The sequence below is a fragment of the Phodopus roborovskii genome, unplaced genomic scaffold (assembly GCF_943737965.1).
Source record: "Phodopus roborovskii unplaced genomic scaffold, PHOROB, whole genome shotgun sequence".
NCBI classification, from domain to species: Eukaryota; Metazoa; Chordata; class Mammalia; order Rodentia; family Cricetidae; genus Phodopus; species Phodopus roborovskii.
In genome coordinates, this window is record NW_026125759.1 from 761,971 (window position 1) to 834,059 (window position 72,089).

The 72,089-nt window shown below is 40.4% G+C and overlaps 1 protein-coding gene across 2 annotated transcripts; it reads left to right on the forward strand.

Annotated features, from left to right (window-relative positions):
- The first annotated feature begins 19,317 nt into the window (after positions 1-19,317).
- Positions 19,318-28,096, forward strand: Ccdc160 (coiled-coil domain containing 160). Of its 2 annotated transcripts, none has more exons than XM_051178591.1 (2): positions 19,318-19,617; positions 26,129-28,096. In XM_051178591.1, the coding sequence occupies exon 2, from the start codon at positions 26,153-26,155 to the stop codon at positions 27,122-27,124; it is 972 nt and encodes a 323-aa protein (XP_051034548.1). In that variant the 5' UTR covers positions 19,318-19,617; positions 26,129-26,152; the 3' UTR covers positions 27,125-28,096. The 2 variants fall into 2 exon arrangements, with proteins under 2 accessions (XP_051034548.1, XP_051034549.1); XM_051178592.1 differs by lacking the exon at positions 19,318-19,617 and adding an exon at positions 20,524-20,777.
- The last annotated feature ends 43,993 nt before the right edge of the window (positions 28,097-72,089 follow it).

Below are 72,089 nucleotides of genomic sequence, written 5' to 3' on the forward strand. Positions count from 1 at the left end.
AAAATAAAGAAATGGAGATGTTAAGAAAGGTTTCTCTACTCCAAATGACTTGGCAGATTTTGATGATCCCTCCCTGCACAGTGGGGGGGTGGGGAGCATGGGAGAGAGGAAGGGAGGGAGGGAGGGAGAGGGAGGGAGGGAAAGGGAACTGGGATGGATATGTAAAATAAGACGAAAATAATAAATATATAAAAAAGAAAGGTTTTTGATATTACAAATAATGTTATAATCTTCAAAAATCTATGTTTCTCTTCAGATACATCTAAACATGTCTTCTCCTTCTACATTGTTTTAAATTTCAAGATAAATATTTCTCCAAAAGAATCATATTAGTGTGGCAAAATGTTTTGCTTTCAAGACACACACTTTCCTCTTAGAGAACTCTAGTAATATCTTCTCCTACAAGATCCCTCAGGGACTGAAGCTCTCCAGAATGCTCACTACTCTTATTCTTTTTATGACATTTTTCAAGAGCAACTATAGGAGCTGGAGACATGCCTTAGTGGTGGATCACTTGCTTAGCTTCTATAAGTTACTGGGTTCAATTAAACCCCTACACATACTGAAATGTATCATTTCTATTTTTTTTCTTTCTTTCTTTTTTTCTTTTTTCAAGACAGGGTTTCTCTGTTGTAGCTTTGGAGGCTGTCCTGGAACTCACTCTGTAGACTAGGCTGGCCTCGAACTCACAGAGATCTGCTTACTTCTGCCTCATGAATGCTGGGATTAAAGGGGTTCACCAACATAGCCAACTCTGAAAATGTACCATTTCAAAAGATGCATGTCATATCTCATGTTCATTGCATCAGTGTTCATAATAGTCAGGACAGGGAAGCAACCTGGGTGTCCATGGAGTTGTAAATGGAAAAAGGAATATGAAATACATACACAATGGAGTATTATTCAGCTTTCAAAAGGAGATCCTGTCATTTGTGACAACATGAATGAAACTACATGCCTTTAATTTTAAATTAAGTTTATATGTTTGTATTTCTGTGTATGTATGTACATCTGAGTGCAATGCCTGTGGAGGCCAGAAGAGGCTGTCAGATCTTGTGGAGCTAGAGTTCCAAGTGGTTAAAACTTGTATTCTTAATCACTGAACCATCATCTCTCTGTCCCCAGAATTCCTACATTTTAAAAACTTTTATGCATATGAGTGTTTGCCTGCATATGTGTATGTGCACCACATGTGTGACTAGTGCCTGAGGAGTCACAAAAAGGGGTCATATCACTTGAAGCTGGAGTTACAGACAGTTGTAAGCTACCATATAGATTGGTACTGGGAATCCAACCCGGGAACCTTGCATGAGCACTAATCACTCTTAACCACAGACCCATTGCTCCAATCCCTTTCTTACATTTTTTTTTGAGACAGGGTTTCTCTGACACTGCCTTATGTAATTTTTATTGAAAATTTATTTTTGTTTCCATATATGTATATTTTTAAGTTTCCATATATGTATATTATATTTAATATCTTTTTAAAGACCTTCTCTTTCCAATCCTTCCCTTATCTCCCATGCTCTCTCTCTCTCTCAAATTCATAGCCTTTCTTTAATTATTGTTTTATATAAATAGGTCATGCAGTGATGGCATATGCCTTTAATCCCAGCACTCTAGAGTCAAAAGCAGGTGGATCTCTGAGTTCGAGGCCAGCCTGGTCTAAAGACTGAGTTCCAGGACAGCTAGAACTTCACAGAGAAATCCTGTCTTGAATCACCCCCATAAATAAATGAAACAAAATAAATATATGTTCACATATAAATGAATATATTTATATATTCTGCATTAGTTAATTTTTTATTGCTATGAAAAATCAACATGACCAAGGCAACAGAAATCTGCTTGCATCTGCCTCCTGAGAGCTGGGAATAAAGTAATGTACAACCAACATTATAGCCTGATATTTTTCAGTGTAACATATGTAACATTTACCATTCTTTATCTGTCACTTCTTTACTGTTTGGTCATGTGAAGGTAAGATCCACAAGAACAGAATTTTTATTTTTGTCTATTATGTCCTTGGGTTCAAATATTTCTCAGCAAAGAATAACTCACAATTTATATTCTGAAAATGAATGATAGATAAAGCATGAGCTAGCTACAAGAAAGGAAGCATTGTATATGATAGTGCACCTATGGGAAAATGTTTTTAGAGTTCTAAATAACAACTGTCCAAACCAACATGAGAAAACTCCCTGTAGGACATTATTTGCTTTAAGTGTAGATATTTTAAGCATTCAAGTATAGACAGCAATAACTAAAATAAACCTTGTGTTAAATCCTTGGTGAAAGTCCTGGTTTTATCTATGAAATACAAACCAGAAAAACACAATTGAACTTCCTAGCCCTAAACTTTATTATTCTGTACATGCATGCCTTTCCTATTTTAGATTCATTTATCTTATTTTGTGTATGTGTGACTGTTTTATCTGCAAGCCTGTCGCTGGCAGAAGTTAGAAATCAGCACTGGATGCCCTTCAACGGGAGTTGTGGATAGTTGAGAACTGCCATGTGGGTTCCAGAAACTGAATCCAGGTCCCCTGCAAAAGCACAGTGTTTTTAGCTGTGGTGCCGTGTCTCCAGCCCCCTCTCTTATTCACACTTTTTCTTTAGGAGTGCTACTATCACTTAAGCTATCATGTTCCTTAATTCTCATTCTGTATTAACCATGGGACAATTGTATATAGGTAATTGTACTTGTCAACAGGTTGTTTAAAGGGAGGAAATCAATCATTTGACACATGTTTCTTGAACTACTTTGAGTCAAACACCATGCTAATACCTGGGCAGGAAGTGGGACCTCTGTTTTCCTAGTATTCAAAGTTTACTGTGGAGTAGATCTGAAATAAATGAACCCACCATAATGACTTATAATAAATTTTCTTATGGAAAGGACCAAGGGCCTATTGTATTAAGTGATCAGAGAAGACATCTGATAAATGGATAGTCAAGGTAAGATACTAAGTATGACTAAAAAGTTGACAACAGTCCAACAAAAAGAGATAAGGCTTTGAAGTAAGGGGAAAAAATGGGCACATCTGACAAGTTGAATAAAATCAGTTTGCCTATATACAGGAGGGTAAATATGTGTCGACGGGCAGAAGTTAAATCATGCAAGGCTCTGTGGGCAATGTTAAATAGCTTGGAATTTATCGAATGTTCAAATGCAGCACGATGAGGGATTTTACCCAAGTAAAATTACATAATCTACTTTTCCTTTAAAAAGATGGATTGCTTTGGTTGTTATGGGGAGTGTGGCCTGGTTGAGGAAGAGGAGGCAGATAAAAAACACCCAAGTAGGAAACTATTGAAGTAATATATAAGGCCTTAGTAGTCTGAGGTGCAGACCGAGGCAGTGCAGAAATGAAAGGATCCAGAGTGGTCCCCCAAGGAATGAGGCATTGCGTGGGAAGGGGGTGTGAAGCCCCCTGGTTCCAAGAGAGAATAATGCCAAGGCACTGTGGCAGTGCTGACTGCAGGAAGAGGAATTATCGTGGCTCCAGAAGCTCTGTTACTATGGACCCAGGAAAGAGTTCCTGCTTTCTGTTCCTGTGTGTCATCACTACAGAACACAATAGAAGGTACTGATTAACCGATGAGAAAACAACAATTTAAAGGCCTCTGAGATAGGCAAGGTAAGGAATTAGCAGGGTGAAACCTAAGAGAATGGGAGTAAATATATTGGAAGGACAAAAGCCATTCTTATCCACTGCCGAATCTGAAGAATTCACCAGGTCAGCTTTATCGAAAGGCTCACAGATTATAGATTATGCAGAAGGATAGCAATCTGCTAAAGGTGGCCTGGGAGTCCTTTCTCACTATATGTCACAGGAAGGAATGCACCCTCAAAAAATACACCTTAACATGCTCTCCTATGTGCTCCAAGGGTGACTGAAAAGAATATTGATTTACTGGTGCTGAGCAGATGAGGCAGGTGGGCAATGGCCTAGAAGCCCCACTCATAATGCCTGAGCAACTAATGAAATCCCTAGTCAAAAATGCAAAAGGACCCTGGCCTGTTCATAGCTCCAGACATCTCAAAAAAGCAAACGGATCCCCTGAAGAGGAGTGCATCTTTGTCCCAGATCTCAAAGACTGTATTTGCATTATTTTGGAAGGAAAAGTGAGCAGTGCACAAATGGGAGTCAACAAAAATAACAGACAAGTAATGTAAATCATGTAATCATTAAATGGATATTATGAAGACTACGGTGTGTTTATAGAAATAAATGTGTGCACAGACATTCTAGACAATAACACATTTTGAAAAGAATACTTCATTGAACTGCTAGAAGTGTGTGTGTGTGTGTGTGTGTGTGTGTGTGTGTGTGTAAAATGAAATCAACACATTGAAGAACCAGCAGCCAGTAAGCCACAACTAATTAAAGAGTTGGTGAACGGGAAGAGAGTTCAGGAAAATTTACCCAGAAGCTAGCAGATAAAATAAAAGAGGGAACAAAATTATTTTCCAGGAACACTTGCTGGAGGACAGTATGTTTCAGAGGAAGCTGTAAAGCCCATCTAGCCAGTTGCAATAGTGTTTTCTTTCCAGAGAGAGAGAGAGAGAGAGAGAGAGAGAGAGAGAGAGAGAGAGAGAATAAAGCACACATAAAAGGATACTAGAAACTTATAAAGTGATTGACTAAGAAAGTGTCAAAATATATACACCTTTGGTTCCATAAGGAAAGGGGAAAGAGAATAAGATAGAGTCAATATTATAAGAGGAAAGAGGAGATAGGTCAGAGTGCAGCCGCCAGAGACGGGAAGATTTCTTCCAAAGACAGGGTAGACACTAGTTAGCAAACTGATTCCTATTCCTCACAGCTCCCTACATAATCTGTGTTGCCATTTGAGTAGCATATTTTGTGGGTGGTGGGGTGAAAGGTGCCTGTGCATGTGGGTACCGAGTGCAAAGTTGTGGAACCCAGAGGACAAACCAGAGTGTTGGTCCTCAGGTGTCTTTCATTTTGTTTGGGACAAGGTCTCTTGTTAGCTTTAAGCTTTACTGCACAGGGTAGCTCCCTCCCTCCCCCCCCCTCTCTCTCTCTCTCTGTGTGTGTGTGTGTGTGTGTGTGTATGTACCTTAGACCATATGTGAAGGTCAGAGAACAACTTTGGGAGTCGCTTCTCTCCTTGCACCTTTACATATGTTTTAGGGTTGAACTCAGGTGACCCCTTGAGTCACCTTAACAGCAGCCCTGAATAATACGTTGGAATGGCAAAGTCAGAGAGACATGGTGAACAGGTTAGTGGTTGCCAGGAACCAGGGGAACACAGAAAGAAGTGTCTGTAACTATAAAAGAGAAATACTAGTGTCCTTTGGTGGAAGTTCGAACACCACTTCAATTAGGAAAACATAGAAAACTTGGGAGAAAGTGGCATGCAGCTACATTCAGTCAGTTAGAAATTGACATTTTCTTGAAGCTCACAAACAGATCTTATGTGCATGTTTCCCTGATTTGTCACAAAGTACATGCATCCCCATAAGCAGTGTTCAGATCAAGAAACAGAACATTTCCCCAAACCCCCAGGAGCCTGCCTTCTCCTCTTTTCTAGTCACTAACCTCCACCAAGGTAACCAGCACTATTACTTCCAGAAACACCATGGACAAATTTGCCTTTCTGACAATGTCCATATTATTATAGTCAAAATCAATTTATCACATAAGACTACGAACACTAGCCGGATGGTGATGGCACATGCCTTCAATCTCAGCACTTGGAAGGCAGAGGCAGGTGGATCTCTGTGAGTTTGAGGCCAGCCTGGTCTACATGGAGACTTCCAGGACAGCCAAGTGTTGGAGACCATCACCATCTTCACAACCTCAGTATCTGAGATAGAGAATTACTGCCTCCTAAGAAATAAACAGGATGTTTGGCAGAACATTCCAAGGTACAGGCTTGCAGTTTCACAGCCAGTTAAAGAATAGCTCAGGGCTATCTCTCCTGCAGCAATTAACAGCCAATTACAGGTTAGCTAAACAACTTAGGAAATTCCTTCTACTGACCTTCTCACTCTGCCTACGTGCCAGTGCCCATGCCCTGGTTACTTGCAAACCCTGCTCACATCCTGCCCATGGTCCTATATAAGCCTCCTCTGAGAAAATAATTTTGTTAGCTTGATCAGAATACTGTCTTACTGTCCATTCTTTGTGTCCCTTGTCCCCCATTTTCTTCTAGGTGTTCCCCAATTGGTCCTTGACTGCCCTATTGGTCGGGGCAGCCAAGGCTACACAGTGAAACCCTGTCTTGGGATAAAAAAGACTACTAGTAGCTGAAACCACTTGAACATATTCTATCTACCAAGCACTTTTCTACATATTATATGTATGTATACTAATTTATTCTCATGACTACTCCATGAAATAGATGCTATCATTGTTTATCATTATTTCTAATTCACCAATGAGGACCCTGGAATAAAACAAAATTAAGCTCCAGGAGTTGGTGGCACACACCTTTAATCCCAGCACTTGAGAGACAGAGGCAGGCAGATCTCTGTGAGTTTGAGACCAACCTGGTCTATAAGACCTAGTTATAGGACAGGTTCCAAAGCCACAGAGAAACCCTGTCTCAGAAAAAAAAAATCAAACAAACAAAAAAGGAAATTAAGCAATCTGCTCCAACACCTACTGACATTTGAACCTATATGGTCCCCAGAATTAAGGTGATGCAATATACAAATATCTTAGTAAACTATGGTATGCCACAGTTTAAAAAGGATTACAGCTTATTATCTCATATCAGAAAATGTGAATGCTTGAATAAAAGGAATAAAAGATAGGAGGATATAGCATTGCTTTTTCATGAGTGACCAGACGCCATTCGATTGTTAAAATTTTAGAGGACAAGAGCAAGATTTGCCTAAGGTCAAGTGCTAGGCTCCCACCACTTGCCACATGGATTTTGACAGGTTACTTAATTTCAGTGTGGTTCCGTTTCCCTATGTATAAAATAACATTAGTAATGGTATGAATATTATATGGTATAAATGTAGTTTCTGTTTGGCCGATGGCTCAGGCTTCTTATTGGCTAGCTCTCTCTTAATTATTAACATATTTCTATTTCTATTAAACTATGTACTGCCACGAGGCTATGGCTTACCCATAATGCTTCAGCATGTTATGCCTTTGGCAGCTACATGGTGGCTTCTTAGCAACTCTTCTCTGCATTCTTCTTCCCAGAATTCTTAGTGTGGTAGCCCCACCTATAATTCCTGCCTGGCTCCTGGCCAATTAGCGTGTATTCGTCAACCAATAAGAGAAACATATATTCACAGAATACAGAAGGACAGCCCCCATGATTATGGTTGTCATGAAAAGTAAATACAACCCTACTTGCATGACATACAAATGTCATTCATTCATTCACTTGTTCATTCAGTCAACAAATATGTTCAGCACTTGCCAATTCCAAGAACAGTGCTTGATGCTTGGAATATAGTAGTAAATAAGCCAAAGTTCTCTGCTTTCTTAGAGTATGTAGTTTATGTATGCCCCCAAAATGCACGCTGTATGAAAAGTAGAGATGTTAAGAAGAAAGAAATAAAAACGTTGGAAATTTCTGCAAACTGTATAGACAAAGAGAACTGGTGCCTAAAAATGGTGGACGCGCATGTGTAGGAGAACCACAATCTGACCTGCCTCAGCCATCATAGAAAAGGTGGCCCAGGTCTTCTGCTTGTATAGTGTGCTTTCTGCTTTTGTTTAGTTTTGGTTTTGGTATCTCTGTGTGTTTCTTGTGCCTTTTATGTTCTTGTTTTTTTTTTTTTAATTATGGTTTGTCTTTCTCATTTGCCTGTTTCTTTCTAAAGAGAGATAGGAAAGTTGTGAGGTTCGGTAGGTGGGGAAGTAGGGACACTCTGGGAGGAGGTGGGAGAGGAGAAACCATGATCAGAATAAGACAAGTGGCCTTGTCCTTGGTGGACAGGAGCAGCAGATCTCATCAACTAGGGATAACACTGGAGTTTGAGAACTCTTAGTCTGAACTCAGCAAGTGGGTCAAAATCTGGAGCCACTTGTCTGTCCCTTCCCTCACTGCTGTAGAGCCCAAGAACCCTGAAGTTCCAATATTATATATAGCATCCACGAGGCGTCCTCCAGCAGAGTAATTAATACTCAAGGGGCCTTGAAAGTATGAAGACAGGTCCTTTACCTGTACCAATCTCTGTGCTGTTTGCTTCCTTTGCTCCAAATTCAAGTGGGACACACCCGATGTCTAGAACATTAGTCACCTATAGGATATGATTTGGAAAGTCTCGGGATGGTAAGAGAACCTAACCAGTCTACAGGCTGCAAAGCTGCGTGCTGCCAGCAGAGGGCACTGCTAGGTAAAGATGGAAAGCCAGGAATGTGAAGACAGTTTAGCAGACTTTGTCATATCCAGACTCAGCATTAGCCTAAACCATAGAAAAAAACAAGAGTTCCCAAGTCCAGCTCCCTATGCAGTTTTTACGGACTCGGAAAGAAGCTGCCGAAAAATTCAATTTGTTTTTCTTTTCTCTATTTTTTTTTTTTTTTTGCCCCTCATGCTTTCTCTCTTTTCTTTTTATTCCACTTCAATATATTTAAAAGTAGGCTTTTAGCCAGGTGTTGGTGGTGCACGCCTTTAATCCCAGCACTCAGGAGGCAGAGGCAGGTGGATCTCTGTGAGTTCAAGGCCAGCCTGGTCTACAAATCAAGTTCCAGGACAGCCATGGCTGTTATAGAGAAACCCTGTCTTAAAAACAGAAAAAAAAAGTATGCTTTAACCAATTGCCCATTAGCTGCTTCCAACTTTTATTTGTAGATTTTTTTCATTATGGAGTAATCTTTGTTTTCCTTCCTCCTTCTTCTTTTGGTTTCATGTTGCTTCTTCCTAGTAGCAGTGCTTGAATTTCTTAGTTTTTGAAAACACCCTTACACTTAGTCTCCATCTTACATTGATTTGGTCTTACTCTAAAACTTGTCTTTATTGAGAAATCTTCTTTTGCCTTTTCTCTGCCTAATCTCTTGCTCTTTCATTATTCCTTCCACAACATGCTTTTCTGCCTTTATCATCATCATTATCATCACTCTTCTTTCCTTTTACTTAGACTTTCTTCTATTCCTACACTCCCGACTCTTCATCTTGGTCATGTACCATCCAGACACATAAATTAAGTAAGCTTTTAACTGCACATTACATTGTACATTAGCTTGCCATTTTCTTTTTATGGTCATTTCTGATGTATCAATGGCATTTAGTTGATATTAGGTGTGTTTCTAAGTCTTGTATGGTTTGATGCTGTTGATACAATCATTTGTTTTCTCCTTTCTGAGTAGGAATGTGGGATTGAGCCTTCAAGAATACATTGCTAGGTTTGGTGATGGTGGCACATGCCTTTAATCCCAGCACTGTGGGAGCCAGAGGCTGGTGGATCTCTTTGAGTTCAAGGCTAGAGTGGTCTATAGAATGAGTTCTGGACAGCAAGAGCTATATAGTAAGACTCTGTCTCAAAAAACAAAACAAAACAAAAACCCAAAGAAATATAAAACAGCAAAGCCACTTGACTCTTAAAAACAAACAAAAACAAAACAATAAAAGCAACCCATACCTCTTCAGCTACTGGACACATAACACCTAATAAAGACTTCAAAATATACTGGAAAAATGATCCCTGACAGGGCTGGAGAAATGGCTCAGTGGTTAAGAGTACTGACTGCTTTACCAGAGGTTGTGGGTTCAAATCCCAACACCCACAACATGGCTCTTAACCATCTGTAACTCCAGTTCTAGGGGACCTGGTACCTTGACACAGACTGACATGCAGGCAAACCACCAATGTAAACAAAAATAAATAAATGTACTAAATTATCACTGACTAAAAAGAGAATACAAGATGATGAATTCAATCCAAGACTTAGAGAGAAAAGGCAACAATATAGAGAAGAAAAATCCAGAAAAATGGTTAAGAAAACCAGCAGTGTGGATGAAAAAGTCAATGATATTGAGGGAAAATTCAGTGATAAAGTCGAGATTTTGAAAAAAAAATAGAAATGTTGGCAATGCATCAGATAAAATCACAGGGAAAATTATTACTAACACGCCACACAAAACAGAAGGAATAACATTATGGATGAACCACAAGTTGAGGAAATAATATATATTCAGACACCAACAAGATAAAAAGTAAATGAGAGTCAGAAAAATGGCTCAATGGGTAAATGTGCTTGCTGCCAAGCCCAATGACCTGAGTTCAATCCCTGGGACCTGCACTGTGAAAGAGAATTGACTCCTGCAAGTTGTCCTCTGACCTTTACATGTATGCCACGGCAAGACCATGCCCACACAGATGTGAAACGATAAATACATGTGAAAATGAATGAGTATGATGACACCATTGGAGAATTCTGAGCTACAATCATGAGAGGAAAGAATCCATGAACTATAGGAAGGAGTTAAGGCAAACACCGACAACATTGAGCCTCTATTCAATGAAATTATGGCAGAAAAATTCCAAATGTAGAGAGAGGCATTTAAATATGTGGACCCCCACATATATGCAAACAAGATATTACAATCAGGGGACTGGAGAGATGGCTTTAGAGGTCCTGAGTTCAATTTCCAGCAACCACATCGTGGCTCAAACTTAATGCCTTCTGGCATATAGATGTATGTATAGATAGAGCACTCATACATAAAATAAATAAGTAAATCTTTAAAAATATTACAATCAAGCTACCACAATGTAAGACAAACATTAAAAGCTGTAAAGGAAAAGGCAACTCACTTATGAAATTAGACTCAGTTCTCTCAACAAAACCCCTAAAATCCAGGAGAGTAAGTACCTATGTACACCAAGCCCTGAAAGTAAATTCCTACCAACCGAGATTACTGTATGCAAGAAAACTTTCTTAAAAGTTGATAGAGAAATAATAGCACACCAAGACAAGCCAACTAAGGTAGTTCATGACTCTGAAGCCAGCACTGCAGAAGATAAAAGAATAATATACACAGAAGAAGAAAGACAGAATCAACCACAAGATCACAGGAAACAATAAATTTTGTGAAAATAATAGATGAGCAAAGGAGAGTCAGGAAGGAATCTATCATGTCCAATGCATTAAACCAGCAAACGCCCAGCACTAATAACTGAGATTAAAAAGATCAAACAATAATTCACCCTATCAGAAAAGCAGCCAACAAAATTTTAGAAACTACTAAACATTTCACCATAATAACTTTTTTATAAAAGATTTTATTATGTATACAGTATTCTATTCTATCTGCATGTATGCCTGCCAGAAGAGGGCACCACATCTCATTATGGATCTTTGTGAGTCATCACATGGTTGCTGGGAATTAAACTCAGGTCCTTTGGAAGAGTAGCCGGTGCTCTTAACCACTGAGCCATCTCTCCAGCCCCCACAATAGCTTTTAATGAAATGGCCTCAGCTCACCAATAAAGAGATACAGACTGGCTGACTGACTCCTGAGGGTCAAAGGAGGGAAGGCAATCCATCAAATGAATGGGAGTAAAACCAAGCCAGAATCTATTCTGAGATCTGACAACAACTTCAAACCGAAACTATTCAGAAAATGTAAAGAACCCCACTACTTATTAATAAAGGGGATCATTCATGAAGACGACATAGCAATAACAAATACATATGCACCATATGTTGAGGCTCCTAATTTCATAAAGCAAACATTAAATGATTTCCCTACCCCACTCTCATCCAAACTAAATATCTATCAATCAATAAATAAAAAAATTCTGTAGAACAGATTTATCAGATATATACAGATTATTTTATCCCACGGGTACAGAATATACCTTCATTTCAGCAGTCCTTGTATTTTACTTTAACACAGGCACAGTCTAGATTACAAAGCAAATCTTTATAGAAAATAATCCAATCTTTTGTATCTTATTGGATCATAGTGGACTAAAACTAGAAATCAGTAAATAGAGAAATGACATAAACACATGGAGACTGAATGATACAGTTTTGGGTGAGTACATCACTGAAGAACTCAAGGTGGACATTTAAAAATTCCCTGAATTAAATGAAAATGAAATCACAATGGATGACAGTCATTGGGAAAACCTAACAGTTCTGAATGTTTTTTGACTGATTTAATCCTTTTGCTTGTATCCTCTTTTAGTCAGCAATCACATCTAACAGTAAACTTTATTCTCTCTCTCTCTCTCTCCCTCCCTCCCTCCCTCCCTCCCTGCCTGCCTCCCTCCCTCCCTTACTTCCTTGTTTTTTGATACAGGGTTTCTCTGTGTAGCTTTTGGAGGCTGTCCCGAAACTTTACTTTGTAGACCAGGCTGGCCTCAAACTCACAGAAATCTGCCTGCCTCTGCCTCCCAAGAGCTGCGATTAAAGGGGTACACCACCTCCACCCAGCACAAGTAAAATTTCAAAATATTTATGCTGTGTTTCACCTATTTCAGTAATTTTTTGAAATCTTCTTTGGAATTTAATAAATCAATTAGAAATAATAGAGATCCCAAATAAATAGCCTAATGGTGAACCTCAAGGTTTTAAGAAAACAAGAACAATGTAAATCCAAACAAAAGTAGTCAGCAAGAAATAATAAAGATCAAGACAGAAATTAATGAAATAGAAACCAAAAGAACAATATATAAAATCAACTTAATATCTAAGATATATAAAGGACTATAAAGCTAAACACTAAAAGGACCTGGTGTGGTGGCGCACACCTTTCATTCTAGGATTCAGGAGACAGAAGTAGGAATATCTCAGAGTTTGATGACTGTTTGGTCTACATTCTGATTACAGGACAGACAGAACTACATAGTGAGGCTCTGTCTCCAGAAATCGAACAAAAAAAAAAAAAAAAGAAAAAGAAAGAAAGAAAAGAAAAACCCTAAACACCAAGAAACCAGGAAACATTAAAATCTGATCAATAAATGGGTTGATAAACTGAATGAACAGTTCTCAAAGGAAAAACTGAAACTGGCCAGTAGATATTCTTTAAAAGTGTTCAGCATCCTTAGCCATTCAGAAAATGCAATTCAGAACTACTTAACACTCTATCTCAGCCCAGTCAGGATAGATATCATCAAGAAAACAAACAACAAATACTCACAAGGATGTGGGGAAAGGGAACCCTTACCCGCTCTTGTTGGTAATGTATACTGGTGTAGCCACTATGAAAATCAGTATGGAGATTTTTCAAAAAATTAAAAATAAAGCTACCTCATGACCCAGGTATATCAGTCCAGGTATATACCCCAAGTCAATATCCTACAGAGTGTTGTAGAATACTACTTTAACTAGACAAAGATGTGTTACATTTGTTTATGCTGCAGAATATTACTTTAACTGTGTAAAGGTAAAGGTGTGTTGCTTTTGTTTATGCTGCATTTGTTTAGTTATGAAAAGATGTGTTGCATCTGTTTCACCTTGCCTGCCCAAGGCACCTGATTGGTTCAATAAAGAGCTAAATGACCAATAGCTAGGCAGAGAAACTATAGCTGTAACTAGCAGGCAGAAAGACTAAATAGAAATCTAGACTCAAAAAGAAGAAAAAAGGAATGAGAGAAGAAGAACAAGAGGAGAGAAAGAGGGGGGACATAGCCTGGGGTCAGAAGCTAGGCAGCCATCACCCAGCCAGACATAGAGACAGCAAGACAGTATAAAACGTAAAAAGCCTTGAGGCAAAAGGTAGCTAAAGAGAAACAGGTTAATATTTTATTATAAAATTTTAAATTTTATTTTACGTACCAATCATAGCATCCCCTCCTCCTCTCATGTTCCCCCCACCTCCATTCTAGCCCCCCATGTATTCCTCAGAGTGGGTAAGGCCCGGCATATCAAGTTTAGGTAGGGCCAAGCTCTCCCTACTTCATCAAGGCTGAGCAAGGCATCCCACCATATGGAATGGGTTTCAAAAAGCCAGCTCATGCACAAAGGACAGATCTTGGTCCCACTGTTAGGGGTCCCATAAAAAGACCAAGCTACACAACTGTCACCCACATGCAGAGGTCCTAAGTCAGTTCCATGCCTGCTCCCTAACTGTCTGTCTAGAGTCTCTGAGCTCCCATGAGTTCAGGTCAGTTGTCTCTGTGGGTTTCCAGTCATGATCATGAACCCCCTTGCTTATATAACCCCTCCTCCCTCTCTTTGACTGGACTCTTGGAGCTCAGCCAAGTGCTTGGCTGTGGATCTGCTTCCATCAGGTACTGAGTGAAGGTTCTATGATGACAATTAGGATAGTCATCAATCTGATGACAGAGGGAGGCCAGGTCAGGCACCTTCTCCATTACTACTTGGAGCCTTAACTGGGGTTCAATCTTTGTAGATTCCTGGGAGTTTCTCTGGCTTCAGGTTTCTCCCTAACCTCATAATGACCCCATCTATCAAGATATCTCTATCATTGCTCTCCCTCTCTGTCCCTCCCACAACTCAAGCATCCCATTCCCTCATGTTCTCATTCCCCATCCCCTCCCCTTTACCAACCCTGCAATCCCAGTTTACCCAGGACATCTAGTCTACTTCCCCTTCACAGAGTAATCCGTGCTTGTCTCTCTTAGGGTCCTCCTAGTTACCTGGGGCTGTAGCTTCTCTGGGGCTGTAGATTGTGGCCTGGTTATCCTTTACAGTTAAAATCTACTTATAACTGAATGCATACCACATTTGTCTTTCTGGGTCTGGGTTACCTCACTCAGGATGATTTTTTTTTTTACTAGTTCCATCCATTTGTCTGCAAATTTATGATGTCATTGCTTTTAACTGCTGAGTAAATGTAAATATGCAGCATTTTCTTTATCCATTCTTCAATTGAGGGGCATCTAGTTTCTGGCTACTACGAATAATGCTGCTATGAACACAGTTGAGCAAGTGTTCTTGTTGTTCAATTGCCCATCCTTTGGGTACATGCCCAAGAGTGGTACTGCTGGGCCTTGAGGTAGACTGAATCCCAATTTTCTGAGAAACTGACATACTGATTCCCAAATCACTATACAGTTTTGCAATCCCACAAACAGTGGAGGACTGAAACGGTTGGTTTAAGTTAAAAGAGCTAGCCAGAAAAGAGCTACGCTAAGGTGAGCATGCACAACCAATAATTCTCTGTGTCATGATTTGGGAGCTGGCTGGTGGCCCAAAGGGAAAAAAATACAACAGAGATTCTTTCACATCCAGTTTATTGCTGTGTTCTTCTCAATACCAAATATATGGAACCATTCTAGATGTCCATCAACAAATGGACAGACACAGAGCATGTGGTACATACACACAATGGAACTTTATTAAGGGATAAAGAAAAATGAAATCACAGCATTTGTGAGGAAATGAAAGAAACTGGAAATCACTGCATTAAGCAAAACAAAGCAAGCTCAGACAAATACCACATTCCCCTCCTATGCGTTTAATCTAGACTTTGTATGTGTGTGTAAATTTGTATATGTGTGGTTCATGAAGGTAAAATGGGGATTTTGAAAGTGGAAGATATGATCTTAAGGGAGGGAACAAAAGAGTGATTATTGGAGTATGTGTGATGAAAGTAGAGAGACTATTTGGAAGCAGAAAAGTGACCAGTGAGATGATTACAAGAGGGATGAGAATATATAGTGTAAAGGGATAGCTTACACCAAAAACCCCAATGCCATGTAACTATGAAAATACAATCATGGATCTCATTATTTTGTATTACTAACTTTAAAAATAAATTTTAAAAAGGGTTAGTGACTACTTCAAACACAGACCAAAATAGAACATCATAGAGAATGATAAATATCAGTGGCATATAATAAATCTGAAGCATTAAAGGTTCAAACATCAAGGTTAATTTGACAAATAGTTTCCAGCAATATTTGCTGTCTAGTAAGAATGCATCCAATGTCGGGCCACTTAGTTAATGCCCTATCCAGAATAAAAGTGCCTATCACATTTTTAGAAACCATAAGGGTCAATGTAGGCCTTACCAAGAAGCACTAGGACATGAGCAACAACTTGAGGCAGGATGATGGCTAGCATTACTTGTCAATTTGAGAAAACCAAGCATTGCCCAAGAGATACTTCTCTGGGCATGTCTGCAGGGGATTATCATGAGTTTACATTGAAGAGGGAAGACCCATCCACTGTGGGTAGTATCATTCCCTGGCTAGGATCCTGAACTGTACAAATAGGGAAAGGGAACTGAGCAGCACCGTGCAGTCATAATTCTGTTTCCTCATATGACTAGTTGCTTCCGGCTCATACGCCTTGACTCCTTCACCAGGAAGGACTACATTATTGAAATGATCCAGAATAAAGTCTTTCGCCCTTATGTTGCTTTTGTCAGAATATTTTACCACTGCAACAGGAAAAGAATCTAATACTGGGAGGTAAGGAAGTAAGATGGGTTGATAGTCCAGAAAAGAGTATTAAAAACAAAGGGAACAAGTTGAGCAACGTTCCTAATGATAAAGAGGGACATGGGTATTTTCAAAACAAGATAGCCAGTCTGCTGGAGTGGGGACAGCAAGGTGAAAGGAGTAGGAGAGGGGGCAAAGATGAATTAAGAATGGAGGTTAAGAATAGAGGTGGGAAGATCTTGATGTAAACAGACTGTAGGCAGGCACACTGAGACAATTTGTGTTCTCCTAAAAGCTATGTTCAAATGCTCATCCCTGCTACCTGTAAATGTTACCTGATTTAGGAACTGGATCTTTTCTGACACAAAGACATTAAGATGATGCCCTGCTGTGTGAGCATGGGCTCTCATCTACCAACTGGTCTTGTAAGATGAGGGAAATTAGGACCCAGGCATACTCAGAGAAGAGCCAGCCATGTGAAAACAATACAGATATGTAGCGGGAACACAATGTTAAAGCAGGAAGAGATGGGAATGATACACCCAGAAGTCAAGGAAGGCCAAGGATTGCTGATAACAGCCAAGACCAAAGAGAAACAGATTCTCCCTCAGAGCCTGCAGAAAGAACCAGCCCTGCATGACCTGTGTGCTGAGAACAGTGAGAAAAAAAAATAAGTATCTATTGTGTGAATCCTCACAGTCTGTGATAGTTTGTTACAGCAACCTTGAGAAATAGACCCAGTGAACAAGTATACAAGCAGTTCTGTGACTGCAATAGTCCAGTCAAGAAGTGACAAGGACCAGGGTTCGGGTAAATAATGATGGCGACAAAGTAGTAAGAAACAGATCCTAGATTCACTGTGAAGGTACAGTCAACATCTTATGCTGAAATATGAGATGTGAAATGTGATTAATGTTATCTATTGTTGTCATTGCCTGTGCTAATGTTTAGATATTTATATACATGCATTTGGGCCTAGAAATGTACATATTTTCATTGCTCAGATTATCCCAGGTTTGGGGTTGCAGAGACTAGAGTTGGTTGATAGGGCAATCCAAAGAGCCTGCTTTGCTGCGTGGTCAGAAAGTAAGTTACATTGTTTCTGTGAAGTTTAGTACCCTACATGATAAAATGACAATAGCTGGCACTACCAAATGATGTCCGATTCTATTATCTCCAAATAGGCACCCTGTTGTCTCAGCACTGGGAATGATTGCAGATCGTAGTAAATTGTTTTTTGACTTTCATATTCATCCAAGGTCGTTGTAGTATTGAACACTGAAATTTCCTGCCCTGGGGGTTCTTGACTGCCGTTTGATTCTTCTAGAACATGGAGGAGTGAGACACCACATCTCCACCAGAGCTACAGCACACCCAGGCCATGTGTGCTGCTCTTTCACTCGGGAATATAGCAGCAGGGTGGAATTGCTTTAAAAGGTTTGCAACTCCACCGGAAATAAAGATGTGGCATGATCACAATCCCAAATCCTGTTTTCCATCAGCGTGGTTGTGTTTTGATTTCAGGAGAGTAATGGAATTAAGGCGGAAGATAATGACAGTTGCCATCTTTTCTGGAGGATTTACTGTCACATACTGTTCTAAGGACTGGAAAATGATTAACTCACTCTTCACACCACTCTCACAGGTGAGATACAATTCCCCCCATTTCGCAAATGAGGAAGCCAAAGCACAGAGCACTCAAGAAAGACGCCTTTCTTACATTAGTAATGGATGCCATGGCATGCAAAAGTACATGGAGCCCTTTAGAGACAGTGAAAACCAACAACAATAAAAACAAGGCAATTTGGAAATTTAGAATCAAGGCGCTTGACGAGTCCCACAGGCCAATGCTGTCAGGGTCTCTTATAAAACACACTGGCAAGAGACATTCGCCTCTCTGTCCCATCTCTCTCCCTTGTTGACTCTGGTTCTCTGACGAGGAAAAGGCATCCTGGCACCTAGGCCTCAGGGCACCTGAGTGCAGCCTTGCCGGCTCCCAAACACCTGTCAGATCTGGTTCTCAAGGTCTGAATTTTTGAAATGTATCTCCAGTGTTGTTTCCAAGTCACTCACTTATTATACCCTGTTAAATTAGGTTGCCACCTTTAAAAATGTGTGCTTAAACTACCTTGCATTTGAGATAACAGAGACCTCTTGGGTCCAAGAAAAGGCCAACTTCCTTTTTTTTTTTCCTTTTTTAAATTTAAATTTGAAAAAAGACCAACTTTCTAAAGACTCACTCATTACCCAAGTCCATGCGATTTGTGGAATAAACAAATGATCCCCTTGGAGTCTGATTAGTCTGGTTGCATGGTGTAGATTCTTCAATCATCAAAATGGACATCATTTATTTATGTCACAAAATTGCATGATTGAAATATAATGAAAGTTATGAGTTTTGTTTCCCGAGCAAACCCTTGGCAGTTGGAGGTAGCTTTAAAGAGTCAAGAGAACATTTGGGTGACTGAAAAAAAGCAAACAATTTTACTCTGAGAATAGTGTAAAGTAGTTGTCCCCAAAGTTTTTTTTTGTTTGTTTTGTTTTGTTTTTTAATTCAAATGGGTTTATGAAGAGCTTAGGCAAATTCTCGACTGATTAACAGAGACAACAGGATGGATCTAATCTCCTACACAAGCACAGCCAGGTGATAAGACTTGATTTGGATTCTTAGTACTTGGCCCACTGTAGAACTTCTGGCTAAGCCATTGTGCTGACCTGCAAAGAGTGTGCTTGGGGATAGGGATGGGGATATGATGCAACCCCACATTATTAGCAACCCGACTCCAACCAGAACTTCCAAAGCAAAGCTTCCATTACATCATGTAATTAATATACCAAACCTAGGGATTAACCCTCTGCAACTGCTACTCCATCCCTCCACAGTCAATGATCACATAGCCATGAGAGTCTCCCAGACCCATTCTAAGAGTCCCAATGGGTTTGCTTTACACTTTCTTGACCCTTCCTTTTCTGACTCAGCGTCTTCTCCCTGCCTTCCTATTTCTTGCCTGGCAGAAGCCACCATGGTGGCTGCCCTACCGGGCATGCTCAGTACTCTGGCTCAGCCTTGACTCCCTGACTAGCTGTACTCAGCCTGCAGCGCCCAGTCCCTTCAGTGCCCGGTCCCTTTAAATCCATCCGCGTGGTTGCTAGGCAACAGTGCGGCCCGCGCTGGAGCTGCACTGCAGAGGCTCTGCCCCGGGCCAGCCTGGCCCGGTCGCGTTGGCTAGCACTGAACAAGGGGCTGCCGCCTGCCGGTGGTGGCCGGATTCGGGGAAGAGTGGATAGGGCTCTCCAGACCGCACCCGCGATTCCAGGTACGTCTACGAAAGGGACATCTTGGACTCCCCCGGCGTGCCCCTCTTTACCCCCTGACTCGCCCAGCAAGAAGGCGGAAAACCAAGCAAGTCCCAGCAGCAGGTTTCTCTGTCTCTCTCGCTCTATCTCTCTCTCTCTCTCTCTTGAGAGCTCCAGGCTGGAGCAAGGGAATGTTTGGAAAGAAAAGAAACAGGGCGTGGGAAAGGGGTTATGGAAGAAGAGGGGTCAAGCTTGTCCATTCACTCGCCAGCTACAGGATCGGGACTGGGAGGTGAAAAGTGTCACCTGCAGTGGGGGTTCTAGCAACATCTTGTTCCCAGCCACCTTCTTTTCCATAGCAGCAAGGATGGCAGGAGTTTCAGTTAACCATTCACAGAGAAAAATCTCCAAACTATGCATACAAAGATACAGCAAGAATGTGACTCCCATAGTAATAAAGTCTAAGCCTTGGGAACTCAGGTGACTTCGTATCTTTTCTTCAAGAAGGAATAATTTCACACTAATAACAAAGAGTTGGGGGTGATAACCACACATAGTACCCAGTTTTCAATAGTACTTTTTTTTCTCTCACCATACTGGTCAAACAGTAGAAAAGAATCTGTCCAGGGAAGTGGACCCTTGACCCCCAATATATTAGGGCCCTGAGAGATGAAAGCAAAAAGTAAGATCACTTCTCTTTGTCATGTTTTTACAAATGAACTGTACTCTAAGGGAGGGAAAGCAGTCCTAGGTGCCAGCCCTTTGCTAATGTGGCTCATGATCAGCAAGTTTCTGCCTCCACCACCAGTGGCTTATTTGTCCAGTGCACACTACGAGTAAGGAGATACTGTGTTCAATACAGTATAACCATGATTCTTGTCCTACTTGTCATTTGTGTTGCCTGGGGAAGGAAGGCAGGAGCACAGCAGTTGGCATAATGTATTGAAAACTTAAAAGGAGAAATTACTTCTGTCTGGTGCCACATTGCAGATAGACCCATGGACATTCTAGTTGTAGCATGAGTGACTTTAATGCACTCTTCAGAGACTAACATAGGTTTGGACATTCTTGAAATTATATTTCCTGACTACACTTCAGGGGATGGGGGTGGACTGTTTTTTCCAGCTCAAGTTGGAGGAGACCAGTGACATCCGGTCTAAGACCTTGGACCTCAGGAAGGGTAAGTACAGTTGTTCTGGCTGTTATCTCATCCTGGGAGTTTAGAAGCCCAGAGGAGTCTTGCCCAACATAAACCTTCAACTTTGTAACCGAATCATCAGTCTTCATTGTCAGTATGCTTTCAAGACCGCCTCGTAAACATTCAAAAGCAAAGTGCCCTGAAGACTTTAGCTAAGCCAAATAAACTTCAAGGGAAAAATTAAAGCCCTTGCCCTAAAATGTCATCCAAAGCACTTTGTAAGCCACAGAGGAGATTGTGGATTTTCTTTTCTTCTTCTTAAAGAAACAAAACCATTCCATTAAAATCAAGTGTTACCAGATACCAGTGTGACCATTATACTTGGCTCTGGGTCTGAATGCTTGTCCATGTTAACAGACAAAAAAGGAATGTGACAGCTAGGTATGAAGTGGAAAAATGAATTTACTCATAGTTTTGAAGAGAAAAATTTCAGCTTTTCCTATAGTCAGTGTTACAGCTTCTGGAAATACAAAGAAAGGTGTATATGTAGATTTAGCTGTGAGGCCCCACTTACTGGAATTGGGACAGTCCTGGTGTCAGGGATCACAGTTCTTGAGGTGGCCCATTTGCTATTAACCACCTGTGAAGTAGGTTCATCACCTCTGTTTTATACTTTGAAACTGTGCTTCCTAGAAGGCAATCCTTCAGCGGTTCTGAAAGATGAGTTCTGGGATAGCTAGGCTTCTCTTATCTTCCTCTGCCCCAACCTGCATTTAATCCTTTCCCAAGATTTCCCCTTTCCATCTTCCCTCAGTTTATCTAGTAAAACACAGAGATCCGCTTGGACTGCACACAATTCACTTGGGTCATCGTTTTGTTATTATGTGGGTTATTTTACAACTTAGGGAAAGAGGGTGGGGAAGGTAGCCTAGAGGAACCAGGTCAGAATTGTCTCTGTTTCCTGCCTGGAAGCAATGAAATTTTTTAAAAAAAAAAATTGTTGCAATGCTTACTTTTTTTTTTTCTTTCCTGGGGTAGAGGAGTCTCACTCTTTAGCCCTGACTGGCCTTAACTCCTCTGTAGAGTGAAATGGCCTTGAACTCAGAGATCTACCTTTCTTTGCCTCCTGAGTGCTGAGAATAGACATAAACCTTCATGATTAGCCGAGTAACATATTTTCTTTTCCTATTTTGGCTGAGCAGTTTTTCTGAGGGTCAAAGAGTAGAAAACTACCAGGAATAAAGAGAGGGTGTTCTTTGGACTAAAAAAAAAAAAAAAAAATTGACCTGATGGTCCCTAAGGGATGACAGAAAGTCAGACCTTTTTAAAAGACTTACTTTATGTTCATGGGTATTTCACCTGCATTCAAAGATATATGCATGACAATCATACTTAGTACAATGGATTGCCTGCAACGGGAGTTACAGACAGCTGTGAACTACCATGTGTGTGCTGGAAATTGAACCCAGGTCCTGCAGAGGAGCAGCGAGTGCTCTTAACCGCTGAGTCATCTCACAAGCCTGGAAAGCCAGTTGAGGGAAGTTGAATGACTAAGTAGTGACAGACATTGCTCAGCATGGGTTGGGGGAGGTGAACTTTACCATCACTTCATGTTTCCATAGCTTGAGAAGAAGGACCTTTGTGAGATGGGCAAACCCTCTGGCATCCTCCCAGAAGCTGCTTCCCAGTAACTACCTACCTATGCCAGAACGAACAGTTGCACTTTCAGACACACACATATTTATACCAAGATAGTTCTGAAAATTTGAAACTATAACTCTAATGTAAATGGGACAGTACAACAGAGGGATAAAACCATATTGGTATTGTGTCGGGAACTTTCCCAAAGCATATGATTTCAAATACAAATACAAATATTTTAGAAAACAAATAATTAAGTTTCCTGTGCACCTTAATGGAAGATTCCTCCCCAGGGCCTGACCTTGAACATGAAAGAGAAGTGGTTTCATTGATCTCTTCTTTCCTAATAAACAGTAGCATATCACATTCTGAAGCTGTATAAAGATAGATACACTTTCACCTCGTATTTTCAATACAATGATATATCTGAGAGTCTTAATAAATCATCTGTCATCTGTCTTGGCTTTGTCCTTAACATTGTTGTTACATCACATTATGTTATTAATTCATTCTCAATTTGTTTCATCAGTGATTCCAAAACTTTTTTTTTTTTTTTTTTTTTTTTTTTTTTTTGTAGCTGTTGTTTTCTTTTGTTTTGCTTTTTGAGACAGGGGTTTTCAGTGTAACAGCCCTGGCTGTCCTGGAACTTACTCTGTAGACAAGGCTGGTCTCAAACTCACAGAGATCTGCCTGCCCTGCCTCCTGAGTGCTGGGATTAAAGGCATGTGCCACCACTGTCCAGCCTTTTGTAGAATTCTTGACTTCAAATGATATTACTCTGTCAGCCTCTCTAGAAGGCTTCTCCACTTCCTCCTCTTCCCCTCTTCTTCTTCCTCCTCCTCTTAGTTCAATGGAGACATCTTTGACACAAATCTTAAGCACGGAGTTTAACAGAAAGACAGGTACTCAGGAAACAAATAAGACTTACCCCACATGTGTTTCTCAAGGAAGAGCTGCCATTAAGTAGGCAACTGCTTTGAAAAGGATATAAAACATGAGGCAAGCCATCCCTTACTGCACAAAAATGTCCCCATAAAATAGTCCCCAGAGGATAAATGGTAATATTTTCAGGTGGGACAGTAACTAGAATGATCAGAATTCCATCATTAGCCAGACACAAATGTAGATACAGTTGTTTGATGTAGCAGTGCAGTCCCAATGCCTTCCAGGGCATAATTGTTGTGGAAGACCTCTAATGTTATTTTTGTCATGACTATTTTTTTTCTGTCTGTGTTCTGACAGGATTCTTTGAATTTTTCATTTCCCTTGGGTCCTCCAAGGGTCAATGTATAGCTGGGTAGACACAAGAACACATGTGCCCAGCTGAAAGGGCATGTTAATACTTTCAGGAATGGTTTCCCTTCTGCTGAAGAAAATTACCTAGTAAAGTTGATTGAGAACAAAATGGCTGCCCGGCCTAGGTGGAGGGATGTCATTGTTTTTAAAGCACATTCCTTGTCCTTGCTCAAAGTTCTCACAACATACTTGTTCTGCAGTAGCAGCAAACAGCCCTGAAGAAGGTGCTGCTGACGGCTTTCACCCTTCTTGGAGTTTTGCCACGCTCCAGCTAAGTGTGGGAAGGAGCCTTTAAGGCTGGCTTTCCAGTGAAAGAGAAAAGGGAGCATCTGGGAGACCCCTTGACCCTGCCTGTGGAAGCCTGGGGAGCGGAATGCCAGGGAGCCTTTCAGACCTTTCTTTCTCTCTTCCCCTCCCCCAGTCAGCTTTGCTCTCCTCTTGCGGCTCCTTAAAGGATAACCTAAGCTCTGCAAACAATGGGATCTGTTCTTTTGCTCTGTGGAATGACACAGATGAAGGGGGAGGGGGGTTCCAAAGAAGCACTGACCTGGGAGACAGGAGCTCAGTTTCCTCACAACAGGCTATGTGGCCTTACTCAAGTCACACAGTTTCTCGGAGGTGGTTTATTTCATCAATGGGCTCCTCCAGGTTCTTAGATAAAGGACTGGATTTGTAGGATCCATTGAAAGGTAAATCCTTGCTGGCACTCAGGAAAGTCTACAGAAGAATGGGGAAGAGAGATACGGAAAAATGAAAAAGTGTGTGTGTGTGTGTGTGTGTGTGTGTGTGTGTGTGTGTATGCGCACATCTGAGGAGCAACATTAAAATCACTGATGAAGAGTTTTGTACGTTAACTTCTATCTGTACCCAGACCTCTGTCTTAGATGTTTTCCTGCTTGTATGTGCAGGTATAGAGTGGCTTCACCTTAACTGCACACAGCTCAACTCCTGATCAATGCCACCACTATCTTCACACAGACTTAGGTGAAATCCGACTGTCACTTGGTCAGTCATCTCTCTCTGCCCTTGCTATCAGTAAAAGCTTGTTTTCCCCTCTGGTAAAATTTTGTCTTTTGAAAACATGTGGCAAACAAGCTAAGCCTGCTGCCTTTCCTCTCGCATTGGGCCTTTCTCCTCATTACTGATTGATAGCTGTTCCTCTCTTGTTTGATATTTCTAAAACAGTAGAGAAACCAAGATTCTGATCATCTCCGCATCCCAGGACAGGCACATCATAGAAGCTTCTGGATTGTGACTAAAAGAATAAGAAAAGTCAGAAAGGTCTATTTCTAGAGAAAAACCATGATTCTGTCAAATGTACACCATGAATTTCTTGTCTGGGTTTGTCACTATGGTCTGGGAATGGAATCCAGGATTTGTTACATACCAAATAAACACTCTGTCACTGAGCTACACTCCAGCCCTGATTAACTAAACTTTTTTTTTGTTTGTTTTTGTTTTTGTTTTGAGACGGGGATCTCATGAAGGCCAGGCTGATCTCAAACTCTGTGTAGCCAAGACTGGCCTTGAACTCCTGGTCTTTCTTTCCCTCCCCACAATCCTGGAGTTATAAAGTATGTGCTACCTTCCACACTCTAGTTTTTATCAACTTGGATACTGGTTGTGATTTTCTAGGCTATGTTTTCACCTAAAAATTATACTCAGAGTTGGTATAAGAAAACACTTTATAGAGGCAGACGGATCTCTGTGAGTTCAAGGCCAGCCCGGTCTACTTCCAGGACAGCTAGGACTTAGAACTATTCAGAAAAATCCTGTCTCCAAAAAAAAATGGTAAGAAAGAAAAAGAAAACACTTTTAATAGCATTTTTCAATTGTTGACATAGCAGCTCATTATAAAATTGCTATCCGAACAGAGAGAATTCTGTACACTTGGCAGTCTTTCTTAAAGGCAAAGCCTAAGACTGGACTAGCAGGAATTCATAGGTCAAGGCAGAAGGGCATTTGGCAGAGTTACTCATGAGGAAGTCTGCCTGGTACGCTTTACCAGAAGCAACTCACGTTGCATCAAAGCCTTGACGTTTCAGTCACTTTAAGTAGTTCTGCCCGAGAGAACTAGACATAAAGTAAGACACATTGAAGAAAACGGTATTAACAGTATTTCCTAGTAATTTCAAAATAACCTTTTTACTATGTTAAAGCAGTCTGTTTTCATGCATGCAGTTGCTTCCCGTAGAACTGTCTACAATGAATAAATAAATATGTTCATTTACAGATTCTGTTTCATGGGATGAAAGAATTTTTAGGAGCATGTGTTTGAAACACTTAGCTGCTTTATCCCTTTACATTTATAAACAATGGAAAGAGGTCCAAGTCACTCCATTAGTTTGAGGAGAGCTGGCCCTCAAATGTTCAAGGGCCATCAGGCACAAAGCAGCATTCTTAGTTCTGGGTTACCTTTGGAGATAATTGGCTTGGTTTTAACTTTTGTTTTTCAGGAAATCAAAGAGTTGCTCGACAAAATGGATGCTAGACGAAAGCACTGGAAAGACAATACATCCACTCCCTTTTTAAATGAGCATAATGTTCTAGAAGAGGCTGCTCCTCATCAGTCTTTCTCTGAAGAAACATCTGCAGACAGATCCAGAAAAATGGGGAGAATTTCTAACTTTTCCAGTAGAAACATTCAGGAAGGAAATAAATTTAAGAGGAAAGACTATTCTTCCCAGATAGCGGAAAGAGAACAAGATCCCAATTTAAGAGAGAGAAGGATGAACACATCAAAGAATGTAGCAAACACAAAATCTGCCTTCTGTGACTCACTTGATTGGGATGGTGCAACCAAGAAAAGTTCTCACAAAAGGGAGAGTGCCTCCTCGTGGAATAAGAAGGAATTCCAGGCTGCAGCAAAAGGCACCAGGAAGAAATGGACAGAAGCAATGCCTCCAAAAATCCGCCTGCACCTCCTGAATGAAGAGCTGGGAGAACTTAACCTGAAGTGCCGGGAGATCGAAGAGGACTTTGAAAATGCCGAAAAAGAACTTTTGAACTCTCGAAAGGAAGCCTCGGCGAAATCTGTCAATTTTCAAGAACCAGGAACAACGGCTTCAAAGAATGACCGGGAACTGCAAGCTTTAAAAAACGACCTGTCTGAAAAAGCTACAAACGTAAAAAGCTTAACCCAAGAGCTCCAGCAAGCCAAAGAAGTCATGTACAAATTGAATCTGGAGAACAGAAACTTGAAAGACGCTGTCAGAAAACTGAAGCGTCAAACTGAACTCAGTACCATGCTCCTGAGGGAAGAGATGAAGTTGTTTTACCAGCTGGAAATGGAAAAGATCCGCTTAGAGCTGGGTGCCATCAAGAATGAGCTGAGAGCTGAGAAGAACCAGCGAGCAAAGAACACCAGAGCCCTGCAGTTGCTTGGAAGACACATCGCTTCCTTGGTAAGGTCATCGCATATCGCTGACGACTTTACTGGGAATGTTTTTTAAACTTAAGGGGAAAAAAAAAAGCCTTTCACTGGGCAAGCCATTGAGCCAAATCGATGTTTATTGTACTATGTATTTGTGTACTTCTAAAATGTATTTGATAGCTTGTAATCTTTATGGTGAATCAGAATACCTACAAATCATGCAGATATTAACTTTGAAATGACTTTTTTTCTTTCTGATGAAGTCATTGTGAGAATCCAGATGGGAACTCCTGAAATCTCTTTTATATGGATGCACATATAATATCACTAAAACAAAACAACACCAAAAAAAAACAACAAACAAACAATTCACCAGATCATGGAGGAATTGGAATCAGCAGCATTATGTGTTCTTGTAAGCCATGTCTTTGGCACATCGATGTTCTCCCATCTGTAGTCATCAATGTGAACAATAAAAATCTTGTTTACATAGATAAATATAAAATATGCCTGCGAGTTCTGTAGTTGCCTGCTCAAACTCAGAAGGATAAAAATGCATCTGTTTTGTTTGGGGTCTAACCTTAATTAGACACATGTAAACATCTTGGGAACACAATCTCCCCTGCTGATTCCCCGCTTTTTCCTTGGACTTGGACACAGTTCCCATAGACAAATGATGATTTAGAGTCACTGTTCTGACCTTTGCTAGAAGCAGGGCCTCTGTCAGCCATGGCTCCTGCATTTTCTTTCATTGACCAGCAAGGGGCGTTTTGATTACACCATTCTTCCAGAGTTCAGCCAGGGGAATTTTCCAAGCTCCTTGCCTGGCTTCCATCACTGAGCTAGGGCTGCTGTGAAAGGCATTTGATGTCATCTAGACAAACTTCTAGTGTGCTGGCTTGATTTAGGTTATCACCCACCCCTGTAAGGGACCCAGAAAATGATAATGTGCTTTGTATTTACAAAGAGGGAAAATGTGCTGCTTCTGTCCTTCAGTGGAAATGATGGCTCAGGTTGCTTTTCTGCAATGGTGGTGTTGACCATCAAGATTTCTGGCAATCAGACGCTTACTTGCATTGCATTTTTGGATATTGTAATATGATTACATAATTTCTTCCTACCCTTTCCTCCCTCTAAACCACACACACGTGCCCTCCTTGTTCCCTTGCAAATTCATGGACTCCTTTTTCATTAATTGTTGTTACATACCCATATGTATATGTAGATACATGAGCAGGTATATTCCTAAATATAACCTAATTAGTCTGTATAACGCTAGTTGTATGTATATTTTCAGGGCATTTGGTATTGGATAGCCAGTTGGTGTTTCTCCCACTCTGAGCATCTCTTAGTTTGCTGTAGTTTGTTGTATACACCTGAGACCTTGTGGGCTTTCTCGGTCCATTTTGTCATGTCTATTCCTGTTGTCCTTGTTAAGATTATGTTTAAGCAGTTATGTTGGTGAGCTTCTGACACTCCTAGGATACACAATCTCACAGCAAACTCTCTAATCCTCCAGCTCTTACAATTTTTTTGCCCCTATTCCAAAATGTTCTTTGATCCCTAGGTTAAGGAGTTGTTTTATAAATGAATCCCCTGGGACTGTGCTCCATAACTGCATTTTGATTGTGAGAAGTACACTTATCTGTGGATATAAGGGCAAGCATTTAAAGTATAGTTAGTGATTATTCTAGTTTAGTAAAGGTTTTCCTCCCTGATCTCTGACTTCACTAGTTCTGGTTTGTTTGTTTGTTTGTTTTTGTTTTTGTTTTTTTATGTAGTGTATAGAAACAAGGGAGTCACTGGGAGGTGGTGGCACACAGGTTTAATCCCAGCCCTTGGGAGGCAGAGGCAGGTGGATCTTTGTGAGTTTGAGACCAGCCTGGTCTACAAGAGCTAGTTCCAGGACAGGCTCCAAAACTACACAGAGAAACCCTGTCTCGAAAAATCAAAATCAAAACAAAACAAAACAACAACAACAACAAAAAAAAAAACCAAGGGGATGTCTAATTATTTTAATAATTTTATTTATGCAGCTGTTTTGCATGCACAAATATATGTACAACACATATGTGCCTGGTACCTATGGAGGCAAAAAGAAGGTATCAAATGCCCTGGAACTGGATTACAGGCAGTTATGAGCTACCAGGTGGGTGCTGGGAATCAAACCTGTGTCCTCTGGAAGAGCAGCCTGTGCTTTTAACCTCAGAGGCATCTCTCTAGCCCCTTATTTGGATCTTTTCAAGCCCAAATGAATCAAATGTAATCACAGACTATGAGAGTGGGGATACAGTCAGAAAGGTGGGGGAATCCCCAAACTGGGATTTGGGATACTTGATCTCTAGAACTTGATTTCCCATTGACTATTTAATTTCTTCTAGATCTAAAAGCCCTGATTTATAAAATGAGAAAGCAGATCTGTCATAAAGACACTCTTCAGAGCAGACTATGGTGGCATGGGCCTGTAGTTGCATCACTCCAGAGGGCTCACTGAAGCCTAGAGGTCCAAAGCCAAACTGAGCATCATAGTAATACCCCATCACTTAGGAAACTTTCTGTTCAGGTTTTAGGTAGTGACTTCAACTTAATAATTTTTATTTAAAAGTATAACTAACTATACCTGTGAGGAGGTAAAATCATTCATTAAGACCAGGGAAGGTAATGAACGGAAGCAAACTCAGCTGACCCAGAGGCTAGGCAGGTTGCCTGGCCAGGGAAGAATGGATTCAAGTGTAAGATAATCAACGTTGGTGCTTTCTCACTTAATCATAAAGGCAAAGCAGGCACTGGTAGCCTGCTTCAAAGCAAAGAAGATTTCTGGGGCTTTAGTGGTCACTCTGACTTCCCACCAAGAGTCTACCTGCAAACGGAAACTAGGGCTTCTTGGCCCTATTTGCATCATTTGTTCTTCAACACACTCTTAAAAATTGTTCATTGTCTTTGCCCTGTGAAGGTGTTCATTCCTTAATGGTAGTAGGCTGAGCTGTCACAGTGTGCTACACCACCAAGCTCAGTCATTCAATAGAATTCTGTTTTGTGTGTGTGTGATGCTGGTAATCAAACCCAAGTTCTTGCTTATGCTAGAGCAAGAACACAACCACTGAGTTATACTCCCACCGTTAATGTATTTCTTTTCTTTTCCTCCCTCCCTTCCTCCCTTCCTTGTTATGAGTAAGGTTTTTCCTGCTGGCCTGGACCCACCATGGCGCCAGCCCCAAATAACACACAGAGACTCTGTATTTGATATAATGCTGTTGGTCAGTTACTAGTTTCTTATCGGCTACCTCTGTCTTAATTATTAACCCATTTCTATTAATCTAAGTATTTCCATGTGGTCTCATCTTACCGGAGAGAGAGGCCGCCAGCATTCTGCTCTCTCCTTCTCTCCATCTTGACTCCTCCATACTCCTTCCTCTTTCCTCCTTGTCTCCAAGTCCCGTCTATCTTCCTTTCCTATTGGCCAACAGTGCTTTATTCATTATCCTGTATGAGAAACATATTTACAGAATGACATCTCCCATCACTTCCCCCCTCCCATCCTCCATCCTTTCCTTCCTTCCATTTCTGTCCTTTTTTTGAGACAGAGCCTCAGCGTGTAGCTCTTATTGACCTCCAACCAAATCCTTCTATTTTAACTTTCCAATTGCTAGTGAAATATCCAAGCATTTTAAAATGGGGATGGCACATCAGATCATTTATCCCTTTAGTTTGTTGAGTGTAGAATTTGAAATCAGATATGGGACCACCAAGTCCATAATTCTTCCCCAAGAAACCTGGGTTGTCAGTATTATTGAAATGTGTTGTACTTAGGGCTCCAGTTCTATCATATTTTGTTGAGTCTTTATCATCATCGATCCTTACTAATTTTAGAAATATTTTAATTGTGTACCTGGTGTATGTATGGGGTGGGGGTGGAGGACACAAGTCAACAGTAGTTGTCTTCCATCACTTTCCACTTTGCTTTGGGAGTCTCCCACTGAACCCAACTGACTAGACTGAATGGCCACTGAGGCCCTGGCTTCCTTCTGTCTCTGTCTCTCAGTGCTGGGTTACAAGCACCCACTGCCATGCCCAGCTTTGTGTTGGGTGATGAAGCTCCAAATTCACGCACGTTGTCACAGTAGTTCAGCAAGTACTCTACCCACTGATCCCTTGCTTAACTTCAAATTAACGGCATGTCACAATATAGTTGTTAGTATTTTTTTCTACGTCATTTTTTAAATACTGGTATATCTCTGAAGGCAGTTCTAGATTATTCCAACTGAGGTGAAAAAGCCACTCTAAATGTGGGTGGCATCATTCCATGGGCTGAAGTCTTGGACTGAAGAAATTAGCGAAAGTGAGCTGAGCACCAGCATCCATCTCCCTCTGCTTCCTGACTGTGATTGTAATGTGACCAGCCACTTCCTGTTCCAGACACCATGGTTTCTCTGACATGATAGACTAAACCTACCTTTGAATGGTAAGCCAGAATAAACCCTTCCTTCCTCAAGTTGCTTTGGTTGGATAGTTGGTATACCTGGTTTATACCCATTTCTCAGAATGTATTCAGAGTTATCTTTGAAGCATTTCCTTTGTCTTTCACACCATGCTTCTTGACATTAAAACAGGCACACAGCAGTAGAAAAAAAACCTGAGAGATTCTTTGTCACCAGAACCTTTGGTTATATTTTAAAAAAATTTCAAAGTTTTATTATGTGTGCTATGGAACAGTGTCCCCTGACTTGAAATGATTTAGAACTCGGAGCACTTGTGATTGCCTGCAAAGCACCTGTACAAGATTGGGGTCATTAACTTTTTGTCAGGAAACACAGGAGATGCTCATGAGGCCCTAATGTTCTTCAATGATTTAAAGACAGTTAATACTTCCTGTGAGACAGAAACATTTTCTTTATTGGTGTAGCCACCCATAAGTTACCCCTGTTCTGTAAGTAGCCACCCACTCACCTATGCTACTATAAGAAGCCTTAGTTAAAATCATTGGTTCAGCAAGCTACATATGGGTGGAATTGTTTGTTTCTGTTGTTGGTTCCCTACCTGGGGTATAGTCATTTGTTTGTGTCTCCTTAGCAAAAGTGTTCATATACAACAACATGTCACACAATTCCATATATGCAGACTTGTGTGCTATGCACTGATTGCCAGGTGTTTTTTTAGATGAAGAAACTGGGGCTCAGAGATGATGAATGATTTAGGCAACATCATACAACTAGTAACTAAGCGATCTTGAATTCAAACCCAGCTTGCCGTGTTTAATTACAACACATTTCCTACTATATTAGACCATATTGTACTTTTAAATGAGCCAAACCCAGTCATTCTAAAGGTTGTCTAACTTTCTTAAAGACCAACAGTTTTAGTACTATAACCTAAACTCAGATTGACTTAACCATATAAGTGGCTGAGAGGAGTGGGGTGTGTGTGTGTGTGTGTGTGTGTGTGTGTCCCCATCCATGTGTGATGGGTAAGTAGGTCTATATGAAGGAGACAGCATCTTATTCTCTGGTGATGAACTGTGATTGTAACATAAAAACAACTGAAATATGAAGCCAAATCAACAGCTCTGTAAGTTTAGTGCCAGCATTGGCAGAGAAACCAAAAAACCAGGCAACCAGGACTCTGATGAGTCTTTGTTGTAGTGTTGGGGGTCTCAATATTTTCCCATTCAAAATTACTCATCATTTTTCATACAATATTTACTTCTTTGGAATCCTTGCCTTCTAAAGTGTTGTCATTGAAAGCTAATTAGCTCTGAGGGAAAAAAATCACAATGATGTAAAGATCCCTGCTGCTAAGAATGTGTTAATTATATAGAAGATTTGCATGTTTTCCTCTTACTCTTTCTTTGCTTCCTGGCAAGTTTGTCAGTTACAAGAAAGGAATTGTATCCTGTTCAGTCTTTAAATTTGTTTGGGTATATGCATGTGAGCATCAGTAGTCAAAGATGCAAGAAGAGGGCATTGGGTCCCATGGAACACATGTCAGGGTACTCAAAGAGAACTGCAATCTTCTATGGGAACAGCAAGCACTCAAAACCTTGACAAAGGTGTCTCAGGGTCCTTTTTATTAAAATGTTTTCAATTACAACACAATATGTTTTCTTTTAAATCTACACATTTATTTGGGAATGTATAAAAACAATTTTTCTCCTTCATATATTGAAGTAGAACAAAATGTGGAGAGTTGCTCTTGACACTTATAAATGTGAGTTATGTCAGCACAGATCCTGAAGGATGTTTTCAAAATATGTGATATACTTTTATCTTTTATGTGGATGTAGCTTAAGGACTTACCACCCCCCCCCTGCAAATATGGGTTATTGTAAAACATTCCTTTTGGGTATATTTTAAGATTTGTTTAATAAATAAACTTCTGAGACTGTGGAGATGGTTCATGGGTTAAGAACACTTGTTGCTTTTGCAGAGCATCCAGGTTCAGTTCCCAGAACCTACATAATGGCTGCCAGCCACCCATAACTTCACTTCCAGGAAATCCAATGCCTTCTTTTGACTTAGAAAGGAACTAGTCATGTATGTGGTATGCGTATGTACATACAGGCAAAATGCTCATACATCTATAAAAATATCAATTTAAAATACATGAACTGCTGTCAGCAAGAGGGCTCCAGTTCATCTGCTTGTGTCAGAGAGAGGTTGCAGACCTTGAGACATGTGCTTTGTGGCATTCTGCCAAGGTGGGTATACTGGTAGGATGTAGAGAAGCAGATGTTTATTGGGGATCAACAATCCTGAGTGAAAGAGGGAGGAAGCAAGGCTGAGCAGAGATAGATGGGAAACCTGCACATGAGGCTAGCAGAGGGATGTGGGTGGAGATGGATGGACCTTCATGCTCCTGCCTCACTCAGTCACCAAAAGCAGGATGGTACTGAGTGGCTTGCTCCAGATAAAGCAAAGCCTGAAATCACTGAGGGCTGGACCATCTGTGGACTTGACTCCTACCGCTGCAGCTAGCCCTTCCTTGAAGTATATGCTTGATGAGCACCTATTCAACACTCCTTCTGGATTCCTTCAGGCCTTTCTCCCAGGTGTGTGAGAATCCTGTAGAAACTCAGCCTCATTCGTGCACTGATCTCAGGGGTCCAATTGAAACTTTCCCTGCCTCTTCTATTATTCATTTTAGGATACTCTCACCCATAATCACTGCCCTCTGCTGGATTTTGTAGCTTCCTAGCTGGCTTGATCCCAACCCTCATTGTGAATGGAGCCAACCATCTGATCAGTATGCCCTTCTTATGCTGTAGCTGTTGTGGTGATCACTTATAATCACATTGAGACTAAGAGTGCCAAGTTAGGCCCAAGTAGCACACATATTTTTCAAATATTTCTCCCTGCTCCACTGGTAGGATAGCAGCACTCCTGCGCAGCAACACCTCTTCTGGTCCTGAGGCATAAGGAGCCAAGGTTCCCTGACAGTGGCATTACTTCTAACTTAGGCAGGGCTCTTGGTATAGCCCTAATGAAGATGCATCCTCTTTGGAGACCAGGTCCTGTGGCCTTGTATGGTGTTGGGGAGATTTCTTTGCTTGCTCATAGTTAGGTTTATGGCTAAAGCCTCTATAATAACAGCAACAAATAAAAACTAGTCACAAGACAGTGCATATGAGCTCATTTAGTGTAAGTTCCATATGGGCCCAGAAGCTTCCTGAAATGATAGCAAGAAACAAGGAAGCATGTATATTTTTATGCTTAAGTCAGATGAAGTGTGAACAGCCATGGCAGAAGTAGAAGACAAAATGGTATGATCCAGTAGTAAATAAACTAGTGAGGATGGAGAGTTTCCTCATTTGTTCAGAATCTTCTCTCTGTCCTGTGGCGTCAAAGATAAGAGCAGTCTTGAATGTGTACTTGATGGCTTTCTTCAGTTGGGGTGAAGGGAAGGTGACACTGGCCACTGTCCAGTTTTCATTTGTACTTTTTAAAAATTTTATTTTATGTGCATTGGTGTTTTGCCAGTGTCAGGTCCCCTGCAACTGGAATTACAGAGAGTTGTGAGCTGCCGTGTAGGGGTTGGAAATTGAACCTGTATCCTCTGGAAGAGCAGTCTGTGCTCTTAACTACTAAGCCATCTCTCCATCCCCTAATTTGTGCTGATCCAACCTTTTCGTAAAATAAGTTTTGCCATATTTTTGCTTTGTTTTGTTTTCCACACAACGTTTCTCTGTGTAGTCCTGGCTTCCCTGGAACTATGTAGACCAGACTGAGCTCAAACTCATAGATCTGCCTGCCTCTGCCTCCCATGTGCTGGGATTAAAGGTGTGCACCTCTATGCCTGGCAGTTTACCATCTCCTTATAGTTAATACCAAAGTCTCCCAAAGCAATAGGCATGAACTGAAGGAGTGAAAGTGCTAGAACGGTAGTGCAGTCGTAAAGGTCTAGGCTGTATGAACTTGTACTTCTCTCAAGCCCTCTACTCCTGCTCACGGTCACTACTGACTACTGACCAGCCCCCTCTCATCTATTGGTGGGGAGTTAATAGATGCACCTTTGCAATTGAGTGGCTCTGATAGAACTCAGCTCATGACAGCTCCCTTGGCATACGTCCTGTGACTGTCTAAACCTACCACAAAGCTCTTTACAGTTCTGGGCTTAAACACTGCTGGCACTTTTCCTTTTTACCTGGTGTAGGGGTTGGAGCACAGCCCATGTGAATGAAGTGTGTTGTCTCTGAAACCCAACAAATCTTACCTTATGCTGTTATTTGTAGCATGAGGTATAATGTGCAAGACTCTGTCCATTATTTTTCAGGGAATGCCCACTATGGCCCTGACCACTAGACTTCTAAAAATTATATGATAGGTCTCCTAAGCCTCTCAATTTTCCCGGAATTTATCTCCCACATTCAAAGTACATGCTACCCTACCTCTTACTCATCTGGTGGAATCATCAAAACGTCACCAGTGTGATAGGTTAATATATTTTCCAACAATGTACAGACAGTTCAGATTAAATATGAAAATGGCTTGGAGGGCTAATATAATCTTGAGGAAAAACTGCAAATACATGCTCTTTTCTATCCCACTAAAATGGCAACTTTTCTCTTTTCTTGTGTATCCCAGATTAGTCTCCAATTCACTATGTAGCTGAGAAAGACTTTGAACTCCTAATTCTCTTAAGTCTACCCACCCCATCCAAGTGCTAAGATTACCTGGTTCGTGTGGTGCTGTGGATTGAACACAGGGTTTCTGCATAATAAGCAAGTGCTCTATATATCCATCCATCCATCTATCTATCTACTATCTGTCTCCTGTCATCTATCTACCTATTATCTATCACTTATCTATATACTTACTTTGTTTTTCAGTCAAAGCCTCATTATATAGCCCTAGCTGGGCCTGAATTCAGAGTGTAGCTCAAGGTGGTTTTAAAGTTGCATTGAGATTCTTGGCTTGATCTCCTGAGGCCTGGGTTTACAGTCATGCATACCACACCAGAACTGACTAATTGAGACAAGGTCTCTCTATATAGCCTATGCTGTCCCAGAAGCTCTCAACCTCCTAATTTGGAATTGCAGCAAGTAGCCACCTAATCCAAATCAGTGGCCACAGAACATGGATTTCTAATCTATTCTCACAAAGAAAATCTAGTACAGCCTGCATTTACAGTTTTGCCTACAGTTGCTACTTGGTCAATCTTACAGGCGTCTATAGTCACCTTCCAGGTTCTTTCTGGTTTTTGCAGAGACAACACTTGAAAATTCCATGGAGATACAATGTCAATAACCACTCCTACATCCTTTATATCCTTAAAGATGACACTTGACTTTCCAGAATTTTTCTGTTACTTCCAGTTAATAACCCAATAAATTATTCCTCAAGACATATCATATTGTTTCAATAATCATCTCCAAAATTCTCTTGAGTCATCTGCCTTTGGTATCCATATAAACTTAATTTTATTATTATAATTTTGTATTATATTTTACTGATATTAGTATAATAATACACTCTAATACAATTGTTTCATTAATATAATTTATATTATAACTATTATAAAAGCTCCTGGCCCCTGGCTAATAAGCACCATGACCTGCCCTCTGATTTGGATGTTATTACAAAATTAAAAGCAAGTAAACTTAACTGAAGCAGAGGCCTGGAGGGCCACTGCTTACTGGCTTGCTCCTTGTGGCTGGCTAAGCCTGCTTTCTTATAGAACCTGAGACCCCCCTGCTCAGGAACGACACAGCCCACAGTAATTTAGGCCACCCCACATCAATCATTAATTAGGAAAATGCCCCCACAGATTTGCCTATATGCCAACCTGATGGTGCCATTTTCCCAACTGAGCTTCCTTCTTCCCAGATGACCCTGTCTTGTACCAAGCTGACAGAAAAAAAAAAAAAACTAACCAACACTATTTCCTAGATTGACCTGGAAAGAGATTCTTCTGCCTCAGCCTCTGTAGCTGAAAATACAGGCACCCAACATACCATTATGCCATCTCACCAACCCCTGGATTTTTTTTCAGTGATACCAGCAACCCTATCTCCAAGCATTACTGAGGGGCTTAGTTAAACAGTGGATTTACAGGCTGTTCTTGGCGATCCAGTTTTCAGTAAGTCATGTGACTGCCCTTAGTAATATCCATTTTGTACGCATACTTCCTGGAGTACTTTGTTCCCCTTCCATGCTATTTGTCACAGCAGTTCTAACATTTCAGCTTCACTCGTCATAAGCTATCACATTTTTCTAAGTTCTGGCACCATCCCATTAGAAAATTTGACAGGTTTCTGGGGTCGTGGACACTGTTTTAACATTGTGTGGTTCAGAAAATCACTCCTAAATTAGTACTTTCCCAGTCATAGAATTCCTCTTACCTGACCTGCTGAGTGTATTTTCATGCGCCAAGGACCATTTCTCTTGCAGGTACATGCTAGTTGCTTTCATCTTCTTGGAGTATAAGCCCTTTCCTTGCCTACCAGATCCAGCACATCCCCAACTGCAAGATGCTTAGATATAGCCTAACTAGTATACTGAAAGGGACATTAGGAGGGGACCTGAAAGGGAACGTATATTGTTTTGTAGAAAGAGGCCTTTGCTTAGTCTTCCAACATGGAGACGGTAGGATGCTTGCTCTTGATACAGATGAAGTGGTTCATGTACATTGGCGTAAAGGTTTGTATTACTTACTTTTTTTGTTGTGGTTTTTCTGTTTGTTTGTTTGTTTTTGTTTCTGAGACAGAATTTCTCTCTGTGTAGCTCTGGCTGTCATGGAACTCACTCTGTAGACCAGGCTGGCTTCAAATTCAGAGAGATCTGCCTGCCTCTGCCTCCTGAGTATTGGGATTAAAGACATGCGCCACCACAATCAGCTTCTGTTGCTGTTTTAAAACACTGTGACCAAGACAGTTTATAGTAGAAAGAGTTTACTTGTATTGTTCCAGAAGGATAAAGTCCATAATCATGACAAAGCATGGCACACTTGGTGGGGGGAAGAGGAAGCTGAGAGCTCATCTCGTCTAATGCAAAGCAAGCAAGAACCAATGTGTGCAAAGTGGAAGGAAATAGATCTTTTTACTCTCAAAGCCTGTCTCCAGTGACCTACTTCTCCCAGCAAGTATGTCACTGTGGTGGTTTGAAAGAAAATGCCCCCCCCCAGAGTGAGTGGCACTATTAGGAGGTACGGTTTTGTTGGAGTAGGTGTGACCTTGTTGGAGGAAGTGTGTCACTGTGGAGGTGGGCTTTGAAGTTTGATACATGCTCAAGCCATCCATGCCCAGTGAGGCAGGCCACTTCTTGTTACCTGTGGATCAAGATGTAGGACTCGCAGTTTCTTCTCCAGCACCATGTCTTACTGCACACTGCCATGTTTCCCTGCCGTGATGGCAATGGATTGAATCTGAACTGTAAGCTACAACTAAATATTTTCCTTTACAAGAGTGGCCATTACATCTCTTCACAACAATAGGTACAATAGGTACCCTAACTAAGACTCAAACAGTACCACCAACTGGGTACCAAGACTTTAAATCCCTGATCTTATTCTCACCCAAAAGATGACATGATTTGAAGCCTCTTTGAGCACTCACCTAGATGGCCTGAGTCAAAATTCCCAAACCAACAGCCTTGTTTTGGTTGAGTTGAACCTTAAAAGTCAAGCCAATCTTAACTATAAAGTTCCAGGCTTGTTTCCTAGAATTCTCTGCCCTCTTCATTTGGGAGACAAGAGAACTCATATAACCAAAGCAGTTGTGGCCTTTCAACCTGGTTGTCAGTTGCCTGTTAACCTCAGGTGTTCATTAACTGTAGTTATCTGCTCCTGTTCGCCATGTAGGTGGTCCATTTATTTATAATGTCCTTACCAGGAGGCTGAGAACTCTCCATCAGTTAGGATGTGCAGATCTGGTCAGACAAGATTTCCCTGATGGTTTGACCACTGGTTTCATTCAAGAAAGCACTTGTTTAGTTAGGGGGTGTACTTAGGTACACTCTTTATACCTATGAAAAGCAAAAATGAACATATACTGCAAAGCACTGAATTGGAATGTGAAGCTGCCTTCATTCCCATTAATATCATTTCTGCCCAATCATTCTATACTTAAAAGGCAATTTCAGTCCAGTATAAAGAGGTCCTAATCTTAAGGCCTTGCTGCAAACTGTCGTCCCTGAAGGCTAGGATTTAAGTACTTTCTCATTTCTTTCCTACCAAAACACACTTCAGTGCCTGTCAGAGCATGCATATTAAATAATATTTGCAGAATGACTAAGTGCCTGAATAAATGTTTTTGAGACAGAATCTCATATTATAGCACAAGCTGACCTAGAACTCTCTATGGAGCCCAGGCTGACCTTGAACTCACAGTGCTCTCTTGACTCAATCTCCTGATTATAGGCATATGCCATCATGCTTGGCTTTGAAAGAAAACACTTTGATAATAATACTTTAAAAGATGTATTCATTTTTATTTTATGTATGGATTCCCTGCATGTGCATATTGCACTGCATGTGTGCCTTTAGAGGCCAGAAGGGGGCGCCAGATAGCCTATAATTGGAGTAATGAGTTACCATATGTATTCTGAGAATTGAACCAAGGTCCTCTGAAAGAGCAGAAAGGGGTCTTCGCCACTAAATCTGTTCTCCAGCCCCAAAGAGATGAAGTGTTTTTGTTGTTGTTATTGTTTCTCTGTATTGCTTTGGAGGCTGTCCTGGAACTAGCTCTGTACACCAGGCTGGCCTCGAACTCACAGATATCTGCCTGCCTCTGTTTCCTGAGTGCTGGGATTAAAGGCATGCACCACCTTTTTCTTTTTTCCTAAATTGAAGGCACATTTGTCTTTTCTGTGTTGAATGTGACTGTTCTAGGGAACCTTAGGCTATTTTAACTTTTTACTTTAGATTTTCCCTGTTTGTTTTCTCTTTTTATGTTATCATTTCCAGTTTTATGTATGCTACTGCTTATGTATACATAGATACATACATAATGCGTACATTATATTTTCTATTTAAATCTGTACAAAGTTGTGGTGATATTTTGTTTATGATCTAACAAATAAAGCTTGCCTGAAGATCAGAGTGCAAGGCTAGCCACAGTAGTCAGTTATGGAGGCTAGGCAGTGGTAGCACACACCTGTAATCCCAGCACTCTTTGGGAGACAGAAGCAGATGAATCTGTTAGTTCAAGGCCACCTTGGTCTACTTAAGGTTGAATCTGTCTAAAAGAAAAATAGAGCTCACATAAAGGTGATCCCAGCACTTGGAATGACACGCCTTTAATCCCAGCACCACAGAGGTGGAGACAGGAAGGGGTATGGCTGGGTGGAGAGAGGACTATAAGGTGGGAGGAGACAGGAGTGAGTGAGTCTGAGGAGTAGTGCAGTCAGGAGCAGTCTGCGGTTCGGTGGATTGCCTCTTCCATCTGAGCATTGGTAGAGGTGAGGACTTTCTAGTAGCTGGCCTCTTTGCTTCTCTGATCTTCAGATTTAACTCCAATATCTGTCATCGGGTTTTATTATTCATACTACACAAAGTCATCGTCAACCATAGCCATTAAGAACATAGAGATTAAATAACCAAAATAAACTTAAAATGTTGCTGTCTTGGACCTGACCCTCCCTCAAAATGAATAACAGGCAACATCATACCTTGCAAATACAAATAGCATTTGCTAAAAAATGATCACATGTCAAGCCGAGTACAATAATCTCCACATCATGTATTTGTAATGGCAATAGTTCTATTAGTCTGTACAATAGTTCACAGTTTAGTGGCTTCTGAAACACTCACTGTTTACATAGCAGTACAGAACAATGTGACCTTGTAGGAACTGGTTTTGCTTTATTATGGAAAATTTCAAGCATGCACACAGAAGTAGAAAGAATAATATAATGGCTTACCAATCATTCAGCTTTAATAATTACCAGCACATAACTTAGCTAGTCTCATCTACAGTCCCTCTCCTCTTCCAAACCACCCCCTGCCTAGCATACCCAACTCCCAAGTGAACAACTTTAAGGCAAACCCAAGGCATTTTGTTGAACCTATAAATATTTCATTTCAGGAGCTGGAGAGATGGCTCATCAGTTAAGAGCACTGGATGCTCTTTAGGAGGACCCAGGTTTGATTCCTTGCATCCACATGGATGCTCACAACCCTTTGTTACTCCATCCCCTAGGGATCCAGTGCTCTCTTTTGGTCTCCAGGGGCAACTGTACACATATAGTGCACAGATGTACATGCAGGCAGAAGACACTCCCCCCAAAATAACAAAATACTTTTGTTTCTAGAACTTGCTTATGCCTCATCTTATTTTCTGTTGCATTATACCGGTGCATATAATAGTCAGTCCCCTCCCCATGGCTGTTATAAAATAAAACTTTCTGAGCAAGGAGGTATCCTTACAAGAATTGTTTTTCTTTCCAAAGCATCTTAAGCTAAGCACTGTGGTAGACAAATGTAATCTCTGACAGTCAGGAGGCTGAGGCAGGAGAATCGTTTTAAGCTAGCCTAGCCAGCATAGTGAGACCCCTATCTCAAATAAAAAGCAGTTTAAGAGCTTGGGAGATGACTCATTCAATAAGGTGCTTGCTGAAGAATCATGACAACCTGAGTTTGGATTCCCAACACCCACGTAAAAAGCAGGTACCCTGTAATCCCAGCACTGGGAAGACAGAGACAGGAAGTCCTTGTAACTCATTAAGCAAAGAGCTTAGACAAAATGGTCAGCTCCAGGCTCAGTGAGAGAACAGTTTTCAAAAAATAAATTAGGCCAGGAAGTGTTGGCACACATCTTTAATCCCAGAACTGAAAAGGTAGAGGCAGGAGGATCTCTGTGAGTTTGAGTCCAGCCGTCTAGAGAGTGAGTTCCAGGACAGCCAGGGCTACACAGAGAAGCCTATCTCCATAAACCAAAAAGAAAAACAATGAAGTTACTAAAGAAACCCAACTTGAAACCCTACCACAATAGTGTACACACACACATACATACACACACACACACACACACACACACACACACACACACACACACACACACACACTCAAGCTACACATATATTTATTGCCTCACAACTTCAGGCTTAGCTTCGATGTGTGTTTCAAGATCTTGCAGAGAGTTGCAATTGAGATCCTGAATGGTGCTGGGTCTCATATGGAACTCAACTGGAGAGGATCTACTTGCAAGGTCTCATGGTACGCTCAGGACAATTCAGTTCCTGTTTTTCCTAGATTGAAGCCCTCAGTTCCTTATTGACAGTTAGGCAGAGGCTCACCTCACTCTATTTGACACACAGTCCTCCCTAACATGGCTGCTTGCATTATCAAGTCACATACATTGAAAGTAGAGAAAGTCAGCCTATAAGATAGAAAGTGATGGGCCCCCAGAGTGATAGCTGGGAATCTCAGACCCCCTGAACATGGGCCTTAGCTAGAAGGCCTGGGCAGTCTAAGGGACCTCTGACAGTGGAACCAGGATGTATCCCTGGTGCACAAAAGGACTTTGGGAGCACATTCACCATAGATCGATACTCCCTCAATCCAGGAACAGGAGGGAGGGCCTAGTCCCTACTCCAAATGACTTGACAGATTTTGATGATCTTTCCTGGAAGGCATCACCCTACATGTGGAGTGGGGGGGGGGGATGGAAGGGTTGGAGGGCATGAGAGGGAGGGAGAGGGAACTGGGATCAATATGTAACAAGAAAAATCAATAAATTAAAAAAGAAAGTGATATTCTCACCATTCCTGCTACATTCTTTTAGTTAGAGCAAGTCAGGGGTCACAACTACTCACAAGGAGAGGAAATGATCCCAGGTATCAGTGTCAGGATCATTGGTGAAAACTAAAAGCAAAACCTTCACATGTAGAGTACTTGAGGGTGCTTGACAGGGTTCAGATTCACAGTACTAGGTCATTGCACTTGAAGCAATGTCTATGAGGACAAAGGTAAAGTGGCTACTTTCAGATTAGTTTTGTAGTCAATTTAATACATCTAAAAGCAGGGAACTTTGAGTGGGGAATTGCCTCCATCAAATTGTCCTGTGCCTATGCGAGTGGGGTATATTCTTGACCATTAATGGGTGTAGAAGGGTCCAGCCCACTGTGGGGTGTTGCCATCCTTAGGTAGGTGAGCTTTTAAAGAAAGTGTGTTAGTTGTTTTTCTATTGCTATCAAGAGACACCATAACCAAGGCAAGAACACATTTAACTGGGAGCTTGCTTAGTTTCAGAGGGTGAGTGCATGACCTTCATGTCAGGGCGAATGACAGCAGACATGGCAGCAAGCAAGATGACGTGGCATTGGAGCAGTAGCTGAGAGCTTACATCCAGATCTGCGAGTTGTTGGCAGAGGTAGAAACTGGGTCTGGTGTGGGCTTCAGAAACCTCAAAGTCTACCTCCAGTAATATACCTCCTCCAACAAGGCTGCATCTTCTAATCCTTCCCAAAGTAGTTCCAAAGCTACCAAGGAAGCATTCAAATAGAAGAGTCAATAGGGGTCATTCTCATTCAAACCTCCACAGAAAGCAAGCTGAACACAAGCCAGCAAGCAAGCCTGGAGGGGCATTCCTCTACAGGCTCTCTTTCAACCTCCAGGCTTGAGTTCCTGCCTTAGCTTCTCCTGAACATGAGCTGTAACTTGTAAGCCAAATTAAATCCTTTTCTGTACAGGTTTCTTCTCATGTGTTCTGTACGGGTGTTTATCGTGGCAACAGAAATATATATATATATATATATATATATATATATATATATACTCTGTTGGGTCATCTCCTCTGGCCCAGTCAGCTGGAATAATCGGTGCTTTGGCATCCATTTAACATGTTCTCACAAAAGCAGGACCTGTCCCAGACCTTGAGCTGGCTTTTGGGAACCTGTTCCGCACGCTGCTAGCCCAGAACAGCCTGGATGCAGCTCTGTGCTACCTCAGCTTGATGCTGATGCGCCATGCTTTGCTCAAGCCCACGGGAGGCCTGCCCCTGTCTGAATAGAGACAGAGGAGGAGTGATGGGGTGGGGTAGATGAGAGTGAGGAGGAAGGAATGAAAGGAGAGGAGGGGGGGAAACTATGGCCAGTATGTAAAACAAATGAAAAAAAATGTTAAAGAGGGAGGGAGCGGGAACTGGCATTGATATGAAAAATAAGAAAAATAAATTTTAAAAAATTCCAAAATCCAAAAAAAAAGTTAATAAAATAAAATTTTAAAAAGAATAAAAATGTTCTCACACATACTTGGGGTTTCTCTCCGTAAAAATAAAAATTTCTCTCCTACTAGTGTTGAGTACTTTTGTCCTATCTTCTATAAGTAAGCCAAATTCATCCTCAAATCTCATAACAATAGTTTTTGGAAGCCCCTGAAGGTCCCTAAATTACAATGGCTCAATTTATCATTTTCTGACTTTGCCACATTGTGAAACCATACACGTTTGATGGAAGCTATACTTCATTTTGAACTTTGATCTTTCCTAGGCGGTTGATGTTTGCTATCACACTCCCTCATGATGCTTGACAGAAACAACAAAGTGCAGCTCAGTCAGCTATGTGACTCTGAGGGGAAACAGCCCATGCTGTGTCGACCCTGTGCTGTGTTGTGTTGCTAAGGCATTTTTTTGGATGTCGATGTGTTTCTACATCCAACCATATCTACAAAAGGTCCATCTGTATCTCCAGCTGTGTATGTTAATTTTGAGTATATGTTCGACCATTGTTTTCATTTGTAGTACAGTACACAATACATTCTAGGGAATAGTCAACACTTATTAGAAACCAGAGCTAATAGTAGATGGTTTATGCCAAGCTTTGACTTACACAAGTGTTCTGAACAGGTTCAAAACATATTAGACTAATCTATGTTATTTTTTTTTAGTTTTTTTTATTATTTCTTTTAAGTTATGTGTATGTGTTTTTGGTGTGTTCATGAGTGTAGGTGCCTGCAGAGGCCAGAAAGGGGTGTCAGATCTGTTGGAACCAGACTTACAGGTTGTTGTAACCCACCCTATGTAGTTGCCAGGAACCAAACTCAGGCTTTCTGACAGAATAACAAGTATTCTTAACCACTGAGCAGTCTCTCCAGCCCTTTAAGTGTACTTTTAACTTGTATTATTTTCCACTTATGACAGGATGAGGAGAAAACAACCCTGTTATATGTTGGGAAGCATCAGCCAGATAGATCCACCTGTAGATTGTGGAGCATCTGTGGCACAAGATAACTATGAACCCAACACAAAACCCTAAATTCACTTCAAACATTGTCATCAGTTTGTTTGTTTGATTTTTTTTGTTTATTTCTTTTGAATTTGTTTGTGTGACTGTGTGATTTTTGAGGATAAACTTACAGATGACCAAACAGAGAGAGAGAGAGAGAGAGAGAGAGAGAGAGAGAGACCTGGATCAAGTAGGTATGCCTATGAAAGTAATTTAATAAACATTAGAAATAATAAAAGCCTCAAATAGGACTGAAAGCATAGCTTCACCATAGAGCACTCACCTAGCATATGTAAGGTCCCAGTTCAGTCCCCAGTACTGAAACAAAACAAAGTTTAAATAGAGGGCCAAATGTATGAATATCTAAGCAGTCCAAGTCAAAGTGTGGTCTCATCCACCATGGATCCAATATTGTCTGGGCTTCAGTCTTGTCTAGTAAGATGGTCTGACAAGTTATTAAGACTGAGGCCCTTTCCTTCTTTCTATCAGAATAAGATTCCTTGGGGGAAATTTACACTTCTTTGAAGACCACTGTTTCAATAGTCTGATAAGTTAAAATGAGAGATGCAGTTGTCCCTTTAGAACATCTTCATTTCTCCCAGGCCCCTTATATTGGCTTATCTGGCTGGAGATACAGATGATCAAAGTGTAAACTTGAGTACTTCCCAGCTCCAGCTGAAATGCTTGAGACACTCGAGTATTTGGCCAACTAACTATGTCTGTGGATCCTTCAAAATCCCCAGGGCCTAAAAATAGGAACCAGACAGGATATAAATCCAGCTATCCTTATTTCTAGTTATGTGCAGGAAAGCACTAGATATCATATTTCCCAGGAAGATGCAACAGTTATTCAGATAATTTACAACCCCCTTTTCTTACTAGATCTGTGCCAATAGGCATTTTTCTCCTTTTTTTTGGTAACGATTTTATTGAGACATCAATCACATGTTAGGCAACTCAGCCACTTAATATTTATAATTCAATTATTTTCAGTGTATTAAAGGGTCTGGCATCCACCACCACTTTTGATTTTTAGAACATTTCATTATGCCAGTAGGAAATTCCACACCCAATTCTGGCAACTACCAACATATGTTCTTCCTGCATGGAGTTGCCTATGGTAGATACTTCATGAAAATGGAATCACACAGTATGTGTACCATTTGCATGTCTTCTTTTATGCACAATTGTGTTTTCAAGGATCATCCATATTTTAGCATTATTAGTACTGCATTTGGTTTTATGTCCAAATAATGTTTGTACTGTGAGACACAGCATTTTGTGTATCTCTGCAGTTTTAGATAGCATTTGGAGGACTCTGTTAGTTGACTAATATGAATAATACTGTTATAAATATTCATGTGTAAGTTTTTTGCTTGAACACGTTTTTACATCTTTAAGAATAGAACAATTATGTAGAAAATAAGTGTTTAACCCATTTCATGCATAAGCATATCTAAAAAAGCAAACGAACAACAATAACAAAAAAAGCCACCGGAATGCTAATTCTTAATTCTCAGAATGTAAATTGTCTACTTGAATTATTCATCATTCATTTCAATACTGTACTTGCACCCCAGTTACTAATATGCCTCATGATAATCTTGATCTGCTCAGAGGACAAAACAAATTATTATTAGTCCTCTCAGAAATACAACTAGGCTACTGAAAATGCCACATCTAATCATAAATGTACATACATTTAGGCGAAAGTAGCAACTGCGTGTTATTATTTTTATTTTGTGTATACGGGTGTTTGGTTGCATGCATGTCTGTGCAGCATGGTATGTGCCTGGGGCCCACAGAGACTGGGAGTTGAGACTCCTGGAACTGGAGTTACAGACTTTTGTGAGTTCTGGGAATGGAAGCCAGGTTCCCCACTGAACCATCTCCCCAGGAACACAACTATTATTGAGCTTATACACTGTCCTCTTTTTTGTTTAATTAGACCAGGCATCTTCACTTGGATAAATCTGAAAACTTTACTGGTTTTGTTTTGGCTGTTATTTTAGGAAGACATTAAAAGAAGTAGTTGGTCTTAAACGTGTTTTAAAATCTTCTTTCCATAAAATTCTGCCCCAGCAGCTTCCTTAATTTCCTGTGGTGCTGCTTGAATAACCCCCTTCCCAGGGCATTCTCAGATGTGTGCCAGAGTTACTTTTAAGCAAAGCTCTACGGGAAGCTAGCCAGATTACTTTACGACTGAAATTCTCTGTTCTTTCCCAGCCCATACTGCAACTGGAGCACAAGCTTTTGTCTTCACCACAACAGCAAACTCTATTTGTCACAATCATATCACCCTCTAGACAAGAAGAAGAAGTGGAAGGCAGAGCACTAATGAGCCATTCTGGGATAGGTGGGCATAATGGAGACATCTTGAAGGGAATCCTGCCCCAGCTCCTTATTACCCAACCTCAACTTCTCAGTAAAGCCGTACAGGTTCCATCTGTCTCCTGGCATAGAAATGAATCAGTCTTAGAATCTGTTTTCTCACTAGCATTTTATCACCGGATTTTCTTAAAGTATAGGTCATCCAGAAAAACACACACTTAGACATCTACAAAGCATTTTGCTATTGGATAAGAAGAGAATGTTTGTGGCACATTTTTCAAATTTTCTGCACCAAATGCAGGAGATTGAAATGTTACCGTCTGTCATTGGGGTTAATCCAGGGGCCCTTATCATCTGTGTCATTATGTCTTTTAATAATTAGAGCCTAGTGAATGAAACAACACTTATCAGGCATCACTTGTGATGAGCAAAGCAGTTTTAGAAACATGGAAGATAACTGGTCAATCTTGTATTTTAATTTTACTTTCTTTTAGAAATATAGCTTGGCGAACACTATTAAAACAAAGTGAATCTTAATAAACTGAACCTTAAAACTCTATTAAAAACAAAATTTTAATCTGAAATTCTAGTTGACAACTGAGGAGATGAATTGCACAGTTAAAAACACTTGTCCTTGCAGAGCACTCAGGCTCCATTCTAGATACCCACATGACAGCTAATAGTCATCCGTAATTTCAGTCCTAGTTGACCTAACACCACTTCTGACCTCCTTGAACATCAGGCATGTACATGGTGTGTAGACATACATGCAGGCAAAAGGCCCATACAAGTACAAAAATAAAAATAAATCAATATATCCTTAAAAAAGAAAAAAGAAGAAGAAAAGAATTTGGTACTTCTTAAAAACCGAGTTGAAAATAATAGTTTTTGAGACAGAGTCTATCTCACTACGTAGGCCCGGCTGGCCTCAACTCAGAGATATGCCTACATCTACCCCTCCAGCACTGGAATGGAAGGTGTGCACCACAATGTCCAGTTGTAACCAAGTTTTAATATTTAAACAAAAAGATAATTCTTCCCAAATGCATGTATCTGTGTGTCTGAGACAGCAATGACGCCATATTTACAATGAACAAGTTGTGACATGTCACTATCATCTTTCTGGCCAGGCCCTCTTCCTTAGACAGAATCTGAGAAGTTAAATGTTAATAAAACCAGATGTTCATCTTACAACTAATCTTTTAGTTTATTTTTTCCAGATTGAATAACTAATACATATTCATTATGGTAAAAATCTAGAAAGTGGAATATGCTCTTTTCATCATTAACTCCATTGGTAAGAATGTATTTTTGCACCTGGACTCTATGATTTGTGATGCATGTGGATGTTTACTGTGGCATAGTTTGTGACAACAACAAAGTCCTAGAAATAACAGCAATGCCTATCAAATGAGGAAATAGTTTAATTACAGTGTCTCCATGCTGCAGAATGTAATGAGCAGATTCAAAAGCACCTTTAATGTAAATGGGCTTATATAGAATGATTTCTTTATGATTCAATTGCATCTTTATCATAACCAGACATTATTCTTCCCTTGGAGAGGCTGAGTCTTGATTGCTTTTAATAAAATACAGTATTAGCTCAGAATTATAGACAGTTTCCTTTTATCTATATTCATTTGTACATCTACACCTCTTGTTTTCTTTTCTTTTTGGCTATGTTTTTAGTAAACTAACACAAATATAAATTTAAACTATATAATACTCCAGGGGTTTTTTTTGGGGGGGGGTTGTTTGTTTGGTTTTCAAGACAGGGTTTCTCTGTGTAGTCCTGGCTGTCCTGGAACTTGATCTGTAGACCTGGTTGAACTCAAAGATATACCAGTCTCTTCTTTGAAAATGCTACCACCACTCAGCTTATTACTTCTATTATATTTTTAATGAAATGCAAAATCCTCTATCTAACTCTCCATTCTTAAACACACTTCCGAGAATTAACTGTTTTTTAAATCATTACAGTTTTGTGTTTTGAGGCAAGAGCTCACTATGTCGATCAGGCTAGTCTTGAATGTGTAGAGAATTGTCAGCCGATGCCTCTCTCTCTTTTTTTTTTTCTTCCCCATAATAAACTCCTTTATCTAAAAAATACATAAGGCTTAAAATACTCAGATATGATAAATGGGTTTAACAAATTAACAGTGTACAAATAAACATTTAAATATCATTATACTAGCCTGAGTGTTGGTGGTGCACGCTTTTAATCCCAGCACTTGAGAGGCAGAGGCAGGCAGATCTCTGTGAGTTCAAGACCAGCCTGTTCTACAAAAGGTAGTTCCAGGACAGGCTCCAAAGCTACACAGGGAAGCCCTGTATCAAAAAAAAATGAAAAAAAAAAACATTATATTTTCTGTATCCAGGTTAAAAAAGTACCTGATAGAAGGAATTTAGCAAAATGTTTCCATTTCAGTTGGTGTCTAAAATAATTAGTGAATATAGATCTTTCTATTATTGTGGTTAAGACCCCCCTGCAAAGATTATTTTTATTCAATAGAAAGAAATATCAGGAGATCCTAGAATATTGAAATAACTCCCACGTTACAAGTTTAACAGTGTCAATATTGTAAAAATGACTATACTGTTAAAAGCAATTGTGAGAGTCAGCAAGAATTCACACCAAAAATCCATAGCTATGTAAAAATAATACCTGGGGCTGGGGATTTGGCTCAGTGTAGAGCGCTTGCTTAGCAAGCTGAGGTCACTGGGTTCAGTCCTCAGCTCTAGAAAACAAAAACAAATCAAAAAACTGAAACCCTCAATTTTCTTTATAGGATCATAAAACACAGAAAATAGGCAAATGTATATTTGTCAAACAGGCAAAGCAACATTATTCAGAAATTATAATGTAGGAAGTAATACATCACATTATTTTAACAAATACTGCAAAGATATCAGAACAAATCCCACTTTGGCTAATGAAAAATGAAAATAAATATATTATTTTATTAAATGAAATATTTATAATTTTGAAGGCAAGAAAGTATCACATGAAAACTCATTAACTACATATTAAATGATAAAAATTTATGACAGCCAACATTAAGCTACATTTTTTTTTTTTTTTTTGGCTTTTTGAGCAGGGTTTCTCTGTATTGCTTTAAAGCCTGAAACTAGCTCTGTAGACCAGGCTGGCCTCAAACTCACAGAGATCTACCTGCATCTGCCTCCTGAGTGCTGAGACTAAAGGAATGTGCCATCAACACCCGGCTTGAGCTACATTTTTTTTAATGAGCTTTTTACTTTATTGCATCAAGAACACTAAATATGAGATCTATATCTTTCTTTCTTTGTTTTGTTTTGAGACAGGGTTTCTCTGCATTGCTTTGGAAGTTATCCTGGATCTCGCTCTGTAGACCAAGCTGGCCTCGAACTCAGAGATCTATCTGCCTCTGCCTCCCAAGTGCTAGGATTAAAGGAGTGGGCCACCAACGCCTGGCGAGATCCATATCTTAATGCCATTCTGTTCTTTGAGTCTATGGGTTTAAATATTTCACATACTTCATATGAGCAGAATCGGACAGCATTAAGTTTATGTGACTGGCTTATTCAGCAGACTTTCCTGAAGGTTAATCTGTGTTGTCATATACTAGTGAATATTAAACAATAACCTAGTCTTTATCACACTTTGTCAATTCCTACATCAAGGGAGGTTTTGGATGCTTCTTCAGATAAGTTACTGTAATGAACATGGGAATGCCACTGTCTCTCTAAGATCCTTCCTGGTTTCAAATCTCTGGATCAGAAAAAAAATAGTTTTATTACCTACTTTACTTTTTAATTATTAATCAATTTTTTCTAATACTAAGTCACATCAACTCAGTTTATTAATTCCAAAACCAGAGGGATTTTTTGTTTTGTTTTGTTTTTTGTTTTTTCATCTGCCAGTCTCTATTGTCTGAACTAGGTGATTGTCTTTTTTTCTGGCATTTTGTTTGTTAGTTTGTTTTTTAAGACAGGGTTTAGGGTTTCTCTGTGTAACACTCCAGGATGTCCTGGAACTCCCTTTGTAGACCAGACTGGACTCAAACTCAATGAGATCCACCTGCTGCCTCCCAAGTGTTGGGATTAATGTGTGTGCCATCACCACCTGGCTCTGCCTCTGCCTTTGAATACTGGAATTAAAGGTATTTGCTACCATGCCCTGCTTTATTACTCTTTGCTTTCTTTTATGTTTATTTATTTATTCATTCATTCATCTATCTACCTGATTTTTTGAACCATGGTCTTTGAGCCAGGGTCTCTCTATGTAGCCTGGCTAGCCTGAAGCTAACTCATTATGTAGACCTCAAACACACAGAGATCTGTCTGCCTCTTTATTGCTCTTTAATTCTTTTGCTCAGGACCCACTGCTCCTGCAAAAGCGAACACACAGTCAAAAACTCAAATTGTGCCACATATGTAAAACATTAGTCTCTTCAATGATTCCCCATTTTCTTGTCCCTTCTATTTTTCATATAAATGAATATATTCATCTGATTCAAAAATGAGAACTATACTCATTAGCAAGTCTCACTCGCTTGCCTCTTTCTCCCTAATTTCTCTGTTCTCCATGTGTTTATGTAAATACATTTTCTTGTTCATTTGTTCCACAAAAATAGATCACACTACACGGTGTCTTTGCAGATTCCTTTAGCAGCTTTTGATTTAGATTCACATCTCCAAGATGTATGATCAAATGGTGCCTAAGCTCCAAGCTCAGACCTCTCCTGTGGCCTTTTCCATCTGGAGCCCCATCCGTGTGCCTTTTCAATTATTGATAAATGTGTATGCTTTTCTCTCCCCAAATATTTTTACTTATACTGTTGTGTTTGTTTGTTTGATTGTTTATTTAGTTGAGATAGGCTGCCCTATGTCCCAGGGTGGCCTTAAACTAGCTATATAGTCAAGGATGATCTTCCTACCTCCACATCTTGAGTGCTGCGATGACAGTTTATGTAATGCTATGGATGGAATCCAGGGCTTTGTCCATACTCAGAAAGCATGCTACCAAGTTAAATACGACCCTAGCCAAGTTGATTTTTGTAGTGATGTATTCACCCTACCTGCACCTGTTGCACTGACCACACCCATTGTGGTAGGGACAGGTGCAGACGTGACCTGGGGGAACTAGGTCTGGGGCAAGGACCCTGGAGCACTTTCTTGCTTGCAGGACAGAGAAAGAGATCATCCGGAGGCATCCTTGGGACTGGAACCTGCTGGCGTTCATCTGTCTCTGTTGTAAATTATTTCTCCCTGAATGAACATCTATTCAGCCTATCTGTTTTTCCTGATCCTTATTATTCCACGATAGATTTTTTCTCTTTTATCTCATACACAAAATATTAAAGTTACACATATTAAGGGAATACCATGTGATGTTCAAATATAGTTTACATAGCATAAGGTCCAGTTCAGGTTAAACATGTCCTCAAATATTTGCCATGTCTTTGTGGTAAAAGCATTAAAAAATCATTTTGTAGCACTTTGATATGGTTCGTTTTTTCCATTTTATTTTTTGATTTAATTTTGCATTCCACATTGCTTGGGTTTTGAAAATATGCAGTCCATTATTGTATATAAACAGCCTGCTGTGCAATAGCACACTAGAACTTATTGTTTTCATATGGCTGTAAATTAGTGCCTGTTGCCCAACCTTCCTCTATCTATCTCTTCCTTATCTATCCCTTCCTTCTATCTCCTCAATCTCTGCTATTATTCTCCCCTCAGTCTCTGCAGATTTCCTTTTTTACATTCTTCATACAAATAAGATCATGCAGTATTTATCTTTTTGTATCTAGCTTATGTCACTTAACAGACTTCATGGTGTGTGTGACAAATGACAGGATTCTATCATTTTCATGGTGCAATAATATTTTACATATACACCAGATTTTATGTATACATTTGTCAGCTGAGCGCACTTAGATTGTTTCCATTTCTTTATTTCTTTTTGAGACACAGTGTCACTATGTAGCATAGAACTGGATGTCCTGAATCTCATTATGTGAACCAGGCTGGTCTCGAACTCACAGAGAATGGTTTGCCTCTGCCTCCCAAGTGCTGGGATTAAAGGAGTGAACATGCCCCTGCTCCATTTCTTGAGTATTGTGAATAGGGCTGAAATAATCATGGGGATGCAGGTGATGTCTTCTTGACTTACTGCTTTTATTCTCTTTGGCTATATTCCCAGGAATGAAATTGCTGGATCATATGGTGGTTCTATTTTTGAGTTTTGAGCAACCTCCATACTGTTTTCTATAATGGCTGTGCTAATTTACATTCCCACCCACAGTGTGTGAGGGTTCCCTTTCCTCCACATCTTCAATTACACTCTTTACTCTTTTTTACAATAACCATTTTTAAAGAAATGAGGTGATGTCTCATTGGGGCTACTATCCCTACACTGTAGATATTGCCAAGGAAAATCAAATGTAGTCAATCTATAGTCTGTATACCTAAAAAAATAAAGTAAAAATACAGTGAATCAAATGGGAGGAAAAAATTCCAAACTGAACGCTTCAAAAGATCCTGTATTTGAATATAAAGAATATATTTCTGGCTGAACTGGTAAAAGCACTTGCTGCCAAATTGATGGCCAGGGTTTATTCCTGGGGACCCGCATAGTGAAAGAGGAGACCTGATTCCCACAGTTGTCCTCTGACCATCCCCACTCCCATATGCAAATAAATAAATGCAATTTTAAAAAAGAAGTGAGGGAGGGGAGAAGGGAGTGGATGCACTGGATAAAAGAGTCAGACAGAAGAGAATATGGTGCTGAGAGCAGTTAAAAGCCCTGGCTGCTCTGGCAGAGGACCCAAGTTCATTCCCCAGCAACCACATCAGGAGGCTCACAACCATCTGTAACTCTACTTCCAGGGTCCAACACCCTCTTCTGGCTTCTGGGGGCACCAAACATGCATGAGGTGCAATATATCCATGAAGAAATTCACACATACACATAATATAAAAATAAGTCTTAAAAAAGAATATATTAGGAGTGATTTGCTTCACAAAGAGCCAGTTTTGAAGTAAAGGAGAAAATCTCTAAAGATTTCTTTAAAGGCATCAGATCCTCTGGAAGTGAAGATACAGACAATTGTGAGCCACTATATGGGTGCATCTGCTTGTCTCTTGAGTCCTGGTTAAAGGCATGCACCAGCACGGCCTAGCTCCTATAGCTAAGTAGTGTGCTGCTGGGATTAAAGATGTATATCACCACTGCCTGACCTCTATAGCTTGTGGCTGGCTTTGCATCCTGAAATCTCAGGCATGCTTTATCAAATCACAAATAATATATTAATGCAGAGAGAGAGAGGGAGGGAGGGAGGGAGGGAGGGAGAGAGACAGAGACTTTCCCTACTGGCTCATTTCTCTGGAGAGTACTGAAAAACCTATATACATGTGTATCTGGGAACGTTTCCAATTCTTCTAAATCCTTCTAAACAACATTTATTTAGTTAGTTATTTAGTTAGTTAGTTAGTTAGTTAGTTAGTTAGTTAGTTGTTAGTTAGTTAGTTAGTTAGTGTGGAAGGGGTACATGCATGACATGGCATAGGTATGCCGGTTAGAGGACAAATTGCAAGAGTCAGTTCTCTCCTTCCACCACATGGGTCCCAAGGATTGAACTCAGGTCATAAGTCTTGGTAGCAAGAGCCTTAACTGTCTGCCATCTTGCTGGTCTTATCCATTTTGTTTACTTTACCTATTTTGTGGGTGTTAGAACCCAAACCACACACTGCTCAGGTTATGCCCATGTGTGCTGTGTCTCTCCTCCCTCATAGCTGATTTTGTATCCAGACAATAGGGTGACTAACTCTGTGGTAGCTGTATTCTCTGGTGGCACACCAGCTGTGATGGATATGCAATAACTCAGTGATCCCTAAAAGACTTTGGGTTTGTAATTCAAAGGATGTACTGGAACAGATTGTCCTTTTTAAAATAGATTTATAAGAAGAGATATTAACGCCATCGATAGAAAGGCAAATGGCAATGTTGCAGGGACTTTGAAAAGAGTTCAGCTCATGTGGCAGCAAAAAGGTACTTTGTCGTTTTCACAGGAAGTGGGGGATGGGAAGAAGATTTGAAAGCTTCCCTTTCTAGCCTACAGTTGTCCTAGCCCACTGTCGACAGTGCCATCCCTGGGCTGGTGCTCCTGAGTTGTATAAGAAAGTAGGTTGAGCAAGCCATGAAGAGCAAGCCAGTAAGCAGCACCCCTCCATGGCCTCTGCTTCAATTCCTGCCTCCAGGTTCCTGCTTTAAGTTCCTGCCTTGGCTTCCTTGATGATGGCCAAATAAACACTTTCCTCCCCTAACTTGATTCTGGTTAGTATTTTATTACAGAAGAAAAAAATCAAATTAGGACAATGACTGATAAGCATTTTTTCTGGGTGGCCATGACTTGGGATCAACAGGAAGGCAAGAAGCTAGAGAAACAAGGTTGCTGCCATGTCTCACTTCATACAGGTTCTAGTAATCTAAACTCGGTCCTAAGGCTTTCACAACAAGTGCCTTATCCACTGGGCCATTTCCTCACCCTAAGATCTTACTTTAATGTAATTACTTATTAATAGAACCTTTGTCTTAAACAGTGTTTTATGCTCGTCCCATAGGTTTTGATATGTTTACATTTCACTTTCATTTGTCTTATTATTAATTAGGTATTGTTAAGTAACCTTTAGAACCTTTTGTTTCTGTTTTTTTTTTTATTTGACCCACTGATTATTCAGGAATACATGACTTAATTTCTACTATGAATTTTCCAACATTCTTACTACTGATACTTTTCTAGTTCTACTTGATGTGAATTCAGTCTTCTTAAATCAACTAAGAGTTGTATTGTGACCTTAACATATGATGTATTTTGGAGCGATATTTTATGTGTACTTGAGAAAAATGTGGATTGTGCTACGATTGGAAAGAATGTTCTATATATGTCTTCTTGGCCTATTTGGTCTAAAATATAGCTCAAGTGCAACATTTCCTTATTGACTTTGTGTCTGGAAGATCCATCCATTGTTGAAAGCACAGTATCAAAGTCTTCTACTATTATTGCATAGTTGTCAATTTCTCCCTCAGTCCTACCAGTGTTTAATATGTGTAGATGCTTCTGTGATGTGTATATATGCATTTATAGCTGGTATAGCTTTCCGATGAACTGAACCTTTTATCATTATAGAATGCCCAACTTTGTCTCTCATGACAATTTTTGAATTAAAGCTCATTTTGTCTAAGTACTATCACTCACGCTATCCTTTAGTTTCCATTTGCATAAATATCCCTTTCCATCATTTCACTCTCAATCTCTATGTGCCCTTAAATGTAAAGTAGGCTCTTATAGATAGCATGCAGTTATGTCTTTTTGTTATATACATTCAGTCACTTCAAGTGTCTCCTGTTCAGAGGATTGAATTCATTTATACTCAAGGATATTATTAAGGGCTTACTGTTCCTATTTTATTCATTGTCTTTTTATAAATCCTTTGTATCCTTTCATCCTTTTGTGTTGTGATGGTCTTCTGTAGTACTGTACCCATTCCTTTATCTCTTCTGTGTCTATCATTGGTGTTTTCCCTTTCTTATTATCATACAACTTACATAACTATCACACAGTTATAAAAAAGCCATTTTGAATTAATGACTTTGATCACATAAAAACCCTTCTACTCTTTTATTCCCACACACAATTTTCTCTTTTCTATGTCACGATTTAAATATACTTTATGCTGTGTATCAACTAACAAATTATAACTAAGAATCCTAGCAACATATGGAGCTACATCTTGTACCACCATATAATTGAGTTGAATGTGTTCTAGGACCCTGCGGGACAGGTTTTAGTAACATTACTCTGTGAATTAGTTTAGCATTTTCTCCAGAAATTGAGTAGTATATTGTCTCTGACCTTCCCAGGAAAGCACAATGCTCTCTGCTTTCTGGAGGAACTGGGGGTTATCAGAGGCATAGGCTGCTCTAGAAATCACTTCTCATCTCTAACTCCAATTCTTGTGAGCCAAGAAGCCCATCCTGTCTTTGGCAAGAAGCTGAATCTCATTTATAAAAGTCACTGCTTTATAAAGAGGATTAATGTGATGTCAGTTTAGTCAAATGCTCCAGTCGCTGATTTTAATCTCATAGGCTTGTGATTATGGCGTTTATTTTTATACTGAAATGAGAGAGTATGAACACTTAGGTTTCTGTGTAATTATTTCTGCCAACTATTGGGCTAGTCATTAAAAAAAAAATCATTACTGCACTTATTTGTAGGGAATACTGATTGGCTTCCTGCCAATTGACTGACAATTATCTCACATTGTCATCTTATCATCTGACAGAATTCTGTTTATTGTAGTGCATGAAGAAATGTGTACCGTGTGATGGAATGATGTGTTTTTCTTTTTCTTAAGTGGTGGAGAATTCATAAACAAATACTTCATATCATGACTCAGTCACCAAGAAATTAGGTTTATCATTTAAATGAGAAGTCAGATAACAGGAAGCAGATGAGCAATGGCACAGCATGAGGTGTTATGAGTGTGGGACATCTTTGTTCCTAGCCAAGGACAGGACTCTATACCTTAAAGCCAGACAACAATGAGGATTAGATCATTAGAGGTATCAGGTGAGATACTCAAGTTCTATTTGCTCTGTAAACAACCATATCCTAGCCCTGCATCCTGAATGCAGCTTTCATAGTGGGTTGGAATATATGTATGTATTTCTAAGAGTCTGTTTATGCCCATCTTTAGTTACTCTATGTGTACATGTGTTTTGTCTCTGTGTTTTCATGGGCACCATATACATTCCTGGTGTCCATGGAAATCAGAACATGGCATCAGATCCCCAGGAACTTATCGCAGTAAATAAGGATCAGGATAAACAAATAGGCCGAATAGATGTTTATTCAGGGAGAAATAACTTACAACCTAGACAGATGAACACCAGGAAATTCAACCCGATGCTCTCCTGTCCGAATCACGCCAGAAAGAGAGCCTTTCCTGGCCCCCTCCGACCTCCTTCCACAGGTCACTCCGCCCATGGCTCCACCCCCCAATGGGCGTGGTCAGTGCCACAGAACTATCTCCCTACAGGAACTAGAATCACAAATGGTTGTAAGGTGGCATGTGGATAACAGGAATTGAACCTCATTATCTCTGCAAGTGCTCTAACCACCTAGTCATCTCTCCAGGTCCCTAGCTGTCTTTTTATGTAATGCTGGGAAACTGAGGTTCAGAGCCTTTCACTTGCTAGGTAAGCACTCTATCTCTAGCCCTCAGTAGAGTTTCTCAAAGCATGAGTTTGAAGCCAAACAGAATCTTACTATGGGAGAAGAAAGGGAATACAATTATCCTGATAAAATAGTTAAGAAATGGTCAAAAGTTGAATCGTAACAACTGTAGCAGTTAGTGAATGGGCAAGATCACTTTTAAATATGTAAGTTGTTTTTATTGATTTTTTGTTTGTTTTTTGAGACAGGGTTTCTCTGTGACACCCTGGCTGTCCTGGAAATTTCTTTGAAGATCAGGTTGGCCTAGAACTCACAGAGATCCATTTGCCTCTGCCTCCTGAGTGCTGGAATTAAAGGTGTGTACCACCACTGCCTGATATTGTTTATGGCTTTCTTGAGGGTAGTAGTGGCTTGGGGTCCTTGCCCTGACCACCTTTCTTTCTAGACCTGCCTTTATTCCATTCTTAGGGAGTGTATTGAAAAGACTATAAACACAAATGTGAACATTACCTATACTTGAAACATCAGAGCCTGCTCCTGGCAACCACCCATAGAATTATTTGGTAGTCAAATTCTTTTTTCTGCATTCTTCCTGTTCTCTGAATTTCCCACCTGAATTTGGAGCCTTGTGTGGATCTTTATCCACTACTACACAATGATTCCTGGTCCTAGATGCTCAGTGCTACCAAGTTCTGATAATGGCTGCATCTAGCTCCATTTGTCATTAAGTCTGTTTACACATGCCTTGTTTGTGTCAAAATAGGTTAGAAGCATTTGAACTGCAATAATTTTATAATGACTAACACTGTATTAGGAATTATTCAAGAAATGAATAAGGAAACAGCTGAAGACACGGTTTGGCGGTTAAGGGCACTTGCTGCTCTTGCGGAGGACCTGAGTGTAATCACCATCAAGCAGCTTCCAACTACAGGTACTTAGAGGTCCACAGCATCTGATGCTATTTTCTGGCCTACATGGGCATCCTCTCCTATGTACACATGTACACAAACACAAACAAGTGGACAGACAGACAGACATTACATACATATGGAATAAAAATTAAGAGTATTTTTTTTTTGTTTTTTTTTTTTCTGGTTTTTTTTTTTTTTTTTTTTTTTTTTGAGACAGGGTTTCTCTGTATTGCTTTGGAGCCTGTCTTGGAACTAGCTCTGTAGCCCAGGCTGGCCTCAAACTCACAGAGATCTACCTGCCTCTGCCTCCCGAGATTTTTGTATTTAATTTATGAAAAGAATGGATAAATGAGTGATAGACACACTTCTATCTCATTCTTCCACTTGTTTTTAAATGCAGCTGTCTCCATAATTTCAACTTGGAAAGTTCTTATAATTATAATACCCAACTGTAATAATAATAATAATGTAATGGATGTAATTTATTGAATGGACACAAGGTGATTGTCACTTTATATAGAACCATGTATTATTAGTTCCATTCTAATGTTAAAGGATGTGAACAAAATGGCATGGCTCCCCAACCTTCCAACAAGCAAAGTTAGAAAAAGCTTTTTTAACCTTTTATCATCACTATGATCTGGACATCACAGACACACCTAGACTTCTAGCTGTACTTTTTCATCAGGACTGCCAGCCTGCAAATAATGACACAGGGAGTTATTAATTATAAAAGCTTAGATTTGTCCCTAACTAATTGCTGTAACTTAAATTAACCCATATTTACATTAATCTAGGTTCTGCCATGTGACGTCACTTCATCTCCATACTTCCCATGCTTTTTCCTCTGCATCTGGCTGTTGACTCCACTGCCTCCTTCCCAGAGCTCTCTCTCTGCCTGCAAGTCCCGTCTATACAGCCTGCCTAGCTATTGGCCATTCAGTTCTTTATTGCACCAATCATAGCAATGCATCTTCACGCAGTGTACAAATAGCCCACAACAGTAGAGTCTCCTAGGTGATCTCAAGTAAGTTGACAGTGAAGATTAATCCACATGGAGATCAAGGATTTACATGACAAATAATCTAAAGTCGTTCTAGTAAAGAAAGTCTTTATAAATTTTCACTGGGTCTCCATGATTTGCAGTAACCCTACATTTCTGCAACACACATAGACAACTAAATGTGACCAGTAAGGTGAGATGTGAACAAAGAATACCAAAAGAGATGTAGAAACCATAAAATTCTAAACAACTTCTAGAGCTGAATAATAGAATAAATGAAATGAGGAATTCAGTCCAGAGACTCTAAAGCAGGTAAGACCAACAAGTAGAAAGAATGAGAAATTCAAAGACAGATTATTATTAAATTATCCAGTCAGAAAAATGAGAATGAACAAAGAAAGCCTAAAGATCTATAAGAAATCAACTGACCAGTACCAGAAGGGAAAAGAGTGACGGAAAGCCTTTTAAAGAAATAATGAGGCAGTAGCTGTCATCAACACTGTGGCTGACTTAGCAGTGTGCTGGGTTTCTCTCCTTAAAAGAGGACCAGAACAAAGAAACATAATTGCTAGTCCACAGGACATTTTGAGGGAGAGTATGGGAGGGAGAAGTGATGCCATAGAGATGCTAAAGAGCATGAAGGACCATAAAGAAGGGAACAAAGTACACGGCATCTACCATCCCGCATCCCCAGAAAAACTCAATCCTGAATCTAGAGGGACATCACGTGGTGGAGAATGGATAGACAGGAAGCCCCCAGCATCTCCACTAAGCCATGGACATCTGAAAGCTGCCGAAGAAGTCTGTAGTTGTCAACTGCTGAGCAGAGTTTAAGAAGTTGTAGGCAAATTTAAGTCATTGCTCAGAATTTCTTATTATCTCCAGCCCTGTCCCTTTGTAGATATACCCAAGAGTGAGATACCTGGGACACTTGTTAGTATTAGTTTTAATTTTTTGATTAATGTCCACGTAATTTTTATAAATGCTGTACCACTATGTAAGCTTACCTGCAATTTGTAGAGTTCAAATTTCTCCACATTTTCAGGTAGACTTGCTATGTTTTCTTTCCTGCTTTTGTTTTAATCCTAGTCATCCTAATAGACCTTTTGGTGGTTGTTTATATGTGTCTTTATATACTCTGGTTTCTCTTCAGATTGTATAAATCTTTTGCCTTCTATATGGGTCTTTCTCAACCTGTTTCTTTTGGTTTTGTGTTTTGAAACAGTTTCTCTGTATAACAACCCTGGAACTCACTCTGTAGACCAGGATGGCCTCAAACTCACAGAGATCCACCTGCCTATGCCTGCAAGTGCTGGGATTAAAGACATGCGCCACCAGTGCCCGGCTCTCTATCTGTTTCTATGAGGCAGTGTCTTTTCTTGAACTTTGACTTATATGACTCAACTAGGCTGGATGCCTGCAAACCCTAGCAATCCTCAGAGCTGGATTACAGAATTTTGCAGGGGTGCCTGGCTTATGACATGAGTGCTGAGATCTGAACTCTGATCCTCATAATAACAAAGCAAGTAGTCTTAACGACTGAGATATCCTCTGATTCCCACCTTAAAATTGTTCTTCAGAGGAGGGGGGGTGACTGTAGTTGTATTTTTGTTTGCTCTTTGTTTTGCTTTGACTTAGAGTTGAAATAGCGCCTTTTATATTTTTTCACAAAAACCTTTCAATCAAATACACGGCAGGCAAAATCTTCTCCCAATTCCTAGGGGTTTTTTTTTCCCTTTCATTCTGTGCCAAAACATCCTATCCTAAACTAGTTCTACTTGTCTACTTTTCCTTCTGTTTCCTGTATTTTGTAATCAATGAATCAAGACCAATACCAACAAGGTTTTTCTTTCGGCTGCTCTCAGACTCTCCCCACCCCCACCCCCACCCCCAACAGGTAGGCCTGCTCCTTCCATTCTCATAGACCTTCCCTCCTCAGAGTGCCACCATGTAGGCTCTGCTCCCATAGGCACTATGTCTGAGCCACTGCTTAAGTACCATTCTGCCCTATACCATAGGCCTTCTGACCTCTCCAGGATCTTTATACCCAAGACTGGGCTCCCTGCTCCTCACCCTAGAAGTCCCAGTCTCCTCTAGGATCTTCCTCCCCAACCCTTCCAGGTACACCCTGCCTTTGGTGACCCTATAGGCCTTGTGACTACACACCCAGATTTTTGAGCCCTCCTGCCCCAGCTTGACCAGTGCTTACTCCGGGTAGAGCAAGGAGATCCAGAGAGAACCACATGAAATAGAGGGCCAGCCAGGGAGGACTAACCCTTGGAGAATGTCTGTTCTCACAGATGGTAGCAGACTCTCAAAAGAAGACGAGGGATAGAACTTTCAGCTCCCAGTAGCAGCTCCACTAGCTTACATCTCAGCTATCTTACAAAGCACACCCACCCCCGAACATTGGGCATGTCTACACTGAAAGAAGAAAGGTGATCTAAGTGAAAAGAAAGGCACTGGCAGCAACACTTGTCACATGCACAAGCGTAGTACAGAAACAAAATAAACACACACACACAAAATAGTCAACATGCTTCCTTCCAAAATGACTAATGTCATAGTAACGGACCCCAATGAGAATGACCTGGAAGATGTTCTAGACAACAAATTCAAGAGAATGGCTATACCTATGTCACATAACTCAAAGAGGATATGAATATACTCAGAAGATCTAAAACAAATGCTGAATAAAATGCTAAAATTGATCCAAAATATGAAAGCAGAACACACTGTTTAGAACTGATAAATTAAAAGCCAACTAAAGTGATGCTAGAAATAAATAACTCAACAACCCAAAAAGCTAACACAAACAAAAGACTAGATAGAAAGCCTTACCAACAGGATGGACCATGTTGTAAACAGAGTGTGGGATGGAAGATGAGGTGAAAAAAATTGGATCATAACCAAATGGTGGTGGCTCACGCCTTTAATCCTAGCACTCAGGAGGCAAAGGCAGGTGGATCTCTGAGTTCAAGGCCAGCTTGGTCCACATAGCTATTTCCAGGACAGCCAGGGCTATACAAAGAAGCCCTTTCTCAAAAACAAAAACAAACACAATCAAACAAAAAAGAAATTGGATCATTCAGTGAAAGTCAATGAGGAAATTTTAAAACATAGGAAGAGACCACATGCTTAGTGCTCATGCACAACACACACACACACACACACACACACACACACACACACACACACACCACCACCACCACCACCACCACCACCACCACCAATGAACTTTGGGGCTTAGTACTCACGCACAACACACACACACACACACACACACACACACACACACACACACACACATACCCCACCACCACCACCACCACCACCAATGCACTTGAAATAAATAAAAATGTATTTATTTATGTAGATAAATTTGTTTTTCTGTTTGATCAATTCTATTTATTCTATCCTGTTTTTAATTTGTAGAGAGCATGTGTCAGCTTGATGACTTCCTTTCAGTTTTTTTCAGGTGCTTGTATTCTCTGTTTTCTTTGCATTCATTGAGCTTCCTTAAAACAATTGTTTTATTCATTTTTAAACTATTTTTTATTGCAATGCTGAGAATTGAACCCAAGGCCTTGGACATGCTCGGTAAGCAAGCACTCAATCATGTATTCCTAATCCCAGTCCCCAAAGCAGCTGTCTTATATTCTCTGAAAATTCTCCCATGCAGACTCCTGCCTGATCAGTATTCAGAGCATTGTTTTGAGTACTAGATGATGGCATAGTTTTTCAAAAGCTACTCACGATTCTTGACATGAGACATCATGTGAACATTGCAGAACCTGATACCTTTTTGTCTTCTCAGAAATTTGAAGCTGCCTTTTTCTGAGACTGTAGTCAATTCCACGTTTTCACCACAAGGTGGCACCAAGGTCCAGATTTGCCTATAGCCAGCTGTTATCCTGTGGTCACAATTTCAATATTACAAGGTAATCCTAGCCCAGGATTGTCTACAGTCCTCTATGGTTGTAAACAGAAAAACACAGGAAGTGTTTAGTCTGTTCCCATAAGCCCTAGGGTCAGGATATACCAGGATGGCCATCTGCAGTTACTGAGTCAGGCACTGTAAACTTTTACCTAGATTTGGGCACTGGAAATAGACCAGTCCAGGCTTCCAAGTTACACTTGTGGTCACCAACAAACCCACCAAGCAGTGTCAAACCGTGAGCTCACAGCCTACAAAATCAGACCAATATTGTATTAGGCCACCATCCAACCAATTCAACGTTGGTGATCAGGCAAGGCCCACACCTCTATGGGCTGCTTATTGCTCCAGTCCTTGCAAACACTCACAAGAGAGGCTAATTCTAACAGAGGTCTGATAAATTAAGCTGTCTGTCTAAGGCCTGGGAATGAGGGGCTTCTCCCAGGGTAGGTTTTCAATAATCCCCAGCAGAAATTTTCAGAACAAAGTCTTGCGATTATTACCCAACTCCTTTCCCGCAATATGGGGTATGTGTGCGCGAATTGAATTCAAATCATCAGGCTCGCTATAAACTCCCTCACCTGCTCATCATCTCACTGGCCCATGCTTTTGTTTACAATGTAAGGCCTGCATTTAATTCCCTCTTGTCCCCAAGGGGAATCACCCCTCCCTGTGGCAGTGCTGGGAAGTGAGATACAAGGGTGATAAGAAAACACTTTCCTGCCTGCCTTCTTCAGGCAGGTGTGTATTTTCGTCTTCTGTTATTAAAAGCATGTTATCAGGTGGTGAGGTTGAGGCAGGCAGATCTCCATCAGTTCAGGGCCACCTCCGTTTACAGAGTGAGTTCCAGGACAGTCAGGGCTGAGAAACCCTGTCTCAGAAGAAGAAAAGAGAAGCATGCACTGTGGCTCTCTCCAGACTTCTTTGTCTTGTTGCAAGAGTTTGTTAGAGGATCTTAGCCACTATCTTACTTCCAGGCCAGCTTGATCCTTCCCGTAACCTCCCCTCCGCTCCTTTTTACTTCTCTTCCCTCCTCTTCCTTTTTCTTCCTCCTCCCTTTTTTGTTCCACCTTATGTATTCTTGATCTAAAAATACTCCCAGCCTCTGCCTGGTAGTGGTGCACGCCTTTAATCCCAGCACTTGGGAGACAGAGGCATGTGGATCTCAGTAAGTTTGAGGCCAGCCTGGTCTACAGAGTGAGTTCCAGGACAATCAAGGCTACACAGTGAAATCCTCAAAAACCAAAGTAAATAAGAAGAGGAAAATGTTGACCACTAGCCTTATAAAATCAATTGAAAAAAAAAAAAGTGATTCACCTATTTCTGTCTTCCGGAAGAAATTGTGTTAATTCTCTAATTATTAGGTATAAGTCTCTATGTGAACCTTGGAATGTCATTTATGCGTGTTTTAAAATATCTAATTCATAACCAGGTGATGGTGGCACATTCCTGTAATCCGAGCACTCTGGAGGAAGAGGCAGGCGGGTCTGAATTTGAGGCCAGCCTGGTCCATGGAGCAAATTTCAGGTGACTAGGGCTGTTACCCAGAGAAACACTATGTAAGGAGTAAGGTTTTTCCTCCCACCACTTGGTCTTGTACCGCTGCGGCGCCAGCCCCAAATAACGCACAGACTCTGTATTAGATATAATTCTGTTGGCCAGTTACTTGATTCTTATTGGCTAGTCTTGTTTTAAGTATTAACCCATTTCTATGTATTTCCATGTGGTCTTCTTACCGGGTAAAGGGGCCAGCATCTCGTCTCCCCAGTCTCTCCATCTAGGCTCCTCCTTATTACTTTCTCTTTCCTCCTTATCTCCTAGTCCTGCCTATCTTGCTTTTCTATTGGCCAACAGTGCTTTATTCATTAACGAGTATGAACAACATATATACAAAATAACACCCCCCATCAACACTGTCTCAAAAAAAAACAAAACAAACAAAAAAGGAACAAATTCATGTCCCTTTTGATTAGTTGGTTTTTCCCTGTGGGATTTTTTCCTGTTCAGTTTCATTAGTTCATGCTCTTGCCTTTATTATTTCCTTCCTCTTCTGAATGCTTGGAGTTCATCTGTGTCTTTCCCAGAATCTTGAGAGGGGAACATAGATTAAGAGCTCTCTTCTGAATGCCTACTGTCATACATTTCTTTCTCGCCTGCACCTCAGCTGCCTCCCACAAACGTTTGTGATTTGCACTTCATCAGTTCAATGACTTTACTTCAGAACCTTCTCAAAGCTGTAAAGTTTAGATATTCACTCTTTATGCAAAGAGCTTGGAGATTTCCCTTTTATCTTTCTGTTAACTTTTAGTGTGAAACTATTACAGGTAGACTCGAGACCCAATATCAGACCCACCCTGGTGAAAGGTAGGCATAGTCCTGGATCTCTCCTGCAAGGACAAAACCATTATGATTCTGATTGTTGAGAGTTTTAATGATTTTCAAGATTCATTTTCCGGTCAGCTTTTGTGTGTATGCCATGCACTTTTCAGAATGCATGCTCTACTGTTGCTGGGCAATGCATTAGACACAGCTGACACAGTTGTTCAGTAACTGGATAAATTTTTACAACGCATATTTAACATCTGATATATGGAAGTTCAAAGTCCCACCATGGTGATAATGGACTAAACCTCTGAAACTGTAAACCACCAGCCCCAATTAAACGCTTTCCTTTACAAGAGTTGCCATGGTCTGGATCTCTGTAATTTTGAGACCAGCCTGGTCTACAAGAGCTAGTTCCAGGACAGGCTCCAAAGACACAGAGAGACCCTGTCTTGAAAAACAAAAAGAGTTGTCATGGTCACGGTGTCTCTTCGTCACAATAGAACATTAAGACAGGTGCATGCACTTAAAATCTAAGCACCAAGGAGGTTGAGATCGAAGAATCCCTGGGGCTCACTGGCCAGACATTCTGTTACTTCTCTATTGCTGTGATGACATAACATCATCAAAAACAACTTATGGAAGAAAGAGGGATCAGACTCCATCACGGCAGAGAGGCTCGTGGCAGCAACAGCAGGCAGCAAAGAAGAGACCCTGTTCTCAAGAGCAGATGGATGGCACTCCAGACTAGTACACATGCACATGCATAAAGAAGAGGAAGTCTGAAACAGGCCTTGCCAGGTTGTAAATAACAGGGCCATATTCCTATCCAAAAACTTTTGGAGGAATTCCTTACACTTTCCAGCTTCCAGAGGCCTTGGCCCATGAACATGACTATCCACAGGGAGATGTTTTTCTGCTGACTACAACGATGTTTGCCAGTTCTTCTGTATGTATGCAGATAGTCAATCTAATAGTCTGTCAGTCTCTGCAGTTGAGAGCCCATGTAGAAATGCAAATTGGTTTATTTCTCCTGTACGTTTGTCAGGTTTTGCTTCATGTGTTTCAAAGCCCACTTTTTGGTGTGCACTGTGCATCACTGTGTCATCTTTGTATATTAAAACTTTTGTCATTAAGCAATGTACGTCTTTACCCATGGTAATATTTGAATATACACCCCGAAGCTTACTTTATCTGATTTTAATATAGCTACTCCTGCTTTGTTTGATCAGTGACTAGGTGGCATATAATTTCCTTCCTTTCACTTCCCATCTTCCAATACCAGTATATTTGAAGTGAGTTTTTGTAAAGAGCCACGTTGATTTACCCACTCTGCCAGTTTTGGTCTTTCAATAGATTCACCTCCATTTACATTTAATAAAGAACTGCTATTCTGGAACCAAACTCTTCTACTTTATTGTTTATTTTCTTTCATTTTGGTCCCTTTTTATCAAGGCAAAACTCACATCATTTAAAATGAACTATTTCAAAGTGTACACTTCAGTGACGTTCTGTACGCTTGCGTTGCACACCCACACCCCTATGCCATTCACACATATCAGTACAGGAAGGAACCTGTATCCACTAAGCAGGCATTCTCTATACCCTGCTCCTACACCTCCCCCTCCTCTGTCACTGATCCACACTAATCTACTTCCTGTATCTGTGAATTTGCCTATTTGGAGTATTTCATATAAATGAAATTACATGATGTGTGACCTTTTGAGCCTAGCTTCTCTTGTTTAATATACTGTTTTCAAGGTTCATCTACTCTGCAGTCTATATCAATACTTGTAATATGAAAAATAAAAGACCCAGACACAGATATTGAGGCTCAAGCCTCAAGGTGAAGAACAGAGAGGCAAAGCAGCCAACCACTAGCTCTTACCTCTACCTTAGGCTGAAAGGATGATTCAGATAACTCCACAAATCCTCAGATTGCAACCCTGTCTCCACCAAGCCTCAGACTGCAATCCCAGATTGCTTCATCTTCCTTTTATACCTCTCAAATCCTGATATTAAAGGCATGTTATCCCAAGTGCTGGGATCAAAGAGGGGCGCTCTGTTACTCTTTACTCTTGTGTAGCTCAGGGTAGCCTTGAACTCAGAGAGATCCATCTGCCTGTCTCTTGAGTCCTGGGATTAAAGGTGTGTATCACCACTGCCTGATCTCTATAGCTTGTGTCTAGCTTTACTGTCTGAATCCTCAGACAAGTTTTAATAAATCATAAATAACAGCACCTCAAATAATTCACCTCCTTTTAATTTTTTATTCATTTTTCTGTGTATGAGTATTTTGTATGCATGCAACATGCATGTTCCTAGTTCTCACAGAGGCCAAAAGAGGAACTGGAGTTGCAGATTCTGTGAATCAACATGTGGGTGCTGAGAGCTGAACCTGGGTCCTCTGAAAGAGTAGCAAATGCTTTTAACCACTGGAGCCATCCTTCTAGGCCCAATTTAAACATTTACAAAGTATAATAAACATTGATGGCAAGTAAATCTAAAGACCAAATAAGTTTTACATCGTATGTTTTAAGTTTGGTCAACGTCACAAAAGTCTGTCTGTCTTTTGTGGTGCTTGTGATGGAACCTGGTGCCTCGTGCATGCTGTCTAAGTGCTCTAGCAAGGTACCTGCGAGACTGATTACCCCAGTGTTTTTGATCTTGTCATACTGCACTACTCCTTCTCAACCCTATCTAGTCACTGTCCTGGTGATAAAGGCTTTCTCACTACTGTAAGGTAAAGGCACGCTTTTTAATTAGAAAACAGTTATATATATTTATCAAGCATGTACTTACTATATAAAATATATTATGTAATAAGTACATAATTATACATAAAATATATATCCTATATAACAATTATATATGGGTTACAATATGATCTCTTAACATTTATTGCCTCATCATAGAATATGCAAATCAAGCTATTAATAACTTTATTACTACAGAAAATTATTTTCTTGTTTTCTTTTGTACTCTTTTTAAAATGTATTCATTATGTAATTATGTATACAGTGTTCCGCCTGCATGTATCCCTGCAGGCCAGAAGAGGGCACCAGATCTTATTACAGATGGTGTGAGCCATCATGTGGTTGCTGGGAATTGAAATCAGGACCTTTGGAAGAGCAGGCAGTGCTCTTAACCTTTGACCATCTCTCCAACCCTTGTTTTGTTTTTTGAGACATGGTTTCACTATGTAACAGCCCTAACTGTCCAGGGACTCTCTGTAGACCAGGCTGGCCTCAAAATCAGAGATCCACCTGCCTCTGCCTCCCAAGTGCTGTGAGTAAAGGTGAGTACCACCATGCCCAGCATAAAAGTCTTTTATTTTGTAGTAAGGACATCTAATATGTGTATATGTTTTCTTGGGACTGCTTAAAATCATACATTATTTTTAAGTATGATTAGTATGTTGTTCAAAATTTGCAAAAATTGAGCAGGATGTCCTTCAGTGTGTGTGACTTTATCAGAGTGCTTGCCTAGGATACACATAATGCTGAGTTAAGTCACTCAGAAACTCACTGTGGTTGTGCTTAGGAAGTAGAAGCAGGAGGAGCAAAACTTCGAGACCAGTCTGGGCCACATGATAATTCAAAATCAATCTGGGTTACACCAGACCTTATCTTAAACACACATATACACAGAGAGAGAGAGAGAGAAGGAGAGAGAACCACCACCACCAACCACCAGCAGCAATATGCACACACACACACACACACACAAATAAATAAAATCAAAGATTGTACTATCACTGAATCTTACCCCTCCCAAAAAAAAATGGTTTAGGAAATGGAGGGCTTAGCAGCTAAGAGCAGTTGTTGCCCTTGCAGAGGACCAGGGTTTAGTTCCCAGCAACCATATGACAGAAACTCCAGTTCCAGAAGATCTTATGCCCGCTGGAAGCACTGCATGCATGAAATGTACCTACATTTATGCAGACCAAACATTCATACACACAAAATAAAGGATTTTGTTTTTTAATTAAAAGAGAGCACATCAGATCCCTTGGTACTAGAATTACAGGCAGTTGTGAGCCACGTGATTTGAATGGTAGGAACTGAACTCTGGTCCTTGGCAAGATCGGTAATCTCTTTTAACCAATGAGACATCTCTCCAGCTCTCTGAACCTCTGTTATACATACATGAGACTAATCTACATCATAGAGACATCAAAACCATCTTGTTATGGGGCCAGTGAAATGCCCATGCAAGCTTTGCAACTAGTTTAATTCTGGCAATCCATGAAAAGAGGATAGGAGAGAACCAATGCCACAAAGTTGTCCCCTGATTATCACACATATCATGGATGAGTGCGTCTGCACTCACACACATGCCTGGATACATATGAACAAGAACAATAATAGCTGGGCAGGGGTGGTACACACCTTTAATCCCACCCCTCGAGAGGCAGAGACAGGTAGATCTCTGTGAGTTCGAGGCCACCTTGATCTACACAGTGAGTCCTATGACAGTCATGGATGTTAAACAGAGAAGCCCCCCAAATACAAGTAAAATAACTTAATAAAGGAATAAATTTCCTTACTATATACTTGTTTTGAGGATATGGTCTAAATGTCCCATGTAAAAAGGGGAATAATGTGACATGGGATTAAGTGAGGAAGGGATAGGAGAGTAGTGCAGAAGATACCACACTGGTGT

Coding starts and splice junctions, on each gene's coding strand:
- Ccdc160 (XM_051178591.1), top strand. CDS start 26,153: ATGGATGCTAGACGAAAGCACTGGAAAGACAATACATCCACTCCCTTT.